This window comes from Oncorhynchus mykiss, chromosome 12 (assembly GCF_057628025.1).
Source record: "Oncorhynchus mykiss isolate SJ-2025 chromosome 12, ASM5762802v1, whole genome shotgun sequence".
Classification (NCBI taxonomy): domain Eukaryota; kingdom Metazoa; phylum Chordata; class Actinopteri; order Salmoniformes; family Salmonidae; genus Oncorhynchus; species Oncorhynchus mykiss.
The window spans coordinates 71022085-71083032 of NC_143033.1; the positions used below are offsets into that span (position 1 = coordinate 71022085).

The 60948-nt window shown below is 42.3% G+C and overlaps 2 protein-coding genes across 2 annotated transcripts; both read left to right on the forward strand.

Moving 5' to 3' along the window:
• The first annotated feature begins 21974 nt into the window (after positions 1 to 21974).
• Positions 21975 to 28451, forward strand: LOC110538098 (ATP synthase F(0) complex subunit C3, mitochondrial). Its single transcript, XM_021624686.3, has 5 exons — positions 21975 to 22277; positions 23764 to 23811; positions 26700 to 26780; positions 27708 to 27886; positions 28126 to 28451. The coding sequence occupies exons 2-5, from the start codon at positions 23773 to 23775 to the stop codon at positions 28238 to 28240; spliced, it is 414 nt and encodes a 137-aa protein (XP_021480361.3). The 5' UTR covers positions 21975 to 22277; positions 23764 to 23772; the 3' UTR covers positions 28241 to 28451.
• A 4472-nt stretch (positions 28452 to 32923) lies between these two features.
• Positions 32924 to 57110, forward strand: LOC110538099 (ubiquitin-conjugating enzyme E2 Z). Its single transcript, XM_021624687.3, has 7 exons — positions 32924 to 33751; positions 34625 to 34697; positions 35268 to 35455; positions 39638 to 39749; positions 40138 to 40250; positions 43403 to 43493; positions 53380 to 57110. Exons 1-7 carry the CDS (start codon positions 33315 to 33317, stop codon positions 53554 to 53556), a joined length of 1191 nt encoding a protein of 396 aa, XP_021480362.3. The 5' UTR covers positions 32924 to 33314; the 3' UTR covers positions 53557 to 57110.
• Positions 57111 to 60948: the final 3838 nt, after the last annotated feature.

The window sequence follows — 60948 nt, forward strand, 5'->3', positions numbered from 1 at the left end:
AGAGAATTGGTTCTAATATAATTTCCTCACTCAGCCAGCTAATTAAACCAGTGGCGCATCAGCAGTTAGCACTTAGTCATAATGACAATCATAACCCTTCTGAAGTCTCGGCAGAGTAGTCTGCAGGGTTTTTCATTCACAGTGAATGGGCACAATAAGCATCCATTCATTCACCCAGTGGATGAATGAGGGATCAGGGTCCCTGTTCTGTGTTTGTGTGGTTCTACAAACACAAATCCAATGGTCAGCGGGCCAGTCGGACACATTGCGTTTTAATATCAGCCTGCTGAGAGATTGCCCTGTTTCAGAGCGCTAATCAATTAGCATGCTCTCGTTTGTCACAGCCCGTGCCCAGAGAAATAAGCTTCAGTCGCCTGTTAAGAGTATATTGATTTTACACTTGCCACAGTCAAGGCATATTGTTGATGGTGCGTGTCGTAGGGGTGGTGAGGGGAGGTGTTCGGGGTTGGGAGGGAGGGAGCTTGTTGTGGTCAGAACACTGCCCACTCCCCTACTCCCTCCCGTCTTGCAATTTATTAGCGACTTCAGCCCTAACCCAGAAGATCCTTTGACACAAGCAACTGAAAACAATTTTCACAGCCAGGCCCACTTTTTCCAATACCTCAGGCCACGTTGTGCTGCTACGGCTGTGGTTATAGGCCTCGGAGAACCTGTAGTGTTTAATGACGATCTTAGCAGATTCTCTGTCAGTTCCTGGATGGTTAAGGGGTTAAAATGGAATAGTAGGGGTATGGGAGGAAACAACATACAGTGGCAGTTGAATTGGCTTCCCTTCAACATAATTATGAGAAACCAATCCATTTTTGGGAAGTTATGCTGAACAAAAATAAAAACGCAATATACGACATTTTCAACTATTTTACTGAGTTACAGTTCATATAAGGAAATCAGTCAATTGAAATAAATTCATTAGGCCCTAATCTATGGATATCACATACTGGGTAGCCAGGCCCAGCCAATCATAATTATTTTTTTCGCCACAAAAGGGGCTTATCACAGACAGAAATACCCCCCCAGTTTCATCAGCTGTCCAGGTGGCTGGTCTCACACGATCCCGTAGGTGAAGAAGCCAGATGTGGAGGTCCTTGCCTAGCGTACACATGTTGTGAGGCTGGTTGGACGTACAGCCAAATTCTCTAAAACGACATTGGAGGCGGCTTATGGTAGAGAAATGGACATTAGATTCTCTGGCAACAGCTCTGGTGGACATTCCTGCAGTCAGCATGCCAATTGCACGCTCCCTCAAATCTTGAGACATCTGTGGCAATGTGTTGTGTGACAAAACTGCACATTGTAGAGTGGTCTTTTATTGTCCCCATGCACAAGGTGCAAATGTGTAATGATCATGCTGTTTAATCAGCTTCTTGATATTCCATAACTGTCAGGTGGATGGATTATCTTGGCAAAGGAGAAATGCTCTCTAACAGGGATGTGAACTAATTTTTGCACAACACGTTAGAGAAATAAGCTTTTTGTGCGTGTCGAACGTTTCTGGGATATTTTTTTTCAGCTCATGAAACATGGGACCGACACTTTACATGTTGCATTTATATTTTTGCTCAGTATAGTCCCATCACCGACATAATCCCAACCGTAGTTTTACATTGCTTATGACACATTGAGATGGTTATTCTGTTGAGAGGGAATAAAAAGGATTAATGTACATATGATCAAATTGCCTGGCACTACTTCTCTATATTGTGATATGGATAAGTGTAATCATTATTTTCTGTGATATATGAAAACTCTTTTATATTTTTGCTTCAGAGGATAAAAAAAACTAGATGGCTTCATAAATTGACGCCCACTGCCATTGGTTACAACATAATCGCAACCAATACCCTATGCTCCGCCTATCAACATCCTCTGTTGTCTCCATCTGCGCTGTGGGCTCAGGTGCCAGGCTTCAAACACAGCTGCCCTTTGACCTCATCGACGGATTACCTCACCACCCAACTGTTTTGCTTAGGAGGGTCAGTGTTATGTCGTTTTTCATCCTCCGTTCACTGCATTGTCATGGAAATCATGTCTACATGGTCACAGCAGCAGCGTGATCACAGTGAACGAGCCTCAATTTCTGGCCAAAATTGGATACATCTCACAACCGTATTGCCGCATGATTTCTGCTTAATGTACAGCCGTCATGTGGGCTCATGAGGGATGGGCTGTAATATATTGTTAATTAAAATAGCCGTAGTGGGCATCATGGAAGGCCCAGTGGAGGCTTCCGTTTCAACCAATGGAGGCTTCCGTTTCAACCAATGGAGGCTTCCGTTTCAACCAATGGAGGCTTCCGTTTCAACCAATGGAGGCTTCCGTTTCAACCAATGGAGGCTTCCGTTTCAACCAGAACCAATGGAGGCTTCCGTTTCAACTAGAACCAATGAAGGCTTGCATTCCAACCCAATAGGCTAATAATTAAAATATGTATGGTTCTGTCGCGTGTCATCTCATAATTGAAGGTTGCGCCTATATTGGCAATGACAGGTAATCCCTATTTTTCTCTCCCCTTTTTTTAATCACACACACACACGGATGTCAGCTGTCTGGTATTTCACTCTTGCAGCTTGGCTTAGCCTTTGTGTGTGTGTATAGGTCCAGTAGGAAACACAGGGGTTTTGGCTCCCAGCCTCTGGTCTCAGTCCGTCCTGCCCATGTGTGTGGCGACCAGGGTGGGCCTGATGGAAACTTGACACCCTGGCCCCATGTGAGACCCATCTCCCCCTTTTCCGATTATAGGAAAAGTCCCCCTAGCTGCAGCTGTCTCAGCCCCCCACCTCCAACACATGCACACACACACACACACACACCCATAGTCCACAACACAACACTACACATGACCCCCTCCCATATCTCCTCAATCTCATCCACCATCAACCACTCCAACTCTCTCTCTCTTTCACGCACATGCATGCACGCACGTCCACAGACACACACACACAAAAACACACAAACACACACTAAGCTGGTTAGGAAACTCTACACGTCTGAGTGTGGGTTTATCGGCATCCGTGTGGACAACAGCCGTCAGCCCGTAAAACCCTCTCAGAGCCTCCAAATGCCCCACAATGGAGACCTATTAGACTTTTTATCACGTCTATGCCGGGGGTTTTGAGGAAGAGGGGAATCTCACAACCCCCAAAATGGCTGCCCAACGACCAATAGTGCCCACTGTTGTGACAACATGATTGGTGTGGCTTTTCTATGGTTTTTGTACATTCATTGAATTGTGTTTCTAATTTACAATAACTCGCATGCGTAGTGAGTAGCAACACCGCGCAGTGATTGTTGTGTGGTGCGCTAACTTTGACTTTAGTGTGAAGTTCTCACCCTTTGACGTCAAGCTGGCACCGTGGAGAGCTGTGCATAGCCTACATGCCCACAGAAGCCAAAGCTGCTGGATTAAAGTTTTGACACTGGTTCAGCCCATGCTGATCTGACTGTAGCCACTAAATTAAGAGCTCCCCCTCGAGCCGTCACAAGAGGAAAGGATCAGCTCTGGAGGATTTGGATGGCAAGAAATAGTTGGAAGTTGGATTCCATAAGCATCTCCTCGTGCAAGTAGTCTTTAGTGGCCATGATATATCTGTAGTTGAAAAAGGATTGCAATTTGAAGCTGTAAAGTTGCTTGAATACAGTGTGTCCGGTCAAGTCACAATTCAGGGATTTCACCTAGTCGTATTCAAAAATCAAGGTGTATTTTTCAAAAGTTTAAATTGTCACTGGCACCTTGAGAGAGTCTAATTTTCCCCCCTCTAGTGAGCAGGTTTGTCATTCACAAGCTACAGGAAAGTATATTCAGAACCCACTTACCTCACAACCCCATGTGACCAGGAGAATTTGCAATATTCATATAAATCTAACTGAACTTGTTTTAAAGATCTCAAACTGCTCAATTCTCTGCGTCCAGTGCATTATCTGTATGATTGAATCACACATTACACGTGGATATACAGCTATTGTCAGTGCGGTAGACTAACTGGTAGCCCACTCTGTGTGAGAATGTCTGGATGAATATATTGGATTATTGATGAGCAATGAATATGAAACATCCTAATGATGAGCTATGATGGATGAACTGCAACCTGGCTTTTCCCGTTAATGCATAGTTTATAGCTGGGTATTTCGAAATAGATTGAGGCTGAGCATTTTTTCATTCAGATTCAGTTATAAGCGAGGAGTTTCATGCAACTAAGTAGACTGAAAGTGAAAAAAGCTATTTAGAATTCATTTTTTCAAAACAAGAACGGACCACTGAGAAGATAGTGCCACCTGATGGTCTGAATTAGCACATTACACCCCTTCAGAATTAAAACGCTTGAAATGCAATGGAGCCAATCTCAATAACTACCGGAATAGTTTAACGTGAGATGAAATGTGGATTAGATGGGATATTACGGCAGTCTGACTTCTAGTGAATTATTAGGGATTCTCATGGATTATTTCCACATCTCTATCATATAAATGCAATCCCCCGCCCTTTGTATGTCGCTCCTCTTCCCCCCAACAGCATGCAGACGGACTCTGTGCTTCTCTCACTGCAGCTTGTAAAGGCGCCATAATTTATTGCTCTTGTCATCTGTAAAACATATCAAATCTACCTCCTGCTGAAGTGAAGCAGCTTCGCATAAGAATAGGATTTGTCTCGCTGTATCAGGGCAGGACGAACCCATGCCCCCTCCCCTACTTCATACCCCGCAAATGATGAAAACAACCCAAAAAACAAGGGAAGACAGAAAATGTGTCGGTCTCAATATATGCCTCCGTTTTTATGACATTCTGTATAATTAGGAATATATTATGGATGATCTACTCTTGCATCCTCTTACAGGGGTTATGACTGCATTGAATGAGAAGCTGGCCATGTCCATATCTAGATGCTTTGAATGTTCATAGTTCATGGTGAATGTTGAAAAGGTCAGTTCCTTTGTTCTTATCTGCCGTAAATGTTGTCTCACTAAATGTTGTCTCACTAAAATTGTCATGAGAGGAATTTTCAGCAATTAGTCCTCAATAATTTGAAAATACAAGCAGAAGCACATATATGAAATTTGTAACATTTATCTAACTAGGCAAGTCAGTTAAGAACAAATTATTATTTACAATGATGGCCTACCCCGGGGCAATTGTGCGCTGCCCTATAGTACTCCCAATCACGGCCGGATGTGATTCAGCCTGGATTCGAAACAGGGACTGTAGTGACACATCTTGTAGTGAGATGCTGTGCCTTAGACCGCTGTGCCACTCGAAAGCTCAACCTGTCTTGCAAATAGTGAATGATTTCATACCAATCCTTTAACAAAAAAGGGGGAATCAGATTTCAATATCAATGACATCTGAATCTGTTTTTATGTGTCAGCATGAGCTTGTTCAAATTATTCCCACCAAATGAGGCTTTGCATTAATTAGTTCTACTTCTTGCTGCACTACATCTTGCTGCACTACATCTTTCTGCACTGCATCGTGCTGTATTACATCTTGCTGCACTACATCTTGCTGCATGGTGAACTGTAGCTAACAGTTTCAAGATACATCCAGATTCCTGACATCTGTAAATAGTAATGGAGTAACTTTATAGCGATAATGTTGGCATTTGAACATCTTTTCTCTTAGAAGTTTCAGATTTGATATTCACGGCTGTCAATGCCACTTTTGGCTACAGCAGTGCTACAGTTGTTACACATTCTTTGGTTATTGTCCAATGGCAGTTAGGGTTATTAGAGCATGACCAACCACAGAGGAGCAGCAGAGAGGTTGATTAATTACAAGACCCTCACTTGTGGTGTATCAACATGGCGTCAATGAGTGATAGATGATTGGACACACGCATCTCAATAGACTTAAGTGTTCTCCCTTCGTCTCCTCTTCTTCATCTGCACTGATCTGAAACTCCAGGATACTGTAGGTGAAAGCAATATAGTGGTTGAAAGAGGAGGCATCCTGGTTTAAAGTGAAGGTGGAGGGTGCAGAAGGGTGGTGGTGGTGGTGAAGTGGGGTAGGAAGGAGAAGGAGAGAGATTTTAGGGTTGATTTATACTCTCGCTATAATCCAGCGAGGCCCATGTTCAGAGCGGCAGTTAAAATGATATAGACGTCTTGACATGGAGAGAAGAAAAGGTCTGACAGCTCCGGTCATCGGGGAGAAGAGACTCAGAGTTCACCATCAGGGATGAAAGTATGCAGGTATATTGCATTCCCGCTCATAATAACCTTTCACTCGAACAGGCTCCAGTTCAGCATAGGAAGGGTGAATTATGAGGACACATACACATGGACACACCACCAGTGGCTCAAATTGATAGTAGTGTACAGGCAGATTGTCACCAACAGGTGGAGACAAAGCTCTTATCAGTTGAGTGGATGGAGCTAACATTTCTGGGATAATTTAGTTTCTACCTGGAACTACTTGTTGATGAAATAATATATGGACAGGGAAGGACAAGAGTGAAGTGACTTATTGGCAAAATCCATGAAATCGAAGGGTTGCATAATGTTTACTGACAGTGTTGGCGGAGCAACACTGAAAATCTAGTTTACCAAGCCACCAATTACTTCACACTGAAAGAAGATACGCTACACTAAAGCTACCCTTAAGAAAAATATAGTTTACTTAACTAAAGCTATTTTGAAAAGGTAACAAGATGACTAGCATGACTTTGTAATTACATTGTTTGTATACCAACCAAGACCAATGTTGATGACTATTCACCACTGAATGCAGGCTTACATTAGGAGTAAAAGAAAACATCAAACTGGATGTCAATCTGAAATGTCATAGACTATACATTGCATATGTTAACAGAATGTGTAATTAAGCCTATTAAACACATAAATAATGTTTCAAGTGATAATTAGGCATGTCTGATGCAAAAAAAGATAAAGGAAATGATTGCCTACTTCACCCATATTTTTTTTTTTCAAAAAGAGTAGGCCTAGTGGGTAGTTCCAGTAGTTAGCTACACCAATATATGGCAAAAAAGTAACACTACCTAGACTTGAATTTAGTTCAACTACCACCAAGCTATTGTAAAATGTAGTTGAACTACACTGCCGGTCAAAAGTTTTAAAACACCTACTTATTTAAGGGTTTTTCTTTATTGTAGAATAATAGTGAAGACATCAAAACTATGAAATAACACATATGGAATTATGTGGTAACCAAAGAAGTGTTAAACAAATCAAAATATATTTTATATTTTCAGATTCTTCAAGTAGCCACCCTTTGCCTTGACAGCTTTGCACATGCTTGGCATTCTCTCAACCAGCTTCATGAGATAGTCACCTGGAATGCATTTAAATTAACAGGTGTGCCTTCTTAAAAGTTCATTGATAGAATTTCTTTCCTTCTTAATGCGTTTGAGCCATTCAGTTGTGTTGTGACAAGGTAGGGGGTATACAGAAGATAGCCCTATTTGGTAAAAGACCAAGTACACATTATGGCAAGAACAGCTCAAATAAGCAAAGAGTAACGACAGTCCATCATTACTTTAAGATGTGAAGGTCAGTCAATACGGAACATTTCAAGACATTTTTGCAGTCGCAAAAACCACCAAGCGCTATGATGAAACTGGCTCTCATGAGAATCGCCACAGGAATGGAAGACCCAGAGTTACCTCTGCTGTAGAGGATAAGTTCATTAGCGCTACTAGCTTCAGAAATTGCAGCCCAAATAAATGCTTCACAGAGTTCAAGGAACAGACACATCTCAACATCAACTGTTCAGAGGAGACTGTGTGAATCAGGCCTTCATGGTCGAATTGCTGCGAAGAAACAACTACTAAGAAGAAAATACTTGCTTGGCCAAGAAACACGAGCAATGGACATTAGGTCTGGAGTCGAAATTGGAGATTTTTGGTTCCAACTGACGTGTCTTTGTGAGACACGGTGTGGATGAACGGATGATCTCCGAATGTGTATTTCCCACCGTAAAGCGTGAAGGACGAGATGTTATGGTGTGGGGGTGACACTGTCTGTGATTTATTTAGAATTCAAGGCACACTTCACCAGCATGGCTACCACAGCATTCTGCAGCGATATGCCATCCCATCTGGTTTGGGCTTAGTGGGACTATCATTAGTTTTTTTTGACAGGACAATGACCTAACACACCTCCAGGCTGTGTAAAGGCTATTTTACCAAGAAGGAAAGTGATAGAGCGCTGCATCAGATGACCTGGCCTCCACAATCAGGGAAGTCAGGAACCAATACACGCAGTCAGTCAGGAAAGCTAAGGCCAGCTTCTTCAGGCAGAAGTTTGCATCCTGTAGCTCCAACTCCAAAAAGTTCTGGGACACTGTGAAGTCCATGGAGAACAAGAGCACCTCCTCCCACGGTCACCACCGATAAATCCATGATTATCGAAAACTTCAACAAGCATTTCTCAACGGCTGGCCATGCCTTCCGCCTGGCTACTACAACCTCGGCCAACAGCTCCGCCCCCCCCCGCAGCTACTCGCTCAAGCCTCTCCAGGTTCTCCTTCACCCAAATCTAGATAGCAGATGTTCTGAAAGAGCTGCAAAACCTGGACCCATACAAATCAGCTGGGCTTACCAATCTGGACCCTCTATTTCTGAAACTATCCGCCGCCATTGTCGCAACCCCTATTACCAGCCTGTTCAACCTCTCTTTCATATCGTCTGAGATCCCCAAGGATTGGAAAGCTGCTGCAGTCATCCCCCTCTTCAAAGGGGGAGACACCCTGGACCCAAACTGTTACAGACCTATATCCATCCTGCCCTGCCTATCTAAGGTCTTCGAAAGCCAAGTCAACAAACAGGTCACTGACCATCTCGAATCCACCGTACCTTCTCCGCTGTGCAATCTGGTTTCCGAGCCGGTCACAGGTGCACCTCAGCCACGCTCAAGGTACTAAACGATATCATAACCGCCATCGATAAAAGACAGTACTGTGCAGCCGTCTTCATCGACCTTGCCAAGGCTTTCGACTCTGTCAATCACCATATTCTTATCGGCAGACTCAGTAGCCTCGGTTTTTCGGATGACTGCCTTGCCTGGTTCACCAATTACTTTGCAGACAGAGTTCAGTGTGTCAAATCGGAGGGCATGCTGTCCGGTCCTCTGGCAGTCTCTATGGGGGTGCCACAGGGTTCAATCCTCGGGCCGACTCTTTTCTCTGTATATATCAATGATGTTGCTCTTGCTGCGGGCGATTCCCTGATCCACCTCTACGCAGACGACACCATTCTATATACTTCCGGCCCGTCCTTGGACACTGTGCTATCTAACCTCCAAACGAGCTTCAATGCCATACAACACTCCTTCCGTGGCCTCCAACTGCTCTTAAACGCTAGTAAAAACCAAATGCATGCTTTTCAACCGTTCGCTGCCTGCACCCGCACGCCTGACCAGCATCACCACCCTGGATGGTTCCGACCTTGAATATGTGGACATCTATAAGTACCTAGGTGTCTGGCTAGACTGTAAACTCTCCTTCCAGACTCATATCAAACATCTCCAATCGAAAATCAAATCAAGAGTCGGCTTTCTATTCCGCAACAAAGCATCCTTCACTCACGCCGCCAAACTTACCCTAGTAAAACTGACTATCCTACCGATCCTCGACTTTGGCGACGTCATCTACAAAATTGCTTCCAACACTCTACTCAGCAAACTGGATGCAGTTCATCACAGTGCCATCCGTTTTGTCACTAAAGCACCTTACACCACCCACCACTGCGACTTGTATGCTCTAGTCGGCTGGCCCTCGCTACATATTCGTCGCCAGACCCACTGGCTCCAGGTCATCTACAAGTCCATGCTAGGTAAAGCTCCGCCTTATATCAGTTCACTGGTCACGATGGCAACACCCATCCGTAGCACGCGCTCCAGCAGGTGTATCTCACTGATCATCCCTAAAGCCAACACCTCATTTGGCCGCCTTTCGTTCCAGTTCTCTGCTGCCTGTGACTGGAACGAATTGCAAAAATCGCTGAAGTTGGAGACTTTTATCTCCCTCACCAACTTCAAACATCTGCTATCTGAGCAGCTAACCGATCGCTGCAGCTGTACATAGTCTATCGGTAAACAGCCCACCCATTTTTACCTACCTCATCCCCACACTGTTTTTATTTATTTACTTTTCTGCTCTTTTGCACACCAATATCTCTACCTGTACATGACCATCTTATCATTTATCACTCCAGTGTTGTTAATCTGCAAAATTGTAATTATTCGCCTACCTCCTCATGCCTTTTGCACACAATGTATATATCCCCTTTTTTTCTACTGTGTTATTGACTTGTTAATTGTTTATTCCATGTGTAACTCTGTGTTGTCTGTTCACACTGCTATGCTTTATCTTGGCCAGGTCGCAGTTGCAAATGAGAACTTGTTCTCAACTAGCCTACCTGGTTAAATAAAGGTGAAATAAAAAAATAAAAATTTAAATCCCCCGACCTCAACCAAGGGACTCTGTTGCATCTGTTGCAATGTGTGTGACGTTTGGTGTGGCATTATATTATGTTTTAAATTTTTACACTTAGGTTACAAACAATCTGCCATCTGTCAACGATGGATTTACAGTGGTGGGGTGTTGGACTGATCTTGTTGATCGTGTACATACCCACTACAAACAGACAAAATTATGAAAACGCTGCTGGCAGCGGAATCCAATTCAGCAGAGAGTTCCTACTACAAGCAACTCAAACACAAACGCATGGACATCCCAATGGCCCATCTAATCCCTGATTGTCTGCGAGTGGATTACAAACCTAAATGCAAACGTGGAAAACGCAGGGGAATCCAACAAACTTCCCTTATCCACCACCTTGCTGATCAATGCCCAGTCACAGAGGGGAAAAGCAGATGAGCTGTCAGCGAATATGCACTTCCTACACGAATACCGGGAGGCCTGTTTCCTGGAGTTCACTGAGACTTGGCTGGATGACAGAGTCCCGGACAGGGAAATGGAGCCAGCTGGCTTCACTCTGGTCAGAGCTGACCGTGAGCGGACCGTGATCGGACAGTCACAGGGAAAAATCACTGCGGGGCATCTGCCTGCTTGTCAGAGACCAGTGGTGTAAATCGATCCTGGTAAGAGAGAGACTCTGTACCCCCGACACTGAACTGCTTACTGTGTCACTGCGACCCTACTAGTTCCCCCAATTGTTTGTTACCGTTGTGTACATTCAAACTAAAGCTAATATAACAAAGGCATCAGAGATTACTTCTAATCTGTCACAGAAATTGGAATCCATCTCCCACGACGCACCCAAATTTATTTGAGGGGATTTTAACAACTGTACTTTGCACAAAGTCCTGCGCACATACCACCAATATGTGAAATGTCACACTAGGAAAAATAAGACTCTTGATTTGTGCTATGGGACAATACCAAATGCGTTCTCTGCCACCACCAACCACAATGTTGTCTACCTTAGGCCAACCTACTGACGCCCCTTGGAGAGGGAAAACCCACAGTTAAAACTGTCCAGATCTGGAAGGACAACAGTAAAACTTGTCTCCAGGGGTGTTTTGACTGTCCCACCTGCTACCGTCCCACCTGACCAACATCCAGTGAAAGTGCATTGCGCCAAATTCAAACAACAGAAATATCATAATTCAAATTCCTCAAACACACAAGTATTATACACAATTTTAAAGATACACTTCTCGTTAATCCAACCACAGTGTCCGATTTCAAAAAGGCTTCACGGCGAAAGCATACATTGTGATTACCTGAGGACAGCGCCTAGTCACAAAAAACATACAGCCATTTTCCAGCCAAAGAGAGGAGTCACAAAAAGCAGAAATAGAGATAAAATGAATCACTAACCTTTGATGATCTTCATCAGATGGCACTCATAGGACTTCATGTTACACAATACATGTATGTTTTGTTCGATCAAGTTCATATTTATATCCAAAAATCTCAGTTTACATTGGCTCGTTATGTTTAGTAATGTTTTGCCTCCAAAACATCCAGTGATTTTGCAGAGCCACATCAATTTACAGAAATACTCATCATAAACGTTGATGAAAGATACAAGTGTTTTACATAGAATTAAAGAAACTTCTCCTTAATGCAACCGCTGTTGCAGATTTCAGATTTCAAAAGCTTTATGGCAAAAGCACACCATGCGATTATCTGAGTACAGCGCTCAGCCACCAAAACAAATCAATCTTTAGGATGTTTTTATCATAAATCTTCAATAATGTTTCAACCTGACAATTCTTTTGTCATTAGAAAGGAAAGGGAAGGGAACGGAGCTCGTGCTCACGTCCACGCGTGATAAACAACTCATAGCTTTCAGCTGAGCCATCTACTGTGACTGGTCTTATTCTCTCCCCTTTCACAATATAAGCCTGAAACGACTGTTGACATCTAGTGGAAGCCTTAGGAAGTGCAATTTGACCCCATTTACACTGGGTAGGCAATCACCTCAGATTTCCCACTTCCTGTTTGGATTTTTCTCAGGTTTTTGCCTGCCATATGAGTTCTGTTATACTCACAGACATCATTCAAACAGTTTAAGAAACTTCAGAATGTTTCATATCCAAATCTACTAATAATATGCATATCCTAGCTTCTGGGCCTGAGTAGCAGGCAGTTTACTCTGGGCACGCTTTTCATCCGGACGTGATAAATACTGCCCCCTATCCCAAAGAAGTGTTAAGAGATGTACAATGTGAGATCAAAAGACAGCTACTGGTGGACAAGGAGGCATACAAGCAAAGAGTGGAGAGGACCCTCTCCTCAGGAAACTCAAGGGTGGCCTGGCAAGGGATTAAATCCATGGCTATAGTGCCCCCCACATAGGCAGGCGAAAGACCAGTGCTGACCTTGTGAACATGAGGGCTAGGACATGGCCAACGAACTGAATGTTTTCTTCTCAAGATTTGAATCAGACAACCTTGTGTCAGAGGTAAAACAAATGGAAGCATCAGTACAAATGTTTGAGAGGGTTGTTGTTAAACAGGCTGGTGTTTTGAAGTTGTTCAGGGATGTAACACACATAAAAGCCCAAGGCCAGACAAAATAAGTGGACATGTGTTAAAGCACTGTGCTGAACAACTGGCTGGTGTTTTTACAGACATTTTCCAATCCTCGCTTGACCAGCAACACGTACAGTGCCTTGCGAAAGTATTCGGCCCCCTTGAACTTTGCGACCTTTTGCCACATTTCAGGCTTCAAACATAAAGATATAAAACTGTATTTTTTTTGTGAAGAATCAACAACAAGTGGGACACAATCATGAAGTGGAACGACATTTATTGGATATTTCAAACTTTTTTAACAAATCAAAAACTGAAAGATTGGGCGTGCAAAATTGATGAGTGAAGGAAAAGCAGCCAACAAGTGCTCAGCATATGTGGGAACTCCTTCAAGATTGTTGCAAAAGCATTCCAGGTGAAGCTGGTTGAGAGAATGCTAAGTGTGTGCAAAGCTGTCACCAAGGCAAAGGGTGGCTATTTGAAGAATATAAAATATAAAATATATTTTGATTTGTTTAACACTTTTTTGGTTACTACATGATTCCATATGTGTTATTTCATCACTATTATTCTAGAATGTAGAAAATAGTAAAAATAAAGAAAAACTCTTGAATGAGTAGGTGTTCTAAAACTTTTGACCGGTAGTGTACATGCAGGCCTAGTTCACTACTCCCCAACACTGGCCACATGATCAAGCACAGGCCATAAGCATAATGCCTGTTCCTAAGAGGTCCCCACGACAGCAGTACGGTCAATACAGTGGCCACATATAAATCAGTCCAGCTACTCTGGGAAAAGGAGAATGGCCCACAGCAGGTTTAAGTTTACAGTTGACACCGAAAATAAAGAACACTTTAGACAACTATACTGCGTCCCAAATGGCACCCTATCACCCACATTCGTAGAAAAAAGGCTTCTAAAAGGGCTCTTCGGCTGTCCCCATAGGAGAACCCTTTTTGGTTTCAGTTAAAATCCTTTTTGGTTCCAGGTAGAACCTATTGGGTTTCATGTAGAACCCTCTGTGGAAACAGTTCTGCATGGAACCCAAACGGTTCTACTTAGAACCAAAAGGGTTCTGCTACCTGGAACCGACAAGGGTTGTTCAAAGGATTCTCCCATGGGGACAGCCGAAGAACCTTTTTAGGTTTTAGTTGGCACTTTTGTTTCTAAGAGTGCACCTATAGGCTCTGGTCAAAAGTTGCTTTGATATGGTCTCTCTTGGTGTGCACTGCAAATGAATGTTCTCTCTTTCTCTTGCAGAAGAGGCTGCTCAAACAAGTAGGCCTCCAAGAGTAAGGTGGCACACCACCAAACATGTCGGTGGAGGATATTGGTTTATAATGTCAGCCTGTCTAACATAGCCTACTGTGAAAAATACTTTTTTTCCTGTGCTTTAACTACAGCTGGAAAAATAGATAGGAGCTATTTAATTGGCCAGTACATAATTGCGCACCCCACCCCCAAAATGTTCCTCCCTTTCCCGTATGACTTTGACGATGAGCAGTGCACATAATATTTCTTTATCTCTTAAACATTTATCTCTGAACATTTTCAAGTTATTTTTAATGTAAATATTTTTCTTATTATTATAAATATGTTTTAATATTTTCTTGTTTTATTACCAGACGGGTTGGTTGTTTAGCAACAAAACCAAAGTGCATGCAACTGTGGGCAAAACAGACATTATTGCCATAGATTGTTGACAACATGTAAAATACACTGAACAAAAATATAAATGCAATATGTAAAGTGTTAGTCCTGTGTTTCATGAGCTGAAATAAAAGATCCCCAAAATGTTCCATATACACAAATCATATTTCCCTAAAACATTGCGCACAAATTTGTTTACATCCTTGTGAGTATTTCTATTTTGCCAATATAATCCATACACCTGACAGGTGTGGCATATCAAGAAGCTGATTAAAACAACATGATCATTACACAGGTGTACCCTGTGCTGGGGACAATAAAATGTCATCTAAAATGTGCAGATGTCTCAAGTTCTGAGGGAGCATGCAATAGGCATGCTAACTGCAGGAATGTCCACCAGAGCTGTTGCCAGATAATTGAATATTAATTTATCTACCATAAGCCGCCTCTAACGTCCTTTTAGAGAATTTGGTAGTACGTTCAACCAGCCTCACAACTGCAGACCACATGGCGTTTTATGGTGTCGTGTGGGCAACCGGTTTGCTGTTGTGTACAGAGTGCCCCATGGTGGCGGTGGGGTTGTAGTATGGGCAGGCATAAGCTATGGACAATGAACACAATTGCATTTTATCGATGGCAATTTGAATGCACAGAGATACCGTGATGAGATCCTGAGGCCCATTGTCGTGCCATTGATCCTCTGCCATCACCTCATGTTTCAGCATGATAATGATGAATAATAATTTGTTCTTAACTGACTTGCCAAGTTAAATAAAGGTTAAATCAATTTTTAAAAAGCATGTTACAAGGATCTGTCCACAATTCCTGGAAGCTGAAAATGTCACAGTTCTTCCATGGCCAACATACTCAACATTGAGCATGTTTGGGATGCTCTGGATTGACATCTACAACAGCGTGTTCCAGTTCCCGCCAATATCCAGCAACTTCGCACAGCCATTGAAGAGGAGAGGGACAACATTCTACAGGCCACAATCAACAGCCAGGTCAACTCTATGCAAAGGAGATGTCTCGCACTGCATGAGGCAAATGATCACATCAGATACTCACTGGTATTCTGATCCATGGCCCTACTTTTTCAAGGTATCTGTGATCAACAGATGCATATCTGTATTCTCAGTCATGTGAAATACATAGATTAGGGCCTAATGAATTTCTTTAAATTGACTGATTTCCTTTTTTACTCAGTAAAACCTTTTGACATTTTTACATGTTGCATTTATATTTGCACGTATTTTTTATTTAACCTTTATTGAACTAGACAAGTCAGTTGAGAACAAATTCTTATTTACAATGATGGTCTACCCTGGCCAAACCCTAACCCGGACGACGCTGAGACAATTGTGCGCTGCCATATGGGACTCCCAATCACGGCCTGTTGTGATACAGCCCAGGATCGATCCAGGGTCTGTAGTGACACCTCTAGCACTGAGATGCAGTTCCTTGTTCAATATATACAGTATTTTTATCTCCAAACGTTTATTGAAAACAAATACATTTGCACAATGAGCACTATCACATACAATGGGGAGAACAAGTATTTGATACACTGCCGATTTTGCAGGTTTTCCTATTTACAAAGCATGTAGAGGTCTGTAACTTTTATCATAGGTACACTTCAACTGTGAGACGGAATCTAAAACAAAAATGCAGAAAATCACATTGTATGATTTTAAAGTAATTAATTTGCATTTTATTGCATGAAATAAGTATTTGATACATCAGAAAAGCAGAAACTAATATTTGGTACAGAAACCTTTGTTTGCAATTACAGAGATCATACGTTTCCTGTAGTTCTTGACCAGGTTTGCACACACTGCAGCAGGGATTTTGGCCCACTCCTCCATACTGACCTTCTCCAGATCCTTCAGGTTTTGGGGCTGTGTGTTTCAAGTTGTTGTCATGCTGGAAGACCCCGCCACGACCCATCTTCAATGCTCTTACTGAGGGAAGGGGGTTGTTGGCCAAGATCTCGCGATACATAGCCCCATCCATCCTCCCCTCAATACGGTGCAGTTGTCCTGTCCCCTTTGCAGAAAAGCATCCCCAAAGAATGTTTCCACCTCCATGCTTCACGGTGAGGATGGTGTTCTTGGGGTTGTACTCATCCTTCTTCTTCCTCCAAACACGGCGAGTGGAGTTTAGTTCAAAAAGCTCTATTTTTGTCTCATCAGACCACATGACCTTCTCCTATTCCTCCTCTGTATCATCCAGATGGTCATTGGCAAACTTCAGATGGGCCTGAACATGCGCTGGCTTGAGCAGGGGTACCTTGCGTGCTCTGCAGGATTTTAATCCATGACGGTGTAGTATGTTACTAATGGTTTTCTTTGAGACTGTGGTCCCAGCTCTCTTCAGGTCATTGACATGGTCCTGCCGTGTAGTTCTGGGCTGATCCCTCACCTTCCTCATGATCATTGATGCCCCACGAGGTGAGATCTTGCATGGAGCCCCAGACCGAGGGTGATTGACCGTCATCTTGAACTTCTTCCATTTTCTAATAATTGCGCCAACAGTTGTTGCCTTCTCACCAAGCTGCTTGCCTATTGTCCTGTAGCCCATCCCAGCCTTGTGCAGGTCTACAATTTTATCCCTGATGTCCTTACACAGCTCTCTGGTCTTGGCCATTGTGGAGAGGTTGGAGTATGTTTGAGTGTGTGGACAGGTGTCTTTTATACAGGTAACGAGTTCAAACAGGTGCAGCTAATACAGGTAATGAGTGGAGAACAGGAGGGATTCTTAAAGAAAAACTAACAGGTCTGTGAGAGCTGGAATTCTTACTGGTTGGTAGGTGATCAAATACTTATGTCATGCAATAAAATGCCATTTAATTACTTAAAAATCATACAATGTGATTTTCTGGATTTTTGTTTTAGATTCCGTCTCTCAAAGTTGAAGTTTACCTATGATAAAAATGACTGACCTCTACATGCTTTGTAAGTAGTAAACCCTACAAAATCGGCAGTGTATCAAATACTTGTTCTCCCCACTGTACATTGTTACATACAGTTGTTGGTTAGCTAGCTAGTGGATTTAAGCCATATTAGCATTAACAAGAGCAAGACAAAATTAAAGCTGCAACTGTTGCCGGGGATCAGCTGTGTGCTCACTGTGCCACCATCAGGACAAATTGGACACATTGCCTTAGCATGAGCTACTTCTATACTGTTTACCACGCTTGGCAAAAGTATTCAGTGTTCGTAACATGTGCACCAAGTGTTGTTACAATATGAATATTAGTGACTGCTTTATATGCATTTACAGTGGGGCAAAAAAAGTATTTAGTCAGCCACCAATTGTGCAAGTTCTACCACTTACAAAAGATGAGCGAGGCCTGTAATTTTCATCATAGGTACACTTTAACTATGACAGACAAAATGAGAAAAAAAATCCAGAAAATCACATTGTAGGATTTTTTATGAATTTATTTGCAAATTATGGTGGAAAATAAGTATTTAGTCACCTACAAACAAGCAAGATTTCTGGCTCTCACAGACCTGTAACTTCTTCTTTAAGAGGCTCCTCTGTCCTCCACTCGTTACCTGTATTAATGGCACCTGTTTGAACTTGTTATCAGTATAAAAGACACCTGTCCACAACCTCAAACAGTCACACTCCAAACTCCACTATGGTCAAGACCAAAGAGCTGTCAAAGGACACCAGAAACTAAATTGTAGACCTGCACCAGAATGGGAAGACTGAATATGCAATAGGTAAGCAGCTTGGTTTGAAGAAATCAACTGTGGGAGCAATTATTAGGAAATGGAAGACATACAAGACCACTGATAATCTCCCTCGATCTGGGGCTCCACGCAAGATCACACCCGTGGGGTCAAAATGATCAAAAGAACGGTGAGCAAAAATCCCAGAACCACACGGGGGGACCTAGTGAATGACCTGCAGAGATCTGGGACCAAAGTAACAAAGCCTACCATCAGTAACACACAACGCCGCCAGGGACTCAAATCCTACAGTGCCAGACGTGTCCCCCTGCTTAAGCCAGTACATGTCCAGGCCCGTCTGAAGTTTGCTAGAGAGCATTTGGATGATCCAGAAGAAGATTGGGAGAATGTCATATGGTCAGATGAAACCAAAATATAACTTTTTGGTAAAAACTCAACTTGTCGTGTTTGGAGGACAAAGAATGCTGAGTTGCATCCAAAGAACACCATACCTACTGTGAAGCATGGGGGTGGAAACATCATGCTTTGGGGCTGTTTTTCTGCAATGGGACCAGGACGACTGATCCGTGTAAAGGAAAGAATGAATGGGGCCATGTATCGTGAGATTTTGAGTGAAAACCTCCTTCCATCAGCAAGGGCATTGAAGATGAAACGTAGCTGGCTCTTTCAGCATTACAATGATCCCAAACACACCGCCCGGGAGATGAAGGAGTGACTTCGTAAGAAGCATTTCAAGGTCCTGGAGTGGCCTAGCCAGTCTCCAGATCTCAACCCCATAGAAAATCTTTGGAGGGAGTTGAAAGTCCGTGTTGCCGAGCAACAGCCCCAAAACATCCCTGCTCTAGAGGAGATCTGCATGGAGGAATGGGCCAAAATACCAGCAACAGTGTGTGAAAACCTTGTGAAGACTTACAGAAAACGTTTGACCTCTGTCATTGCCAACAAAGGGTATATAACAAAGTATTGAGATAAACTTTTGTTATTGACCAAATACTTATTTTCCACCATAATTTGCAAATAAAATTCTACAATGTGATTTTCTGGATTTTTTTTCCCTCATTTTGTCCGTCATAGTTGAAGTGTACCTATGATGAAAATTACAGAACTTGCACAATTGGTGGCAGACTAAATATTTTTTTGCACCACTGTATATAATGTATTCTACACCATCTACTGCATCTTGTCTATGCTACACACCATTGCTCATCCATATTTATGTACATATTCTTATTCATCCCTTTACATTTGTGTGTATAAGGTAGTTGTTGTGAATTTGTTCGATTACTTGTTAAATTTTACTGCATAGTCGGAGCTAGAAGCACAAGCATTTCGCATTAACATCTGCTAACCATGTGTATGTGACCAATAAAATTGAATTTGATATCCCAGGCACATACAGCACATTCAGAAAGTATTCAGACCCTTTCCCTTTTTATACATTATGTTATGTTACAGCCTTATTCTAAAATGTCTTAAATAATTTCCCTCATCAAACTACACACAGTACTTCATAATGACAAAGCGAAAATAGGTTTTTAGAATTTTTTGGCAAAGCCTCTCCTGTGTTGTCTTGGCTGTGTGCTTAGGGTCGTTGTCCTGTTGGAAGGTGAACCTTGACCCCTGTCTGAGGTCCTGAGCGCTTTGGAGCAACTTTCATGAATGATCACTGTACTTTGATCTGTTCATCTTTGCCTCGATCCTGACTAGTCTCCAAGTCCCTGCTACTGAAAAACATCCCCACAGCATGATGCTGCCACCACCATGCTTCACAGTAGGGATGGTGCCAGGTTTCCTCCAGATGTGAAACTTGGCATTCAGGCCAAGTAGTTCAATCTTGGTTTCATCAGACCAGATTATCTTCTTTCTCATGCTCTGAGAGTCTTTAGGTGCCTTTTGGCAAACTGCAAGCAGGGTGTCAGGGTGGCTTTCGTCTGGCCACTCCATAAAGGAAGGCCTGATTGGTGGAGTGCTGCAGAGATGGTTGTCCTTCTGGAAGGTTCTGCCATCTCTAGAGGAACTCTAGAGATCTGTCAGACTGACCATCGGGTTCTTGGTTACCTCCCTGACCAAGGCCCTTCTCCCCCGATTGCTCAGTTTGGCCAGGCGGCCAGCTCTAGGAAGAGTCTTAGTGGTTCTAAACTTCTTCAGTTTAAGAATGATGGATTCCACTGTGTTCTTGGGGATCTTCAAAGCTGCTGACATTTTTTGGTCCCCTTCCCCAGATCTGTGCCTCGACACAATCCTGTCCCGGCGTGCTACGTACAATTATTTTTGACCTCATGGCTTGGTTTTTGCTCTGACATGCACTGTCAACTGTGGGACCTTTTATAGGCAGGTGTGTGCCTTCCAAATCATGTCAAATCAATTGAATTTACCACAGGTGGACTCAAGTTGTAGAAACATCAATGATAATCAATGGAAACAGGATGCACATGAGCTCAATTTCGGGTCTGAATGCTTATGTAAATGAGGTATTTCATTTATTTATTTTTTTATAAAAATTTGCACAAATTTCTTAAACCCTGTTTCCACTTTTTCATTATGGGGTATTGTGTGTAGATTGCTGAGGAATTGTTTTTATTTAATCAATTTTAGAATAAGGCTGTAACGTAAGAAAATGTGGAGAAAGTCAAGGGGTCTGAATACTTTCTTAAGGCACTGTATATGGTGTCATTTAGGGCTCTGAATAATGTGGAGTGTTGCTGGCCTTTTTACTCCACCCATTCTGTTGACAGCCAAATCACATTACATGTGCGCTTACTGCACTAAAGAAAACCAAACATGCTCACTGAATTGAAGGGCAACTACACTAAAAAAATCAAAGTTTCTTCAGTTTTTCTCAGATGTCAAAAGTCACCCCCTGATGTAGTTTAAGCATTGTTGTGAACACAGAAAATCTAAATGTTTTGTTTTTCTATTTAAAAAAGCGTGAAAACTGGGGGGAATCAGAAAAAAATTGGGAAATCTGAAACCTGGAAAAACAAAACCAGGAAAACAGGATTTGGGAGAAAACATAAGTAGGTAAAACATTTCTACGGATTTTATAAGGCCCGACCAATGTTTTTGGCTTTGCATGACTGCACCTTAGTGTGTGTTATCCAGCAGCATAGCACTTTTGGGGAAGTTGAGGTTAGGTCCAATATTGACTACACACCCAAGAGGGAAAGAGGTTCCGCCATCCTAGAAATGTTTTAGTGAAATATAATATATCAAGTTTAGCAGACACTTTTATCCAAAGCAACTTTCAGTCATGCATGAATAATGTTTCAATGATGGTTGGTGTCGGGAATTGAATCCAATATTCTGGCGTTGCAATGCTCTACCAGGATGCATATTTTGTGAAGCCTCAATTGAATTATTATTATTAGGCCATTATTAAGCGATGTTTGTGTCATATTTGACATAGTGGGTTATGTCACATTGGACATTGGTGGTTATGTCACACATTAATGCCACGTTTATGAACCCTTTATAAAGCATGACATACGGTTATAGATTATTGTATAAACTGCACGTCATTTAAAGCGTACCAATTCCTTTACTCCTAAAATGTTGGAAGTAGGCGGGACGTCCTATACACTGTCCAATAGAAATCAAGGACACTGGATGTAGTTTGAAAGGTTAACGGGAATATGGTCCAATGGGGAAAGGAAATAGGATTCGAGTCCATTCTTACCATACGTCAGCGTTTGAGTCACCCAGCCGCCCTAAATACTGTCAACCAATTGCAAGCATTGTAGTTCATTGAAAGCTCCACTATAGGCTAGGTTAAAAGTAGTGACAAGCTAAACAGGAAATCACAGTCGAAGGAGGTTTCCTTTTGTCCAATGGACGTTTAGGACGTAGTAACTAAGATTATAAATGACAAGGTGACAGCTGTCAGAGTGCACATTGACTGCTGCTGTGAGCGAAAATTAGTTATCTAGGACCCCGTGTGTACTGTAACATTAAGGTGAGTTAATAATTTAGGGTTTCAGTGTGACGCATTATTTTGTCATTTCGGTATGGTTATAATCGCATTGTGAATATTTTGAAATGTTCTGTCAGCATTGCGGGGGCGAATATAAATTGTTAGCATGCTAGCTAGCCATGCAATGTAGGTGAAGTTGACGGCCATTCAATGATTTCTTCCAAAAATGACATTTTACAGTGAATATATTCGTACTGTAGAATTCTTACCAGAGAATTGTCTACATGGTCAGCCGCGAATACTGTTGGGAAATAAACATGCAAATATTAATATGCGAAACCATGCATTTTGGGGTACAACCGATTCTAAGCTGCGGTGAAGCTTCTGCAAAATGTCTGACTTGCTCGTCCATATCTGGGCCTAGTGATCCAGTGCATGTTTTCGGTCATTATGGATTCATGTCCCTGAGAATTGAGAAGAACGTTTAACAATTTGTATCAATATCTAGTCCTGTACCAAATGCAGCGTCCTTGTATTTATATCCTGTATTGGTGTCTGAGGGTCATTTTTGACCTTCACGTCTCGAGCTGGCTAGCCAAATCCTCCCACCTATCTAACGTTAGCAGTGTCCGTCTGAAGTATATTAAATTTAGCTAGCTATGGCTAACAAGCTACCCGGGTTATCCAACTAACGTTTCATGCTTTCATCTTTTTGCAATTCGCTGCTACCCTCATTGCATGTGAAAGGGGTCTAATAAGCCACATTCAAGCATGGACAATTTAGTTTAAGTTTCCCCCATGGTGATTCCTTCCGTTGTCATTCGTGCTAACTACCTGCCCAGGGGCGGAATGGCGACAGGGAAGGAGGAGGGTGTACTGTACTAAAGCGTGTGGTGTTTTTTTTACCGTGAATTTAGCTAGTTTATTTAAAAAGCTAATTCAAGCATAGCTAAAGGCTAGCTTGCCTGTCTGGGTCATATGTGCACTGGTGCTACCTACACAATTGGATTAATTAGTATTAGACATCTCTGGAGTCGAAGTTGATCATCGTTTAACTCCCCACTTAGTGTTTTGAAAGGATCTTGTTTAATGCTTCACTGTCATTTGCTTTGGGCTCTTGTCACATTCAATCAAGCCTTGCTATTTTCATGCATTTTCACTTAACTAATCTTGACATGGGTGTAAAGATTGTAACTTGATTCTTTATTTGTGCTGAGTTGTAACCTTGTGATTCTACATTCAGACTTTACAACAGAACCTTAGTCTGCCTTTTGCGCATCCTCTTCCCTGATGCATATGGTCAAATGCTTGACTGGTTACACCTACAGCTCAGGTCACCATTACTGTACCTTTAGCAGTGACGAGCTGGTGTAGGGCTGTAGTTAATGGAAGTCATGCACAACTCTTAACTTTTTTGGGGGGGGTCCAAATGACTGTGCTTAAAGATGCCTGTTGAATTGGTAGGACATTTTAATGGTGGTGCAAATTAGCAGTTCAAAAAAATGTAATATCTCATCTCTCTCCACAGGCACCAGCCATGTACGCCTGCGCTAAGTTTGTCACCTCACCTGCTGTGGTATGTATTATTTGACACTACAATGTCACTGTTTGATCCTCTATCAGTCTAGATCTAGCACTTACAATCCTGTTTAGCTATAAGATGTGCAGGAAATGAGTGTCCTTGGTAAGGAATATCACATTTTATGTCACATGCGATGAATACAACAGGTGTCAGGATGCTCTCGATGGTGCAACTGTAGAACTTTGAGGACCCATGCCAAATCTTTTCAGTCTCCTGAGGGGGAATAGGTTTTGTCGTGCCCTCTTCATGACTGTCTTGGTGTGTTTGAACCATGATACAGGGATGCAAACTAGTCACATTTTGGCTAAATTTGCCGTTTTTAATCCAAAATTGGTGACCTAAGTGATTCGTGTTGGTCCGATGAGGGGGTGGGGGGCTTTGGCTCACTACTGTCTGTAAGCAAACGAGTGACGTGCGTTTGAAGCATTAACGTTGATGTATCCAAGGCTCAGCCAATCGTTCACACAACAGAATGCAGCATGTGACTGAAGAGAGAAGAGACAACCAATTTGCTAGTTAAATCATCTGCGCACTCTCTGGAAAGACAGCAGAGAATGGTAACTGACAAGCTACCTTTCAACAGCACGTCTCCTAAACGATAACGAAGAGGTAGGTGAGAAGTCTGACCATGGAGACTGAAGCGTACTTCATGAGCTGTAACTGAAAAACAACTGGCATTTGGAAAGTTTGAGTTCATGGTGTGAAAATTAGCTTGCTAATAGTCAGACGGCTAATGTTGGTAACCTAACCAATTAGCTATAGTATTAACTGGTTTACTACTCCTTGCTGTTCCTCAAGTTATGTGTTAACGTTGCTTCCTGGTAATCTGTTTTTGAAATGCTAACAAACCAACCACTATCTGTTAACCACATACTGTAGAGGGAAAACGGTTAATTTTCAGAATGAGAGAATTTGGTGGCAATGAGGTTTTGCTTGTTAAACAAGTGGATTCAGGGATCAAGTGTAGCAGGGCCTGGCTTAAGCTGGATGCCACTATAGAGGTGAAAGAACACAACACTTTTTTTAATACAGTGGATAGAAAGGGGTATGCCAGGTCTACTCGCTGCCTGAAAGATCAATTATGCCAACAAAGGGTATCATGCGCTGCTGGCACATTGTACACTTTGCCTGTGGACCTCTGTTCTACAATGTAGTAATGTGCAATGTAGCATAAAGATATTGCTTTTGTTGCGTTGAACTTGACAGTAACCTGTGAGGGAGGATTATACTTTTTTTTTTTTTTTTACTCAGTGAATGTTATTTTTGCACATGTTGCCTTGTGCACTTGATCGTGTACTATAGTGGCCACTATAATAGAGCAAAAGTAGGCATTCTATTTGTTCCATTCTATTTCTACTTTAAGATTATTTTTTTTCCACCAAGTGCAATATTTAGGTGTGTGGTCACAAGTGTTCTAGGCTCTCATGGCTAACTGCAATATTAGTGTATTGTTTTTTTTTTTTCTTAAGACTTTTAGCTGTGAGTTAGGTTCACAGTAATCACTTTATTTTACATAGACTGATCCTGTAGATCATATTTGTTGTTCCATTAGTTAAACTGCATTTCCCCCTAGCAGGGATTATATATTTTTAGGATGTTTCAGTGCAAAAAAGTGTTTCCTTTCTGGGCCCTCACCAGCTTGCGTCCCTGGTGCTCTTTTGCTCTGTTATGTGGACAACAAGGCCGCTATCAACCTGCTCCATTGCAGCCCCATCACTGAGAATGGGGGCGTGTTCAGTCCTCCTTTTCCTGTAGTCCACAATCATCTCCTTTGTCTTGATCACGTTGAGGGAGAGGTTGTTATCCTGGCACCACACTTCCAGGTCTCTGACCTCCTCCCTATAGGCTGTGTCATCATTGTCGGGGATCAGGCCTACCACTGTTGAATTGTCTGCAAACTTAATGATGGTGTTGCAGTCATGGGTGAATAGGGAGTACAGGAGGACTGAGCACGCACCACTGAGGGGCACCCGTATTGAGGATCAGCATGGTAGATGTGGTGTTACCTACCTTACCACCTGGGGGCGGCCCGTCAGGAATTCCAGGATCCAGTTGCAGAGGGAGGAGTTTAGTCCCAGGCTCCTTAGCTTAGTGATGCGCTTTGAGAGCATAATGGTGTTGAATGCTGAGCTGTAGTCAGTGAATGGCATTCTCACATGTGTTCCTTTTGTCCAGGTGGGAAAGGGCAGTGGTGTGCAATAGATTGCATCGTCTGTGGATCTGTTAGGGTGGTATGCAAATTGGTGTGGAGTCTAGAGTTTCTGGGATAATGCTGTGAACTATGACAGCACATGAGATGAGAAAGCACTTTTTTTTTAAAGGTTGATGATTGAAAGAATAGTCTATGGCAGTGTTACCTGTGTGCATGACCAGTGGTCAGCTGGGGATATATTGGGACAACATCACCTTGTAGGCTAATCTAACCCTATAGTACTCAGTTTTTACTAAGGACAAGATTTGGATTGATCATGACATGACACCGGTGCACCTGACTCGGTTCCAGTACCCCTTGTATATAGCCCCGCTATTGTTTACTGCTACGCTGTAATCATTTATTCTTAGCTCTTTATGTATTTTCTTAACTGCATTGTTGGTTAAGGGCTTCTAAGTAAGCATTTCAATATAAGGTCTACTACACCTGTCGTACTTGGCTCATGTGACAAATAGAATTTGGTTTGACATTGCCGTTCTACCGGTCTTCATGCCTCTAATCCTCCTAGACGTTAGACTATTAAATGCACCTCTAGGGTCATAATCTTGGCGTGCTCCAGAACTCACCTCTGGGTAATCTACGTTTGGTAGTCTGTTAGTAATGATTGTAAGTAGAGCTTGTTACACACTTTTGTCTGTCTAGGAGTCTGATGTGTAGTTGTCTCTTGCAGCTGCGTGGGGGGTCCAGAGTCCTCGCCCGGCCAGTCTCAGTCTCAGTCTTCAACAGACCTGAAGCCAGAAGTGAGCAGCAGGTAAGCCTCTCTTCAAACCCAAATTAAACTCCGTGACCGAAGCGTTGACAGTTTGGTGCTTAGGTTTGTGTAAACCTTTTGCCAATTGCCCCTTTTTTGTGTTAACCTGAAACCATTTATTAGGCCATTTTTATGTTCATAAAGTTTATTTAACTCATCAGTAACCCTTATTGCCTCTTCAGTTGTATTTATCCTTAACACCAGACTACTTTAAATCCCTGTATGGGGAAATACTAACATGGCCAGTGCTTAAGTAAGACTGGTATCCAGGCTGTCCTTGTGACCATTTCCAAGGATCCCTTCAGGACTCTGTGTGACCATTTTACTCGAATATCCGCCTTAATGTTTTTCTGTCCTACCCGGAATTTAAATGTAGGAGCATCAGTGTGCCTAGAGAAATTAAGGATTTTAGCTTTATTGCCTGAAATATTTTTCATAGTGCTCCTAAATTTCTTTGTGCCTACACACATGTTCCTTGTAAAAATAAGATGAATTTAAAAAAGGCACTGGAGCACTCTGCACTTGTTGCCCTTGACTGGTCTCTTAAGCAGTACTTTAAACCTCTGCACTAGTCTGTTCTTCTTGATAGGTTCCTTTTCTGGGCCTTTATTCAGTGGGGTCAATGCACTACTCATACACCGTAATAGTACTGAAATGTATTAGGCCTTACAGTTCCTTCTGTTCCATAACATTTCACTCCTAAACAAACCCCAGTTCCAGATGTGTCCCTAGCCCTTATCTGTTATTACACATCAGTTCAGACTACCAGAAGGGTCAAGGTGAAAGCAATAGGGAGCTAAGCTTCCATTGTTTTGGAGTGGTGGGCTATTATACTATCTACACCTGTCAGGTGGCCTCAGGTCCATTTCAGTCTCTAGCTCCTCTATGTTCTGATTTTGACTGTGCTGCACCCTGCATCTTCCCCAGACCCTGTTGCCTGTCAGTGAGGCTTCTCTTCTAACCCGGGGGTTCCAGACCAGCGCTATCTCCAGGGACATCGACACTGCCGCCAAGTTCATCGGTGCTGGAGCCGCCACAGTGGGTGTGGCGGGATCAGGGGCTGGAATTGGAACTGTGTTCGGTAGCTTGATCATCGGCTATGCCAGGTAACTGATGAAAGAAAAGGATTCAATCGTTTGTGGAAGTGGGCAGATATAGAAGCAAAATTGGATGCAGATCATTGATTGTGGGTGGCAGGGAAATGCTAACATTTTAGCACAAGATTATTGGAGAGAGCCGGATCCTATTAATTTGGGTTCATATCATTAATGAACAAATTGCTACTGGTGCTGTCGGCCAGCCTTAATCATAACTTCCAGTCCTCTCCTCTTTGTCTCTCTGACAGGAACCCCTCCCTGAAGCAGCAGCTCTTCTCGTACGCCATCCTGGGCTTTGCCCTGTCTGAGGCAATGGGGCTCTTCTGTCTCATGGTGGCGTTCCTCATCCTGTTCGCTATGTAATTTAGTCTCTCCCATCCGTCACCTCCCTTCTCCCAGGGAATTGGAACTCTTGATGCGACGCTCATGAGGCCGTGGCACCGCCATTCCAATCAAAATCTACGATTACAAATCCTGCCTTTTTATGTTCCCATTTTTTTCAGAAGTTTTACGTAAGAGCTCGCTTTGATTTAGACTGTCTGTCTGAATAAATGGTTGGGAAAACTATAAACTTGTCAGTCCTTATTTTTCAGTGGTGTTTGGGTGCTGGACTTGAAGACATAAAAGAGTAGCTAAAAGTACTAGTTAAATTGTCACATTGAATACAATATAAGCTACATGTACAGGGATGAGGTCTCAACTTCCTGTTGTGTTTCGAATAAAAGAATACACAAGGTGCAATTTTCAATCAAATGTAGTTGTGCATCAGCAGTCGCTCAATTAGCCCATGTCACGCAAAGCATCTTTAGATTGGATAATTAGTCTCGCAACCAGCTATGTAAACTTGTAGGAATTGAGGTCGAATTACCAACTGTGGGGGCCCGTTTTGATCATCAGTTATATTAAAAACTGCAAGCATTTGCCTCCCCTATGGCAATGTGTAGAATTTCAGGAAACTTTAAAACACAATATTTTTGGGGTCTTCACTGTCACGAGCAGGGCTGATAAAATGTTTTGCTCACAGGGTGGTGGGTATGGCTGTGGGTACGCAGAGCCACTGCGGATCTAATTTATTTTTGTTGCCCCCTACCCATTAAAGTTTCCATCCCTCTACTAGTTTATACAGTGTAGAAAACATTAGGAACACCTTCCTAATATTGAGTTTTGCCCTCGAACGGCCTCAATTTGTCAGTGCATCGACTAGGTGTCATGCGTTCCACAGCGACGCTGGCCCATGTTGACTCCAATGCTTCCCACAGTTGGCTGGATGAGCTTTGGGTGGTGGACCGTTCTTGATACACGGGAAACTGAGTGGAAAAACCCAGTAGCGTTGCATACATACTCAAACCGGTGCGCCTGGCACCTTCCATACCCCGTTCAAAGGCACTTAAATATTTTGTCCTGTTCATTCACCCTCAATGGCACACACAATGTCTTGAGACTTAAATCTTTATTTAACCTGTCTCCCCTTTGTCTACACTGAAGTGGATTTAACAGGACATCAAGGGATTATAGCCATCTGGTCAGTCCGTCAAAGAAAGAGCATGCTTTGTACTTTTGATGTATATGTAATACAATTTTTAGTCTGCACAAAATGTTGATGTACAGGCTTGCTTGCCGCAATTTACTTTTGACCCGATTTCAAAAGCGGAATTGGGATATGATCCGTTTTCCTAAGTAGAGTTTAACTTTGCGCAGTCTAGCAGTAATCCATGCTTTCCTCAGACATTTTGAGTTGGAAGAGTATAGAATGAGGGGAAGCAAGTAATTGATTGACTTGTGAGATTCACCTTTGGTGTAGCCACAGGGTATAGGTGTTTTCCACATTTCCTACACCTGCCCTGTCCATTGCTTTTGAATGCAAGAGGGGGAGCCTATGTGCACACTTTGGGGGGGAGAATATGAATTCTGCACAGACATGAGTGCTTAGGTGTTTGTGGACAATAATTTTACCTTTTTGGGTGGGTGAACCAGTGTTACAAGAGGATGAACTATATCTTTCAGTGCTTGAAATTAAGTACATTTTTAAATTGGCTATACTGTACACTTTTGTCATTTAGACGATGAAGCTGAAATGTTTCATTTGGCTCTATATTTTGGATTGAGATTTCATGTTTTATATGCTGCAACAATCCTGAATGTCACCTTTTTAAGGGTATTTGTCACCTTCAAATGGGGGAACTAGATGCATACAGTGCTTTTATTTCTAAATGGTTGAACATATGCATGAACATACCCTCAAATGAAAGGTGATGCTCTGTACTGTCGCGTAATATAAAACATTTGAGCTCAAATCCAGAATGCTGGGCCAAGTTAAAAGTTGTCGCTTCACTGTCTATTATAAATATGAATGAGTTTTATTCTCTAGGCTAGTAGTTCCCAACTTTAACAAATATAATTCTGTGACACTTAAAGTCCCTATGAATGTATTTAGTGGTAATGACAATTTCATTTGATCGATACTGCAAATTATCTATTTTCTGTGACAAATGTTTTTATATATTAAATAGGGTATATTATGAATATTTTCATAGTTCTGATAGTTCCTTACTCATTTTGGTTGATTTGTGTGTAGCCCTTTAAGTGTATTCTGCCAATCTGGACCAGATTAATTACATTTTTTAGCTCCGGTAAAGTAGGTCTTTAGTTTTGAACGGTTTGGGCTACAGAGAAGCGGTTTTCTGTATTTTTAAAGGCACAACCACCGACACAAAAGCAATGCGCCATTTGTTTCTATGACAGATGCTGTTCTATAGCTTAGCCCAGTCATATATTAAGAAATATTTCTCTGACTGAACCTGATCAGACTTGCCAATAAAATGATACAAATGACTTTGCTCGTGGTGTCCGCCCCTCAAATACAAATGTAACAACAGTCTGAGAACACTGGACTTGAAACAACGATACATATGTAACCATGTGCCATTTAATGTACTATCTGACCTGCACTAGTGCTCCCAAGTCTAAATGCTATGTGCATTCACTATACTGGTGAGAATGTACAACTTCAATCACTAATGGAAAAAGTGACTGTCTGAATGGAAGAATTTAACCATTAAATATGTTCTGGTAGGAGATGGTTAAGAGGACACCCAGGATGTTCTATAACCCTGAGTTAAACTAAAGCAATCTTCTATAAATTTACAAGTCAACATTTTTTTTAAACATTTTTTTAACTGCCAACTCATTTACGTTATAATCCACGTCAAGGTACAATTGAAGTCGGAAGTTTACATACACCTTAGCCAAATGCATTTAAACTCCGTTTTTCACAATTCCTGACATTTAATCCTAGTAAAAATTCCCTGTTTTAGGTCAGTTAGGATCACCACTTTATTTTAAGAATGTGAAATGTCAGAATAATGTTAGAGAGAATGATTTCTTTGAGCTTTGATTTCTTTCATCACATTCCCAGTGGGTCAGAACCATTTGGTAGCATTGCTTTTAAATTGTTTAACTTGGTTCAAACGTTTCACGTAGCCTTCCACAAGCTTCCCACAATAAGTTGGGTGAATTTTGGCCCATTCCTCCTGACAGAGCTGGTGTAACTGAGTCAGGTTTGTAGGCCTCCTTGCTCGCACACGCTTTTTCAGTTTTGCCCAATTCTATAGGATTGAGGTCAGGGCTTTGTGATGGCCACTCAAATACCTTGACTTTGTTGTCCTTAAGCCATTTTGCCACAACTTCGGAAGTATGCTTGGGGTCATTGTCCATTTGGAAGACCCAATTGCGACCAACCTTTAACTTCTGATGTCTTGAGACGTTGCTTAAATATATCCACACAATTTTCCTCCCTCATGATGCCATCTATTTTGTGAATTGCACCAGTTCCTCCTGCAGCAAAGCACCCCCACAACATGATGCTGCCACCCCTGTGCTTCACGGTTGGGATGGTGTTCTTCGGCTTGCAAGCATCCCCCTTTTCCTCAAAACATAACAATGGTCATTATGGCCAAACTGTTCTATATTTGTTTCATCAGACCAGAGGTCATTTCTCCAAAAAGTACAATCTTTGTCCCCATGTGCAGTTGCAAACTGTAGTCTGGCTTCTTTATGGCGGTTTTGGAGCAGTGGCCTCTTCCTTGCTGAGAGGCCATTCAGGTTATGTCGATATAGGACTCGTTTTACTGTGGATATAGATACTTTTGTACCTGTTTCCTCCAGCATCTTCACAGGGTCCTTTGCTGTTGTTCTGGAATTGATTTGCACTTTTCGCACCAAAGTACGTTCATCTCTAGGAGATGAGCGGTATGACGACTGCGTGGTCCCATGGTGTTTATTCTTGCGTACTATTGTTTGTATAGATGAATGTGGAACCTTCAGGCGTTTGGAAATTGCTCCTAAGTATGAACCAGACTTGTGGAGGTCAATTTTGTTTTCTGAGGTCTTGACTGATTTCTTTTGATTTTCCCATGATGTCAAGCAAAGAGGCACTGAGTTTGAAGGTAGGCCTTGAAATACATCCACAGATACACCTTCAATTGACTCAGATGATGTCAATTAGACTATCATACGCTTCAAAAGCCATGACATAGTTTTCTGCAATTTTCCAAGCTGTGAATACAGTGAATTTTGGGAAATAATCTGTCTGTAAATAATTGTTGGAAAAATGACTTGTCATGCCCAAAGTAGATGTCCTAACCGACTTGCCAAAACTATAGTTTGTTAACAAGAAATTTGTGGAGTGGTTGAAAAACGAGTTTTAATTACTCCAACCTAAGTGTATGTAAACTTCCGACTTCAATTGTATGGTGTTGTAAAGAAACTGTAAAATACTGACTGTAGGCCAGTGGAGGCTGCTGAGGGGAGGACGGCTCATAGCAAGGGCTGGAATGGAGTCCATGAAATGGCATCAAACACATCAAAGATGTACTTTCTTTGTGTTTGTTACCATTCCATTGACTCCATTCGAGCCATTATTATGAGCTGTTCTCCCCTCAACAGCCTCCACTGTTGTAGACCTACCGCTTTATGTTGCTACTAACCCTGACAGCCTCATTACATGGACGTAGAGTCCAACTACAATTCCGATGATCGCCGCCAGGTGGCAGTAAAGGTATTCTGTGCTGTGGGGAGGAAGTGGTTATGGAAAACAGAAGAAAAAGCTAACCGATAAACAGGCTGAATCCGCAAACTGCGTTGATGACTGGCAAACTGAGAATTTGTGTCGGGTAATATATTATAGCGTTAACTTTTCGACTGACTGTTTGTAGTTTTATATGACATAGCTAAACGCGATTAGCTACTTTTGGACGCGAGAAGAAAGGCATACAATGCCGTGGGAGCGCTTTTTCTCATCTTCGCCTCTCCTTGCTCGTCTTCCTCATTTACCGACTGCGTGAGGACGGACTCAAACAAGAAACTGCTGTATCGACAACTGTCAATAACTGTAGCTAGCAAGCTAGCTAGCTGTAACCTGAACAAGTGTTAATTTACAATGGCGGATAGCGTAGGAGAGGTTGCTAATGGTGAAATTGGGTTAGGTGTTGGTAGTCAGGGAAATGGAGCTCCGTTGTTACCTAGTTTGGGTAATTCTCTGCCGGGCCACTCGATGAGTGGAGCTAACCTGGCCTCACCACCTTCTGCAGCGGCCGCAGAGACTGGCCTAGCTGTCATGTCCCCTGGAGCCACAACCACCTCAACCGTGGTGACTGGGAGCGGGTTTGGAGGTGCAGGTGTTCTTAGCGCTGTAGTGGGCTCTGCCATTCCAATACCCCTCTACTCGGCCACCAATGCTATGCCAGGCGGTATCGGTTTGGGGGTGGCCGGAGCAGGCCTCTTGTCCCAAATTCATGCAACGTCCTGGGACCCAACACTAAGTACCGACTGGGACAACGAGAAGACGTCCCAGCAATGCATTCTCCGAATCAAAAGGTAAACATCTGAGTATCCAGATATACACTGGTGGGCTTGCCTGTTACAACATATTGAATGTGGTTCCATGCTGTCTGAAAACGAAAGAACCATATCACACGTGTTTTTGTGACTATAAATGTTACTTTTTGTTAACACCAGTGTTGCATACGGCCTAGTGGTAGAGCGTTGGGTAAGTAACTGAAAGGTTGCTGGATCGAATACCTGATCTGACAAGGTACAAATCTGTAGTTCTACCCTTGAACAAGGCAGTTAACCCACTGTAACCCCGGTAGGCGTCATTGTAAATAGGAATTTGTTCCTAACTGACTTGCCTGGTTTATTTAAAAAAAGTCTATGATCATGACTCAGTTCCATGACATTACAAATGAGTCATTGGAAGGCGTCTACTGTATCGGGGAGTTTTGATAAGAGCCTTGACACTGTCTGAACTTTAACGTGTTGCTTGCAGTACGGTTTTGGCACCTTATAGATGGCCCGTATAGATGGAAACAGAAAAGTCAGCCTTTTGGGTGAAACACTGGGGTAAATCCTGTAAGAAAATGGTTACTTACGCTACTAGTTAGGCCAATAGTTAGTATTGATTGGTCAGACTTACTGATGTCATAACGTGTCAATCCATTTGCTTACTATGATGTGACTCTGTAATTAATATATTGACCTTATATTATGAAAAGTATTAACACAACATTGTCAACATTACATTGTTGACATAAAAGGTGCCACTTGTCTCTTAAAATGTTTTGCCCCTAGTGCCAGTCTGCTTGTGCTAATCATGCCAAGTAGGCAAGAGCACTAACAGATCTGGGACCAGGCTGCTATCATTGTGTATTAGCATCTTTTCTTAAGTTTGCCGCCTTACTCTCTCCTCAGGGATATAATGTCCATCTATAAGGAGCCTCCCCCGGGTATGTTTGTGGTTCCTGACCCTCACGACATGACTAAGGTAAAGCTCACGGACTTCCACCACCACTCCCTAGGTCCACCGGGTCTGTTCTGGTACAACTGTACAAAGTCAGACAGCAATGCGAGTTTCATCAATGGCCATTGTCATTTGGCTATGATGTTGAAATATGAGCCTTTGACCTTACTGTGCTACGTTTAGCTAGCCAGACTGTGAAGTGTTTGACTGGTGTAACAAACAATACAATATGGGACTTTTAATACAGGGGCTGTCCTTCAAATGTTGATGCAGAGTTACAGTTAAGCAACTCCTATCCCAGGCTCAAGTTGTGTGGGGGGATCCTTCTTTAAATCAATTGTTCATTTTCTTTTGTCAGGCCCCAATTTACTTTATAACCCACAGACTATATGTTTGTACTAAATCCCCCAAAATCCATGAAATTGGACATACTAAACAAACAATACAGCCATTGAAGAACTTTTGCTGTGGCAAGAGGAACAGCAGCCATCTTGGAATTAGTGTTCTGCACAACTATTATGAGGATAATGGAGAAATTCATCGCATCAACACCCTCACTAAATATTAGTCCTGACTCTAGTCTTCCCTCCTCAGATCCATGCCCTCATCACAGGACCCTTCGACACGCCCTACGAGGGAGGCTTCTTCCTCTTCCTGTTCCGCTGCCCCCCGGACTACCCCATCCACCCCCCACGGGTCAAGCTCATCACCACCGGCCAAAACACTGTGCGCTTCAACCCCAACTTTTACCGTAATGGCAAAGTATGCCTCAGCATCCTCGGGTAAGCCAGGGCCCTGCAGCTCAGGGGAAACCTGCTGCACCTGAGCAACCCATACATCTATGCCCATTTCCCTTTCTAACTAGGGGAGGGGGTGACTAGGGGTTGAAATGGGACATGGCATTCAGCAGTCAACCTTTTAAACCCAGACCCATAGAATAGTAGCTCTTACAAACTATATACATAGTGGGATGTGGGGCGGAAGGTAGCCTAGTGGTTAGAGCATTGGGCCAGTAACCGAAGGGTTGCTAGATTGAATCCCCGAGCTGACTAGGTAAAAATCTGTCCTTCTGCCCCTGAACAAGGCAGTTAACCCATTGTTCCTAGGCTGTCATTGTAAATAAGAATTTGTTCTTAACTGACTTGCCTAGTTAAATAGATTTAAAATGAGACCTGCAATTAAACACAGAGAATGAAAAACAGCAGACAGTACTGCCCAATAGTTGCAAGTGCTTCTGTATTACTCAAGCCTACCTGGTCTGACCACAACTGTAAGGGGTCATTCTTTGGCAGAACATGGCTATTTATGGCAGCTCTCTATATAGAGACGCAGATCATTTCTTGCATTTCAGCACATCCTCCCAGGGGGCCCCTCACTGTCGATGTGTGTGACTTTGTCCCAGAAGATGCGATGCCATCATTCTCCTGCTTTCAATAGTACACAACAAAAAAATATATTGTGCCCATGTATCGTAATTCAAATCAAATTTTATTTGTGACATACACATGGTTAGCAGATGTTAATGCGAGTGTAGCGAAATGCTTGTGCTTCTAGTTCCGACAATGCAGTAATAACCAACGAGTAATCTAACCTAACAATTCCACAACTACTACCTTATACACACAAGTGTAAAGGGATAAAGAATATGTACATAAAGATATGAGTGATGGTACAGAACGGCATAGGCAAGATGCAGTAGATGGCATTGAGTACAGAATATACATATGAGATGAGTAATGTAGGGTATATAAACATAAAGTGGCTTGGTTTAAAGTGGCTAGTGATGCATGTATTACATAAAGATGGCAAGATGCAGTAGATGCAGCAGTTTAAATGAGTACAGTATATACATACAGTGGGGCAAAAAAGTATTTAGTCAGCCACCAATTGTGCAAATTCCCCCACTTAAAAAGATGAGAGGCTTGTAATTTTCATCATAGGTACACTTCAACTATGACAGACAAAATGAGGGGGAAAAATCCAGAAAATCACTTTGTAGGATTTTTAATGAATTTATTTGCAAATTATGGTGGAAAATAAGTATTTGGTCAATAACAAAAGTTTATCTCAATACTTTATATATCCATTGTTGGCAATGACAGAGGTCAAACGTTTTCTTTTAGTCTTCACAAGGTTTTCACACTCTGTTGCTGGTATTTTGGCCCATTCCTCCATGCAGATCTCCTCTAGAGCAGTGATGTTTTGGGGCTGTTGCTGGGCAACACGGACTTTCAACTCCCTCCAAAGATTTTCTATGGGGTTGAGATCTGGAGACTGGCTAGGCCGCTCCAGGACCTTAAAATGCTTCTTACGAAGCCACTCCTTCGTCGCCCGGGCGGTGTGTTTGGGATCATTTTCATGCTGAAAGACCCAGCCACGTTTCATCTTCAATGCCCTTGCTGATGGAAGGAGGTCTTCACTCAAAATCTCATGATACATGGCCCCATTCATTCTTTCCTTTACACGGATCAGTCGTCCTGGTCCCATTGCAGAAAAACAGCCCTAAAGCATGTTTTCACCCCCATGCTTCACAGTAGCTATGGTGTTCTTTGGATACAACTCAGCATTCTTTGTGCTCCAAACACGACAAGTTGAGTTTTTACCAAAAAGTTATATTTTGGTGTCATATGGTCAGATGAAATTCTCCCAATCTTCTTCTGGATCATCCAAGTGCTCTCTAGCAAACTTCAGACGGGCCTGAACATGTACTGGCTTAAGCAGGGGGACACGTCTGGCACTGCATGATTTGAGTCCCTGGCGGCGTAGTGTGTTACTGATGGTAGGCATTGTTACTTTGGTCCCAGCTCTCTGCAGGTCATTCACTCGGTCCCCCGAGTGGTTCTGGGATTTTTGCTCACCGTTCTTGTGATCATTTTGACCCCACGGGGTGAGATCTTGCGTGGAACCCCAGATCGAGGGAGATTATCAGTGGTCTTGTATGTCTTCCATTTCCTAATAATTGCTCCCACAGTTGATTTCTTCAAACCAAGCTGCTTACCTATTGCAGATTCAGTCTTCCCAGCCTGGTGCAGGTCTACAATTTTGTTATTGGGGTCCTTTGACAGCTCTTTGGTCTTGGCCATAGTGGTGTTTGGAGTGTGACTGTTTGAGGTTGTGGACAGGTGTCTTTTATACTGATAACAAGTTCAAAAAATCTTGCTTGTTTGAAGGTGACCAAATACTTATTTTCCACCGTAATTTGCAAATAAATTCATTAAAAATCCTACAATGTGATTTTCTGGATTTTTTTTTCTAATTTTGTCTGTCATAGTTGAAGTGTACCTATGATGAAAATTACAGGCCTCTCATATTTTTAAGTGGGAGAACTTGCACAATTGGTGGCTGACTAAATATTTTTTTGCCCCACAGTATACATATGAGATGAGTAATGTAGGGTATGTAAACATTATATTAAGTGGCATTGTTTAAAGTGGCTAGGGATACATTTTTACATACATTTCCATTATTAGTTGAGTCGTATGTTGGCAGGAGCCACTCAATGTTAGTGGTGGCTGTTTAACAGTCTGGTGGCCTTGAGATGAAGCTGTTTTTCAGTCTCTCGGTCCCTGCTTTGATGCACCTGTACTGGCCTCGCCTTCTGGATGATAGCGGGGTGAACAGTCAGTGGCTCGGGTGGTTGGGTGGTTGTCCTTGGGTGGTTGTCCTTGATGATCTTTATGGCCTTCCTGTGACGTCGGGTGGTGTAGGTGTCCTGGAGGGCAGGTAGTTTGCCCCCGGTGATGCGTTGTGCAGACCTCACTACTCTCTGGAGAGCCTTACGGTTGTGGGCGGAGCAGTTGCCGTACCAGGCGGTGACACAGCCCGACAGGATGCTCTCGATTGTGCATATCTGTAGAAGTTTGTGTGCTTTTGGTGACAAGCCGAATTTCTTCAGCCTCCTGAGGTTGAAGAGGCGCTGCTGCGCCTTCACCACACTGTCCGTGTGGGTGGTCCAATTCAGTTTGTCTGTGATGTGTACGGCGAGGAACTTAAAACTTACTACCCTCTCCACTATTGTCCCGTCGATGTGGATAGGGGGGTGCTCCCTCTGCTGTTTCCTGAAGTCCACAATCATCTCCTTTGTTTTGTTGACGTTGTGTGAGGTTATTTTCCAGACACCACACTCTGAGGGCACTCACCTCCTCAATCTAGGCCGTCTCATCGTTGTTGGTAATCAAGCCTACCACTGTAGTGTTGTCCGCAAACTTGATGATTGAGTTGGAGGCGTGCGTGGCCAAGCAGTCGTGGGTGAACAGGGAGTACAGGAGAGGGCTCAGAACGCACCCTTGTGGGGCCCCAGTGTTGAGGATCAGCGGGGTGGAGATGTTGTTACCTACCCTCACCACCTGGGGGCGGCCCGTCAGGAAGTCCAGTACCCAGTTGCACAGGGCGGGGTCGAGACCCAGGGTCTCGAGCTTGATGACGAATTTGGAGGGTACTATGGTGTTAAATGCTGAGCTGTTGTCGATGAACAGCATTCTCATAGGTATTCTTCTTGTCCAGATGGGTTAGAGTAGTGTGGTTGCGATTGCGTTGTCTGTGGACCTATTGGGGTGGTAAGCAAATTGGAATGGGTCTAGGTTGTCAGGTAGGGTGGAGGTGATATGGTCCCTGACTAGTCTCTCAAAGCACTTCATGATGATGGAAGTGAGTGCTACGGGGCTGGGCGGTAGTCGTTTAGCTCAGTTACCTTAGCTTTCATGGGAACAGGAACAATTCTATTTTGCACCTATGGCTCCTTGAAACAGCTTTGAAATTCTTCCTCTCTTTCCCTTTATAGTAGTGTTGGTCAGTCTCGGGAACCTACAGGGAGTGCAAAGTTGATCTACTATTAAGTCTACAATACTTCTTTGGGGGAAGCACCGTAGCTCATATACAACTTAAACTTTATATTTTGCTTTGTGTGCGGGCTCCTGACCTGTATCTTTTGTGCTTTAACCTCTTTGTTCTGGGTTGTTGTCTAGGACTTGGACAGGGCCAGCATGGAGCCCAGCCCAAAGCATCTCCTCCGTTCTGATCTCCATCCAGTCCCTGATGACTGAGAACCCCTACCACAACGAGCCAGGCTTTGAACAGGTAAGCCTATAGCACACTTGCAAGTTGGCCTCTAATTTAGCTGGCAAGCCAAACCATAATCCCCAGAATACAGTTAAATCCCACTGCCTTATGGGGAATCTGGTTCCCTGAAGAAATGCTGCCATTTTGATCAACAAAGCTACTGTGTTTTTGGCATATGATATTGTGATATAATATGACTGTTGTCTGACTTACAGAAGACTTTACAGAAGACTTCAGCTGTTCTATGTTTCTATTTAGTTGTTTGCTATTTCTTCCCCATTTGTAGACGTTTGTGTAAACGTGTTTGTGAAAAGCAACAGACTGACCTAATCGGTGTGGGATGTGTCACTTTTTGTGTCTTGAATGTCCCCCTTACATCTGCTCCCTCTGACACTCCCTTTGCCAGGAGAGACACCCGGGGGACAGCAAGAACTACAATGAGTGCATCCGCCATGAGACCATGCGCGTGGCTGTATGTGACATGCTGGATGGGAAGGTGCCCTGTCCAGAAGCCCTGTGGTGAGTTAATCTTGGATTGTTGACTCCAAAATAAAAGTTTGAGACTTGAAATCTCAAAAGTGGACTGATGTTGAGATGAGTCAATGTTCCACGGCATCTATTGTCTAGATCCAGCTACAATTCTTCAGAAAGTATTCAAACACCTTGAAGCTTTCTACATTTTGTTGTTACAGCCTGAGTTTAAAATGGATTACATTTTGATTTTGTGTCACTGATCTACACACACTACCCCACCCATAATGTCAGTGGAATTATGTTTTTAGAAATTAAAAACAAATGAAAAGCTGAAATGTCTTGAGTCAATAAGTGTTCAACCCCATTGTTATGGCAAGCCTAAACTTCAGGAGTAATTTGTTTAATAAGTTGAATGGACTTACTGTGTGTAATAATTGTTTGGCATGATTGATGAATCAGATGCTAAGCTACAGAACTGTTTTGCTAGCACAGACTGGAATTTCTTCCGGGATTCTTACGATGGCATTTAGTAGTACACCACATCACTGGCTTCATCAATAAGTGCATCGACGACGTCGTCCCCACAGTGACATAAGTATGTACCCCAACCAGAAGCCATGGATTACAGGCAACATCCGCACTGAGCTAAAGGGTAGAGCTGCCGCTTTCAAGGAGCGGGACTCTAACCCGGATGCTTATAAGAAATTCTGCTTATAAGAAATCCTTTGACGAACCATCAAACAGGCAAAGCGCCAATACAGGACTAAGATTGAATCGTACTACACCGGCTCTGACGCTCGTTGGATGTGGCAGGGCTTGCAAACTAATACAGACTACAAAGAGAAGCACAGCCGCCAGTTGCCCAGTGACACTAGCCTACCAGACGAGCTAAATAACTTCTGTGTGATCACGCTCTCCGTAGCCGATGTGTGCAAGACCTTTAAACAGGTCAACATTCACAAGACCACAGGGCCAGACGGATTACCAGGTCATGTACTCCGAGCATGCGCTGACCAACTGGCAAGTGTCTTCACTGATATTTTCAACCTGTCCCTGACAGTCTGTAATACCAACAAGCAGACCACCATTGTCCCTGTGCTCAAGAACACCAAGGTGACCTGCCTAAATGACAACCGACCCGTAGCACTCACATCTGTAGCCATGAAGTGCTTTGAAATGCTGGTCATGGCTCACATCACCTTTATCCCAGAAACCCTAGACCCACTCCAATTTGCATACCGCCACAACAGATCAACAGATGATGCAATCTCTGTTGCACTCCACACTGCTCTTTCCCACCTGGACAAAAGCAACACCTATGTGAGAATGCTATTTATTGACTACAGCTCAGCGTTCAACACCATAGTGCCCTCAACTCATCACTAAGCTAAGGACCCTGGGACTAAACACCTCCCTCTGCAACTGGATCCTGGACTTCCTGGTGGGCCGCCCCCAGGTGGTAAGGGTAGGTAACAACACATCCGCCATGCTGATCCTCAATACGGGTTCTCCTCATGGGTGCATGCTCAGTCCCCTCCTGTACTCCCTATTCACCCATGACTGCAACACCATCATTAAGTTTGCAGACGACACAACCGTGGTAGGCCTGATCACCGACAATGATGAGACAGCCTATAGGGAGGAGGTCAGAGACCTGGCATTGTAGTGCCAGGATAACAACCTCTCCCTCAACGTGATCAAGACAAAGGAGATGATTGTGGACTACAGGAAAAGGACTGAGCATGCCCCCATTCTCATCGATGGGGCTGTAGTGGGGCAGGTTAAGAGCTTTGTACCTTGGTGTCCACATCCCCAACAAACTAATATGGTCCAAGCACACCAAGACAGCTGTGAAGAGGGCACAACAAAACCTATTCTCCCTCAGGAGACTGAAAAGATTTGGCATGGGTGCTCAGATCCTCAAAAGGTTCTACAGCTGCACCATCGAGAGTATCTGGGCTGGTTGCATCATTGCCTGGTATGGCAACTGTTTGGCCTCCGACCACAAGGCACTACAGAGCGTTGTGCGTACGTACATCACTGGCGCCAAGCTTCCTGCCACCCAGGACCTCTATACCAGGCAGTGTCGGTGGAAGGCCCTAAAAATTGTCAGATTCCAGCCACCCTAGTCAGACTGTTCTCTCTCGGAAAGCGGTACCGGAGTGCCAAGTCTAGGTCCAAAAGGCTTCTTAACAGCTTCTACCCCCAAGCCATAACTCCTGAACAGCTACCCGGACTATTTGCATTGTCCCCCACCATTTTTACGCTACTGCTACTCTATTATCCATGCATAGTCACTTTACCTCTACCTACATATTACCTCAACTGAACTGTGTCCCCGCACATTGACTCTGTACCGGTACCCCCTGTATATCGCCTCTCTACTGTTATTTAGTTTTTCTATTTTAATGTTATTATTATTTTATATGTATATAATACTTTCTTATCCAACAATGCAGTTAAGAAAATAAGAGTTAAGGGCTTGTAAGTAAGCATTTCACTGGGAGGTCTGCACCTGTTGTATTTGGCGCATGTGACAAATCAAATTTGATTTGAATAATTTAAGATGAGTTTTGAATGACTACCTCATCTCTGTAACCTATACATACAATTATCTGTACGGTCTCAGTCGAGCAGTGTATTTCAAGCATAGATTCAACGACAAACACCAGAGATGTTTTCCAATGCCTTGCAAAGAAGAATTTAAACAAATAATGGGAAATATTGTACAATCCAGGTTTTCCAAGCTCTTAGAGACTTACCCAGAAAGACTCACAGCTGTATTTGCTGCCAAATGTGACTAATGTGTTGACTCAGGGGATTGAATACTTATCTAATCAAAATATATTATTTTATTTTCCATCAATAATAAAATGTAGTATTGTGTAGATCATTGTCAAAAATAAATGTAAATCCATTTTAACCCCACTTGTAACGCAACAAAATGTGGAAAAAGTCAAGGGGTGTGAATACTTTCTGAAGGGACTGTATATGCCTGAACTCCAAATGAAGGCTACAGGCCACGTCTAATGTCCTTATTGTATATGAGGCATATAGTTGAACCTTAAGGGATTGCAAGAGACATGTTCAAAGCCACTGACCCACAACCCACACACATTTCAATTGTGAGTCATTTCAATTGTAGCTGTTTAGCATTTGTTTTTGTGGGTAGTTAATAACCTGTTCCTGTGTTGCAGGAGTGTGATGGAGAAATCATTCCTGGAGTACTATGACTTCTACGAGGGGGTCTGCAAAGAGAGACTACACCAACAGGGACAGAACATGCAGGTATTGCCAGAGACCTCATTCACTGTGTGTGTACACACACACGTTTCTTTATGCACCTTGGAGAAGCAGAACACACAGGTTATAATGCATCACACATCCTGATAACTAATGCACTGCACCTTCCCTGGGGTTCTAGCAGGGTTTCCTAAACTGGGTTCTCGGGACCTCAAGGGGTACACGTTTTTTTCCCTAGCACTATACAGCTGATTCAAATAATCAACTATTCATCCAGCCTTAATTTTAATCAGCTGTGTAGTGTTAGGGCATAAACCAAAATGTGCACCCATTTGGGTCCTGATGACCGTTTGAAACCCTGGGTTAGAGGACTGAGGGATGTACATGCCCAAACGTTTAAATGGATACTTCAGGATTTGGCAGTCAAACCTTGTATCTTCTTCCCTGGACTCAGATGAACTTGTGGATACCATTTCTATGTTTCTGCTTTCATTATGAAGGAAGTTGGAGGTAGTTTCGCGAGCCAATGTAGACTAACATTAGCACAATGACTGGGCGTCTGTGGTAACAGCTAGCAATGACTGGATGTCTATGGTAACAGCTAGCATGCTAGCTATTACCATAGACACCCAGTCATTGTGCTAATGCTGGTTAGCAACTGTGCTAACACTAGTTAGCAATTTCCTTCAAACTTTACACAGAAACTTAATAATGGCATCCACAAGCAGTAGCATTGTGTGGGTAAAATCACTGGGGAAGCCAGAGGGGGAAAGATTATAATGTGTTGTGATAATTGCGTTGTTTGCTCTATAACCTGTTAGTTCATATGCCTTGCGACAGTGATAGATAGGCCTAAGGCTGAGACAATAAGAAGACAGTGGCAGAATAAATTTAAACACGCCGTCTGTTTCATCACAAAACCAGAGAGCAAACTCTGTCTGTTGGAGTCCACAAGGCATATTGCATGTAACAAACAGTTGCATGACCATGCTGTAGGTCATGTAAGTTAATGTTTCCACCATTTTCAGACTACTAAACAACTGATTTTAGAACCACAGTTAACTGAAGTCGCAAAGTAAACAGGAGCTGCCTCCACTATTCTAGCACCATTTCAACATCATCAAATCACCCATGCTTAGTCTAATACAGTGACAACTAAAAGCTACCAAAAACACATTAGTCGAAAAATAATGTGGCTGTCCATGGTTCTGATGTATGTGTGTCTGTGTGTGTGAGCGTTCATGCAAGTAAAAAAGACAAATAACATGTTGACTCACCCAACTTGTAGAGAAACGCCAATGCCATCATCTCATTCATGTTGACGAAAACGGTCTATAACTCTGTCATACAGTACAGTTTTTTTTGTGTGTTTTGTCCGAGGCTACCTGGTTAAAATGCTTACTTGCTAGCTTAACTTTCTTTTGTGAACTAACTAAAGTTGCTAACATTAGCCTTCTATGTATTGAACCCTCAGGCCTGGGGCGGCAGGGTAGCCTAGTGGTTAGAGCGTTGGACTAGTAACCGGAAGGTTGCAAGTTTAAACCCCCCAGCTGACAAGGTACAAATCTGTCGTTCTGCCCCTGAACAGGCAGTTAACCCACAGTTCCTAGGCCGTCATTGAAAACAAGAATTTGTTCTTAACTGACTTGCCGCGTTAAATAAGGGTAAAATAAAACAATGGATCATAATTGCTGTCATAATCATTGGCCAGTAAGGAGAATGAAGTCAAACCATCCATGACTAATTTAGGAAAAACACCATTTTAGCTAGCCTGCAGAGGACCACAACCAAATGCAACAATTCAAGTTGATGTATGCTTTTCATGCAATTTGATAGAAGTGACGCCAACTTCCCATGACACTTTTTGTCATTATTGGTGTGCCAGGACCTGTCACAGTTGAGTGCACTCAGTTTAGCTCAACGCTGATTGGCTATTATTTTATACCTTTTTTTTTTTTTTATCAAGGGAGGCCAAATGCTCACTGGCTTCCCTTGCATTCCATGCTATGGGTGGCAACAATGTCATAATATTTTGGATCAGACGGCATCAGATAGATGACCTACACATGGAGACAGAGGGGTGCTGTTTTGCTCTCAGATGCTTTCTCCGGTGAGGTACATTCGGTCTCTTGCAAATTTTGCTGATGACACAATCGCACTCCACACTGCCCTTTCCTACCTGGACAAAAGGAACACCTAGGTGGGAATGCTATTTGTTGACTACAGCTCACGTTCAACACCATAGTGCTCACGAAGCTCATTATTAAGCTAAGAACCCTGGGACTAAACACCTCCCTCTGCAACTGGATCCTAGACTTCCTGATGGGGTGCGTGCTTAGTTCCCTCCTGTACTCCCTGTTCACCCACGACTCCAACACCAAGTTTGCTGATAACATAACGGTGGTAGGCCTGATCACCAACGAAGAGACAGCATATAGGGAGGAGGTCGGAGACCTGGCAACAACCTCTCCCTCAATGTGAGTAAGACAAAAGAGATGATCGTGGACTACAGGATAAGGGGGGCCGAACACGACCCCATTCACATCGACGGGGCTGTAGTGGAGCAAGTTGAGAGCTTCAAGTTCCTTGGTGTCCACATCACCAACAAACTATCATGGTCCAAGCACACCAAGACAGTCGTGAAGAGGGAACGACAACACATTTTCACCCTCAGGAGACTGAAAAGATTTGGCATCGGTCCCCAGATCCTCAAAGTTCTTCAGCTGCACCATCGAGAGCATCCTGACCTGTTGCATCACCGCCTGGTATGGCAACTGCTTGGTCTCCGACCGTAAGGTGCAACAGAGGGTAGTGTACAGCCCAGTACATCACTGGGGCCAAGCTTCCTGCCATCCAGGACCTACAAGGAAGAGTGAATGAGTTATATACACTTTTGTAATGCATCCTGTACCACAGCGCTGAATATTTTACTTTTGGTTAACCCCTAGAACAGACACCATCACAGGAATCCTCTCAGACAAGGGTCTAAGGCATGGGTGTCAAACTCTGGCCCGTGGGCCAAATTTGGCCCGCGGGGTAATTATATTTGGCCCGCGAGACAATACCAAATTACTACTAGAGCTGGCCCGCCGGTATTATACAGCGCATTCACCACTAATACTACGAATCCCATAATGCTCTGCTGTTTTCGCGCGCCAATCAGGACAGGACCCAGAAACGCTCTCTCCTCTGTGACAGTAGTCATAGCAACATAGAAGCTACAACTGTCAGCGAGCTAACCCTTCCCAAAAATGGCAAAAAGAAAGGCAGAAAACAGGAGCTTTCTGGACAAGTGGGAGGCAGAATATCTGTTTACATACAGTGCCTTGCGAAAGTATTCGGCCCCCTTGAACTTTGCGACCTTTTGCCACATTTCAGGCTTCAAACATAAAGATATAAAACTGTATTTTTTTGTGAAGAATCAACAAGAAGTGGGACACAATCATGAAGTGGAACGACATTTATTGGATATTTCAAACTTTTTTAACAAATCAAAAACTGAAAAATTGGGCGTGCAAAATTATTCAGCCCCTTTACTTTCAGTGCAGCAAACTCTCTCCAGAAGTTCAGTGAGGATCTCTGAATGATCCAATGTTGACCTAAATGACTAATGATGATAAATACAATCCACCTGTGTGTAATCAAGTCTCCGTATAAATGCACCTGCACTGTGATAGTCTCAGAGGTCCGTTAAAAGCGCAGAGAGCATCATGAAGAACAAGGAACACACCAGGCAGGTCCGAGATACTCTTGTGAAGAAGTTTAAAGCCGGATTCGGATACAAAAAGATTTCCCAAGCTTTAAACATCCCAAGGAGCACTGTGCAAGCGATAATATTGAAATGGAAGGAGTATCAGACCACTGCAAATCTACCAAGACCTGGCCGTCCCTCTAAACTTTCAGCTCATACAAGGAGAAGACTGATCAGAGATGCAGCCAAGAGGCCCATGATCACTCTGGATGAACTGCAGAGATCTACAGCTGAGGTGGGAGACTCTGTCCATAGGACAACAATCAGTCGTATATTGCACAAATCTGGCCTTTATGGAAGAGTGGCAAGAAGAAAGCCATTTCTTAAAGATATCCATAAAAAGTGTTGTTTAAAGTTTGCCACAAGCCACCTGGGAGACACACCAAACATGTGGAAGAAGGTGCTCTGGTCAGATGAAACCAAAATTGAACTTTTTGGCAACAATGCAAAACGTTATGTTAGGCGTAAAAGCAACACAGCTGAACACACCATCCCCACTGTCAAACATGGTGGCAGCATCATGGTTTGGGCCTGCTTTTCTTCAGCAGGGACAGGGAAGATGGTTAAAATTGATGGGAAGATGGATGGAGCCAAATACAGGACCATTCTGGAAGAAAACCTGATGGAGTCTGCAAAAGACCTGAGACTGGGACGGAGATTTGTCTTCCAACAAGACAATGATTCAAAACATAAAGCAAAATCTACAATGGAATGGTTAAAAAATAAACATATCCAGGTGTTAGAATGGCCAAGTCAAAGTCCAGACCTGAATCCAATCGAGAATCTGTGGAAAGAACTGAAAACTGCTGTTCACAAATGCTCTCCATCCAACCTCACTGAGCTCGAGCTGTTTTGCAAGGAGGAATGGGATAAAATGTCAGTCTCTCGATGTGCAAAACTGATAGAGACATACCCCAAGCGACTTACAGCTGTAATCGCAGCAAAAGGTGGCGCTACAAAGTATTAACTTAAGGGGGCTGAATAATTTTGCACGCCCAATTTTTCAGTTTTTGATTTGTTAAAAAAGTTTGAAATATCCAATAAATGTCGTTCCACTTCATGATTGTGTCCCACTTGTTGTTGATTCTTCACAAAAAAATACAGTTTTATATCTTGATGTTTGAAGCCTGAAATGTGGCAAAAGGTCGCAAAGTTCAAGGGGGACGAATACTTTCGCAAGGCACTGTATGTAAAAGACAAACCTGTTTGTCTTGTTTGTGGAGTCAACGTGGCTGTAAGTAAGGAGTACAACATTAGACGACACTGAAACGAAACACCATGACAAATACAAGGACCTGGACATGACTCAAAGGAGCCAGAAAGTAGAGGAGATGAAAATAAGTTTGGTTTCACAACAGAATATGTTTAAAAAAGCCACATCACAAAGCGAGGCTGCTGTAAAGGCTAGTTATATAGTGGCAGCAGAGATCGCAAAATCAGCCCGGCCCTTTAATGAGGGAGAGTTCATGAAAAAGTGCATGATGGTTTGTGACCTCGTATGCCCAGAGAAAAAACAAGCATTTTCAAATGTGAGCCTGAGCAGGAACACAGTAGCTGATCGCACATGTGATCTTGCCACCAATCTGTATGACCAGCTGATGGAAAAGGGAAAATATTTTGTTGCGTTCTCCCTCGCTGTGGATGAGAGCTGCGACGCATCTGATACTGCTCAGCTGTCAGTCTTCATCCGTGGAGTGGACTCAAATCTGTGTGTTACGGAGGAGCTATTAAGATTCAAATCAATGCATGGCACAACCACAGGAAAGGAAGTCTTTGAGGAGGTTTCCAAATGTGTAACTGAAATAAAGCTGCCGTGGGATAAACTCGTTCGATTAACGACAGATGGTGCGCCAGCGATGTGCGGTAAAAAGAGTGGACTGGTGGGCATGGTTCGGGAGAAGATGCGGGAAGAGAACTGTGCAGGTGAGCTAACTGTTTACCACTGCATCATACATCAGGAAGCACTGTGTGCCAAAGCCCTAAAGATGGAACATGTTATGACCACAGTAACACAGGTAGTTAACTTTATAAGAGCCAAAGGTCTAAATCACCGCCAGTTTAAATATTTTCTGGAGGAGTGTGGTTCGGAATACGCAGTGTATCTGTGTATCACACAGAGGTGAGATGGCTAAGCAGAGGAAAAGTACTGAACAGATGTTTTGAGCTGCGTGAGGAAATATGTCAATTCCTGGAAACCAAAGGGAAGGATACAGCAGAGCTCCGGGAGCAAAAGTTCCTGTGTGAGCTGGCCTTTCTCTGTGACATCTCGAGCCATCTCGACGCGCTGAACCTGCAGCTTCAGGGGCGGGGGCGCATCATCACAGACATGTACGCTGCAGTGAGGGCCTTCAAAACTAAACTGTGCCTGTGGGAGAATCAGATGCTGCAAGGAAACCCTTGCCATTTTCCCTGCTGCCAATCCATAAAAGCGCAGATCTCTACCGCCGTGTTCCCATGCGCACAGTTTGCTGAAAAACTCAGTGTTCTCGCCGCTGAGTTTAGCCGGCGATTTGCCGACTTCGATGCCCAGAAATGCAAGTTTGAACTGCTTAGTAATCCCTTCGCAGTTGATGTGGAAAATGCACCAACCAACATCCAAATGGAGCTGATTGAACTCCAGTGCAACGACACGCTGAAGTCAAAGTATGATGCTGTGGGCGCCGCACAGTTTCCACGGTTCATCCCTGACACAATGCCTCAGCTCCGCACCCAAGCTGCTCAGATGCTCTCCATGTTCGGCAGCACTTATCTATGCGAGCAACTTTTCTCCTCGATGAAGATGACCAAAACAACTCACAGGAGACGTCTGACTGATGAACATCTTCGCTCGATACTGAGGATTTCTTCAGCTCAGAGCTTGAGCCCAGACATTGATGAACTAGCATCCAAGAAGAGATGCCAGGTATCTGGCTTGGGCACATCAGATTAGACCAGTGTGCAATAATTAACGTTTTCTTTATGCACCTTTTCTTGCTACAAGGCATGGGCTTGAATGGTTGATTTATTATCATTTTATTTGTAAAATTATTAGCCAGTGGAAAAAGTTTATTTTGGTATTTAAATCAGAAGGCTGCAAATAGAAAAGAGGCATACAATTTTTATTTAAATTGTATTTATTTAATAAATTAATGCCATTGTGTTTTTTCATTTGAAATTCGATTTTGCATGTCTCCACTTAAATTATATATTGTATGGTAATAAGCGATGCTTGTTCCATATTCAATGTTAAAGCAAAACTTGTTTGGGTCCATATTAAAAGGTTAATTTGTTCAATGTTGGCCCGTGACTTTGTTCAGGTTTTACATTTTGGCCCACTGGGTATTTGAGTTTGACACCCCTGGTCTAAGGTGTAGGTGCAAGGATGTTCTTCTGGACAGGGCCCTTCTCCCAGCCTGTTCACCCCTAGAACAGACCCCCATCACAGGAATCCTCTCTTCCTTCCTCTACCTACCTATCTCCCAGAAGGACTGATGCATCCAACTTTTTCAGTTTTTTTTATTTTTATTGTATATAGCCTTTTAAATCATTAAAATAATAAAAACAGGCAACATAAATAAAAAAGTTAATACTGGGAACAACCTCTGAAAAATTATAATAATACCAATAGTAGAATGATTCAAGTGCCGGAGTTTCGCACATTTGAATGACCCAACTACTGTCCCATTTTTCATCTAGTAAAAATAAAAAATACATTTCACTGGCTGAAGTCATAAGTGTACATACACCTAAGCCAAATACATTTAAACTACAGGATGTTCTAAAACACCCAGGATGTTCTATAACCCTGAGTTAAACTAAAGCAGTCTTCTATAAGTTACAAGTCAACATTTATTTTTAACTGCCAACTCATTTAGGTTATAATCCACGTCCAGGTACAGTTGAAGTCGGAGGTTTACATACACCTTAGCCAAATACATTTATACTCAGTTTTTCACAATTCCTGACATTTAATCCTAGTAAAAATTCCCTGTTTTAGGTCAGTTAGGATCACCACTTTATTTTAAGAATGTGAAATGTCAAAATTATTAGTAGTGGTTTATTTCAGCTTGTATTTATTTAATCACATTCCCAGTGGGTCAGAAGTTTACATGCACTCAATTAGTATTTGGTAGCATTGCCTTTCAATTGTTTAACTTGGGTCAAACGTTTCAGGTAGCCTTCCACAAGCTTCCCACAATAAGTTGGGTGAATTTTGGCCCATTCCTCCTGACAGAGCTGTTGTAACTGAGTCAGGTTTGTAGGCCTCCTTGCTCGCACAAGCTTTTTCAGTTCTGCCCAAAAATATTCTATAGGATTGAGGTCAGGGCTTTGTGATGGCCACTCCAATACCTTGACTTTGTTGTCCTTAAGCCATTTTGCCACAACTTCGGAAGTATGTATGGGGTCATTGTCCATTTGGAAGACCCATTTGCAACCAAGCTTTAACTTCCTGACTGATGTCTTGAGATGTTGCTTCAATATATCCACATAATTGTCCTGCCTCATGAAGCCATCTATTTTGAAGTGCACCAGTCCCTCCTGCAGCAAAGCACCCTGACAACATGATGCTGCCACCCCCGTGCTTCACGGTTGGGATGGTGTTCTTCTGCTTGCAAGCATCCCCTTTTCCCTCCCAACATAACGATGGTCATTATGGCCAATCAGTTCTATTTTTGTTTCATCAGACCAGAGGACATTTCTTCAAAAAGTACAATCTTTGTCCCCATGTGCATTTGCAAACTGTAGTCTGGCGTTTTTATGGCGGTTTTGGAGCAGTGGCTTCTTCCTTGCTGAGCAGCCTTTCAGGTTATGTCGATATAGGACTTGTTTTACTGTGGATATACATACTTTTTACATGTTTCCTCCAGCATCTTCAAGATCTTTTGCTGCTGTTCTGGGATTGATTTGCACTTTTCGCACCAAAGTACGTTCATCTCTAGGAGACAGAACGTGTCTCCTTCCTGAGCGGTATGACGGCTGCGTGGTCCCATGGTGATTATACTTGCGTACTATTGTTTGTAAAGATGAACGTGGTACCTTCAGGCGTTTGGAAATTGCTCCCAAGGATAAACCAGACTTGTGGAGGTCTACAATTGTTTTTCTGAGGTCTTGGCTGATTTCTTTTGATTTCCCCATGATGTCAAGCAAAGAGGCACTGAGTTTGAAGGTAGACCTTGAAAGTCATCCACAGGTACACCTCCAATTGACTCAAATGATGTCAATTAGCCTATCAGAAGCTTCTAAAGCCATGACTTCATTTTCTGGAATTTTCCAAGCTGTTTAAAGGCACAGTCAACTTTAGTGTATGTACACTTCTGACCCACTGGAATTGTGATAGTGAAATAATCTCTGTAAACAGTTGTTGGAAAAATGACTTGTCATGCACAAAGTAGATGACCGAACCGACTTGCCAAAACTATAGTTTGTTAACAAGAAATTTGGAGTGGTTGAAAAACACTTAGGTTGGAGTCATTTAAACTTGTATGTAAACTTCTGACTTCAACTGTATATACTATGCTGTGTCAAAGGAAGGCCCAAAAAATTGTCAGACCCAAGTCATAGACTGTTCTCTCTGCTACAGCACGGCAAGCAGTACCGGAGTGCCAAGTCTAGATCCAAAAGGCTCCTTAATAGTTTCTACACTGCTGCGTAGTCACTTGACCCCTACCTACATGTGCAAATTTACTTCGACTAACCTGTACCTCCGCACATTGACCCGGTACCGGTGGTTCCTGTATATAGCCTCATTATTGTTTTAGTTTTTTTAAATTTTACTTTAGTTAGTAAATATGTTAACTCTATTTTTCTTAACTGCATTGTTGGTTAAGGGCTTGTAAGTAAGTAAGTAAGTAAGTAAGTAAGCATTTAACTGTAAGGTTAAAGGTAAGGTACCTGTTGGATTTTTTTTCTTGGAATGTTTTGGGAAGCCTGACTTCCCTTGGCATCCATGAATACATGCCACTGTCCACGTTCATCTGACTCTTCATTGCCAAAATAATTTGTCGCCGTTTACAGAAGGTTGTCCAAACATATATAAAGAAATTATCTCTATGCATGTATGTATACATTTATTTTTTTAGATAAATAACAGTATACACTGCTCCCACATGCTATAAACCTGCACCACAACAGTGGAACATTTCAGATTTGAAATATGAGATGCACATCCCACACACTCTTTCTCTCCTTACACACCTTCAGGACCCTTTTGGGGAGAAGAGGGGTCGCTTCGACTACCAGGGCCTATTGGCACGCCTGAGCACCACCCAGAGGCGCATTCGGGAGAAGTGCCCACCGGAGGACAACGATGACCACTCAGACTCTGACACCAGCTCCTCAGGCACGGACCCAGATAGCCAGGGCAGCTCCCAGCCTTAGTCACCAGATGGCGCCACACTACCTTTCTTTTTCAGTCTCCTCCTTTCTGTTTTTGCAAGATGGTTTTGGCTCAAGTGAGATGTTGAGGGGAAAGGCCTGATTTCAGGAAGCACTTATGATACAAAGGCAGGGGATAGCTTAATGTCTGTTTTGATTGGTTCTTTTTCCTTCTCCCCCCCCCCCCCCCCAATGACTGCCTTTTAATTTGTTTCCCCCAGCTGTTGTAAGTTAACAATGCCAGTCTACACTTAGATGGTGTTGAGAGTTTGGCTTGTAGAAATGGACACTGTTTCTTTGAAAGCAATTTGTCATAGATTCTGCCTTTTTGTCTTTGTTTTCCCATGCCCGATTGGATTAGGAAGAAGCGGTGAAATCTGAGATTGACCATTCTCAATATTCACAGTCTGTACAACCACATCAGTCGTCTTAATCAAATCACCAAACTTCTATTCATTCATACATTGGTACACACACCTCAGACTATCCACTTCTAAAGTCCCATTGTCTCATGTTCTTTCCTTAATCTGAACAGTACTTAATAAAATTATGAACCAAGTCATAATTACATTATGAATTCATAATGAATTGCATTAGTAAAAATAAAAAACACCTCCAGTAATGCCTAGTACAAAATATGTACAGTTGCGGCCACATATATATTGGCACCTTTGCACTTTACAGTGGAACAGACTGTAATATTTCTTATTTTCAGAACTGGTTGGATAGCCATTTTTACCCTGTAGGCACTTGCAACTTATGACAAGTGAGGATAAATTACACAATCACTTGCCTCTAACCAAATTGTTTTTTGAATTTTCAATAATGCAGTCCAGGCCATATTTTGACTTTTAAAAAAATCAATTTCAGTTTCATAACATTTCTAGGTCCTTTGCAGATACAATTACGTGTGAAGTTTTTTTTTTCTCTCTACTTATTTGTGAAGAAATAGTGAATCGTTCGAGGGTGCCAATATATCTAATGTATATATGCACAGCGAGAGAGTTTATTGTGGTCTATGGGGAGTTTCTTCAAATGTTCCATTGACTGACTGCTAAAGCCTGCATGGAAAGTTTTTTATTTTTTTCTCTCTCTCTGCATGAAAACAAATTTCAATCTTTGATGTTCATGATTATCATTGAGCTGTATGTAGTGTTGTGGATTTCACCTTCAAGAGATGTTTTTCTTCTCTGATGTTAAAATGCTGGTAGAGTAATAGGGATCCTAATATCTCCATTTAAGCTAAATGGTGGAGTCTATGGACATTAGGTTTGGGGTCACTACAAAACGTTTAGAAAGCTGGATTTGTCATTTGACCTGTCCCATTTAACCAATGCCATGTTTTCCATTGCATTTTTCATTGAAGGCAGTGGACTGGTGCCTCTTCAGCTTTATATAGCGGAGTCAGCCGGTACCAAACAGGCACAGACCTGTTTGTTAGATCTCCACGGTGTCACCTTTTCAGTCATCTGAAAGCCACCACCAGGATTTTCAAACGAGCCACGGGAAATGTTTTATGATGGTAACATAAATACCAGACACCTGCTTCGATGCCGTGACAACTTTCATTCATTGAGAGTTTTCGCCTGCGATGGGTTTCTGTGGATTGGTTTGTAGAATGATTTTATGTTGGTTTGGCCGTTTTTAAGCGCTAAATGTTCTACATTGGCTTACATATATGGTGTCAGAAGTGCGTTCCACAGGTTGAAACAGTCTTAAGATACAAGTTCAATATAAACCTAACCTGGCAGTAACACTGACAACACAAACTTCAAATGGACTTCAAGTGATTGAGGATTTTTTTGATAAAGTATGAGAAACCGTATGACCCGTTCTAAACAGTGGTCTTGTCTGTAAGGGGTCAATCTTATTTTTTCATATTGATGTGATGTTCTTATTCTCGCTTTGAAAGACGTTAAGCCTTATCGAGACTTCTTCCCGAGCCACAATTGTTTTCAGTCTGAATTGTCCCCCTTCAAAGTGTCACAAAACATTGCCTATCAGCCTGGGCAGCTCACCAATAACCTCTAGTGAGGCCTCAGCGGCTGTTCAGCAGATAGGGGGCTAAACACCTCTACCGTGTCACTTTAGTTTGTAGTCCTGTCTAGCAAGATGCAACAAATAATTATACTGTCTTCAGTCTTTATTGCATTTTGGAACTACCCACTCAGGATACAACAACCTCTTGCATTGTAATTGCCTGTCTGGACCACAATCTACTGTCTAATTAAGGAGGCCAGCTCCAATGCAGAGTGGCACCCAAACAGGACTGGACCACACCCTTCTTTTCCTTCTCATGGACATGTTTTTCTATTCCCTCCCATCTGGGTGCATTTCTGCTCACTTCTCTCAGTCGACAGGGACTGGGACTTCCTCTCACAGGAAAAAATGTTGGATTTAATAGATCTAATGTTTGAGAGTACTGCTAACTTTGTTTGCAAAGTTTGAAAAAAAATGTTTCAAATGTATGACTCTACTGCAAATGAAAATATTAAAGCAAAGATACTACTGGCCAGCTCCACTGCAAAGGATTAGGTGTGAGATGCTCAGTGTAGCGACCAGTCAGTTTGAAGCCTTGTTATGGTTTGGTGTGTATATTCCTGTAGCATTCTGATGTGACCCGTCTAGTGTGTCCCTTGTCTGATGGTTTATTTTGGGTTTGTGCCCCCAACCCAGAGATTCAAACTGAATCGCTTTTATTAAGGCATCTTCAATCCATAATGATATGGATTTCCATGTAGATGTTTTCAGGAAGTGACTTATGTAAAGCGTAAACTTCTAGAATAAATGTTGGCCATGACATAGTAAAAGTATATAATAATTACAAATGGGGATACCTTATCTGTCAGCCATCTCAATGAGATAAGTAACATTTGTATTGAGTCCCATTGCGTTAGATGTCTCATAGTATGTCCGACCTTCAATCTATGTAATTTCTTATGAGATGAGTGTGACACTAATATACTGCACCTTTTCCCCAAGATTGAATTTAGGACTTGGGATGGTGTAGAGTAGACCACATTGCTTCTTAGATGGCTAACAGCAATGTACAGGGCTGCTAAACCTAGCTGCCACAGAGCTGCTGCTCTACGACAGTGTTTCCCCAAACTCTGTCTCGCCCCCCCCACCCCCTTGTGGTGCACATTTTGGTTTTTGCCCCAGCACTACACAGCTGATTCAAATAACCAACTCATCATCAAGCTTTGATTATTTGAATCAGCTGTCTATTGCTATGGCAAAAAACTAAACGTGCACCCAGAGGGTGGCCCCCAGGACGGAGTCTGGGAAATCCTGCTCTACAGTACATTCCCACAGGGGCGTTCAACACTCTAATGGCCATTCATTCTGTCTCAGTCAATGGTAAGTGAATGGTTTACATTTTTGAGTTGACAAGATGTGGGCCCCATTTTAGGCCTTGACTCAACGTTCCAGGCCAAGGCATTAGTCCCAAAACTTTGACTGCCACGTTTATGCAAAACTATTTTCATCTGATTTAATTTCTGTTTTCATTATATTGTATATGTAAAAAAAAATACTAATAAAATATACAAATGGCTATTTTGATCTGTGGCATTCTGTTTCAGTGCAAGTGTTATATTATTAATAGTGAGAATTTTATAGGCATTCAGTTGAGGGCTTCAGCCCAGCCGCTGTTGCGTTGGTAATACCAAGGAGGACTACAAGTCCCGTAAGTCCCATATGTAGTCAGTTCTGAAATGATGTTGCTTTTTGTGGTTAATTAACAATTTCTTTGTGGATTTTGATGTGTGCTTGGGGTTATTGTCTTTGCTGGAAGATCCACTTGAGGCCAAGTCAATCAAGAGGCAACCAGGTTTTTGGCTAAAATGTCCTGGTACTGGGTAAAGTTCACGATGCAGTTGGACCAGTGAAAGCAAAATAGCCCCATAACATCAAAGATCCACCACCATATTTTACAGTAGGTATGTGTTTGTTTTCTGCTTATGCATTTCATCACCAAACCCACCACAAAGCTTATTTTTCCTGTCATCGGTTCCAATCCAAGTGCCAATGCCATTTAGCAAACTCAGACCCCCTGAATGAGACATGAGTCCCCCTAAATGCAACAAAGTCAAACTTTGGGGGGTCTCTAAATAATGAATGCTAATTTAACCATTCTCCTATTTGTTAAAATGTAACTTGTACTGCGACAGTGGTAAATATTAAAATAAATGCTTATTCCAAATTAAATGAACACCCCCACCTCTGTCATGGTTTAAACCATTTTTTCCCCATGTGGCTGCACCCGTGACAGTCCCGTATCTCAGCCCCTTTTCTGGTGTCCCAACTTTTCTTTTTACAAAAAAGGTCCTTCTGTCAGCAAGACAAGTCAATTAATTCAGGGTGCAAGAGTGAAGACCCAATGACAATTGCTGAATGTCATTACACTTTTTGTTTGACAGTAAGATTGGTTGTGTTCACTCCAAATTAAAAGATGCTGGTTCAAATCCCCGAGCCAGCAAGGTGGAAGAATCTGCCGTTCTGCCCTTGACAAGGCAGTTAACTCCCAACAATAATTTCTCCCCAGGTGCCGATGACGTGGATGTCAATTAAGGAATCCCTCCCACATCTCTCTGATTCAGAGGGATTGGGTTAAATGTGGAAGACACATTTCGGTTGAATGCATTTAGTTGTGCAACTGACTAGGTATCCTGCAAATGTAGGAGGTACTTTGACGAAAATTGAGAGCCCCCTGAATGTCACGGTATAGTTCGCACTCTGCCAGCACACCAGTGTTGAGCTTGGCGTCAATAAGGGTGCATAAGCAGAAAAGAACCCCATACCTGCTGTAAAATATGGTGGTGGATCTTTGATGTTTTGAGGCTATTTTGTCTCCACTGGTCCTGGGGCCCATGTTTGGTCAACGGCATCATGAACTTTACCCAGTACCAGGACATTTTAGCTAAAAACCTGGTTGCCTCTGCCAGGAGGCTGACACTTGATCTTCCAGCAACACAATAACCCCAAGGACACAACAAAATCCACAAAGAAATTGTTAATTGACCACAAAATCTTAATTGTGCAATGGCCATCTTAGTCTCCGGACTTGAACACCATTGAAAACTCGTGGTTTTAACTGAACATGGACTATAAGTGGATATCAATGACCTGGAACGATTCTGTATGGAAGAATGGTTCCAATGTGTTCTCCATTTTTTTTAAAGGTTCAGTGCCGTTATCCTTGCAAGGTGAGGTATTGAAAGGTACTGTAAACATGGGTGACAATCATTTTGATCCTATCTTTTTGAGAGAAAAAAGTATTATTTGTTAAACATCATCTCTTTATCTGAGCAATTTTATTAGTATAAAATAAAAATGTGGGCATACAAAATACAGTAGCTCAGTATTTGTATAATTTATTTTATGCAGTCTTTTTTTGTTAATCTTTATTAAGGGTGCCAATCATTTTGTCCCCCCCCCCCCAGTTTTATGATTGGAATGAGATACAAAACGAGCTCCGGTGTGCTTTAGGACCATGCAGATACCTCCAAGCGGTCGGGTATGCAGTTTATCAGTGTTTATCAGACTGGATAAAATAACTTCTAAATCCAAAGTTGTGCCTCTCTTTAACTTCACTCTGTATATCAATACACAGTAATTACATTAATCTATGCTACATGTGAGACTTGACTAAAATGAGAGCATTCCATCATGTGAGATAAGGGACTACTGGAGAAATGTTGGCTATTCTGAGGGTAGCCTGCTTTGGACTACGTAAAATAACGTTTTATGTATGCATTATTTTCTTTCTTAGACTTTGGGCAATGTTGTGTGCTTGTCAGGCACATGCAGTAAGGCTTTCATCTGTTAGAGTTTCACAGATTTTATTGATTGAGTTTATTGATTATTTCTAATTATGTTTTTCTTTTCTCATTTGTAGTTATATTAACAGTTTAAAAGAGGATTAAAACATTGAATTCAGACCAAAAAAAAGACTATTGATCTTAACTATTGATGAAACCATATAGAAAGCCACAACTTCGTGATGAAACGTGTGATTGATAGACTAGTACATTAGTTGATGACAGCTTAATGTGAGACAGTCATTCTCTCCAGTTGTCTCCTCCATGAATAACATGTTGCTATTGTTCTATAGGCCTATTTAATTTATACATTTTTAAAACGACTTTTTGACATACGTTTTATACAGTATTCATCTTCAATCGTGATAATGTTGGATTAGTAAACGCTCCTTCTATCTGACGGACCAAATACTTTCATTCTATCGACCCTCCCTCACACACTGCCTATTATTGAGATGGGCGGGAGGCGCTTTTTTTCAACTCAACAGGTAGCTGCATCCCAACCGACAACAACATAGACAATTGGTATGAAATACAGTATATTGAAAGAATTGAGTCAATTTTGATACAGGGATCCGGTATGTTTTTGTCATTTCAAAATTGTACAAGATTCAATATAACTTCGAGGTCGCGCCATACTGTTCCTTGTTTTTTCGATGTAGTAACTGATCAAGTCTCTTGAGTTTTGTTTTGTAATTATTCATATGGCATGTGTGTTGAATTTCAAACGGAATATACTCTACAAACATTAATTGTTAAGTTAGTAGGCAGTCTTGACACCATTTCAGATGTCTATTGTAGTATATTATTTGTATCCTATTATTTATATTATTATCATTATAATTACTACACGATTTATACAATAGAAAATCTAAGAAAACAAAGGTGTATTCAATGACATGTTCACACTTACACCTGGAATGCTATTTCAAGCCATGTTTTCCCTTGTGATGGTCTGATTCGTTTAAGGTGAGCGTTGATTTGTAATTATATGCCTTTTCGATAGCTTTTCGTTTGTGCTTTCAATCGAACTGTTGATGAGAAATTTGAAGAATTGTTCTATCGTTCCAAAACACAAGTTAACAATTTTATAACACAATAATTAACGATGACTCAAAAAAGATTTTCTGTGACAGCTTCTAATAAATTGAATACATTTAAAATACAAAGGGATTTAACCAGTTCACAACAGTTAATTATTAAATTTGCCGTGAAAGTAAGCTAACATAATTGCAGTCAGCAGGCATGCCTCTTGTCATGTTTGATAAGAGATGGGCTACTTCGATATGCTGAAGAAATCATAGTTTGGCTTTAGCCAGCATATGTAACAATGTAGCCTATATGTGCTTGTATTATATATGTTTGATTTTATATTGTTTGCTAGACTATTGCATTTAAAATGTTTACTTCGCTGCAGTAGCCTGCATTCAGTATAAAAAAAACATCTTCGTTTGAAAATAAAGTTCAGTATTCTATGATGATTTGATCATTTCCCTTACAGGCCTGTTAACGGATTACTGTTTAATGAAGGATAATACAACATAAAAATAATGTTCATGGTGGGTTATGTTTT

Bases quoted from the DNA above. Each gene is read 5' to 3' on its own strand.
- LOC110538098 (XM_021624686.3), top strand. From the start codon at position 23,773: ATGTACGCCTGCGCTAAGTTTGTCACCTCACCTGCTGTG. The intron at 26,781-27,707 runs GTAAGCCTCTCT...CATCTTCCCCAG, and splicing joins AAGCCAGAAGTGAGCAGCAG to ACCCTGTTGCCTGTCAGTGA. The intron at 27,887-28,125 runs GTAACTGATGAA...TCTCTCTGACAG, and splicing joins TTGATCATCGGCTATGCCAG to GAACCCCTCCCTGAAGCAGC.
- LOC110538099 (XM_021624687.3), top strand. From the start codon at position 33,315: ATGGCGGATAGCGTAGGAGAGGTTGCTAATGGTGAAATTGGGTTAGGT. The intron at 34,698-35,267 runs GTAAAGCTCACG...TTCCCTCCTCAG, and splicing joins ACCCTCACGACATGACTAAG to ATCCATGCCCTCATCACAGG. The intron at 39,750-40,137 runs GTAAGCCTATAG...TCCCTTTGCCAG, and splicing joins ACGAGCCAGGCTTTGAACAG to GAGAGACACCCGGGGGACAG.